General features: G+C 51.3%; 2 protein-coding genes across 6 annotated transcripts; both read right to left on the minus strand.

The window, feature by feature from the left end:
• Positions 1 to 358: 358 nt before the first annotated feature.
• LOC130582924 (transmembrane protein 17B-like) lies at positions 359 to 2,023 on the minus strand. Its single transcript, XM_057381905.1, has 4 exons — positions 1,906 to 2,023; positions 1,527 to 1,630; positions 1,011 to 1,124; positions 359 to 640 (listed from the first exon to the last, which is right to left on the minus strand). The coding sequence occupies exons 1-4, from the start codon at positions 2,021 to 2,023 to the stop codon at positions 359 to 361; spliced, it is 618 nt and encodes a 205-aa protein (XP_057237888.1).
• A 3,249-nt stretch (positions 2,024 to 5,272) lies between these two features.
• Positions 5,273 to 46,362, minus strand: AIFM3 (apoptosis inducing factor mitochondria associated 3). 5 transcript variants are annotated; one of them, XM_057381913.1, is made up of 20 exons: positions 46,222 to 46,362; positions 38,656 to 38,869; positions 28,974 to 29,083; positions 27,469 to 27,578; positions 26,395 to 26,439; positions 25,115 to 25,211; positions 22,966 to 23,078; positions 20,060 to 20,146; positions 19,415 to 19,506; positions 17,534 to 17,664; positions 16,260 to 16,375; positions 15,861 to 15,932; positions 15,472 to 15,535; positions 14,467 to 14,543; positions 13,517 to 13,634; positions 12,573 to 12,671; positions 11,942 to 12,017; positions 8,194 to 8,298; positions 7,000 to 7,020; positions 5,273 to 6,526 (listed from the first exon to the last, which is right to left on the minus strand). In XM_057381913.1, the coding sequence occupies exons 1-20, from the start codon at positions 46,250 to 46,252 to the stop codon at positions 6,487 to 6,489; spliced, it is 1,818 nt and encodes a 605-aa protein (XP_057237896.1). In that variant the 5' UTR covers positions 46,253 to 46,362; the 3' UTR covers positions 5,273 to 6,486. The 5 variants fall into 5 exon arrangements, with proteins under 5 accessions (XP_057237896.1, XP_057237895.1, XP_057237897.1 ...); XM_057381912.1 differs by lacking the exon at positions 7,000 to 7,020 and adding an exon at positions 10,473 to 10,532; XM_057381910.1 differs by adding an exon at positions 10,473 to 10,532 and having other exon boundaries at positions 6,485 to 7,020.
• Positions 46,363 to 62,989: the final 16,627 nt, after the last annotated feature.

Raw genomic sequence — 62,989 nt, forward strand, 5'->3', positions numbered from 1 at the left:
TTCTCAGGAGCTCCCTGAGAAGCTTAGGGAGGCTTTAGGAGCTGAGCTTAAGGTTCCAGCCCTGAGCTGGTATTTCCTAGGGGCATGCAGTGGCTCCTGCACCCTGGTTCTTGCCTCCTGCCAGGGCTGATGCTCAACGAGAACAGGCACAGCCCTGGGGTGAGCTGGAATGTTTCAGAGGTGTTGACCCCTCTCTCAGCTTTGCTGGGGTGTGTTGGCTGGTGCAAGGCAGGGATCAGCTGGGCTGTGCCTGGGTGCTGCTCTGGGGTGCTCCACAAAGCTCAAAAACTGTGGGTTCCAGCTCCATTTAATGCTCCCTGCCAGTACTAGCTGTGTGGGGTGGAGGAGACCTGCAGCATCACCCCATCTCAGCCGCATGTCCCCCTGTGCTCCCTGGCCCCAGCCGGCTCCTCCCACCCTCCTGGAACTGCCGCAGGTAGAACTGTGCCGCCAGCTGCTTCGTCATGGTCCTCAGYGCCAGAAAAGCAGCCACGATCTCAGCGAGGAGGAAGGTGAGGAACAAGATGTGCATGGGCACCTCCAGTGGCAGGTGGATGACCTGGCTGTCCATCAGCAGGAAGAGCAGGAGGGGCAGCTGGATCAGGAAGGAGAGGAGCAGGAACCCAGCCAGCTCTGGCACCTGCAGGAGCRGAACATGCTGAGACGGGGCAAGGAGGCAGCAGTGGGCTGGGGGGACCCTCTGTGCCCCCTGCATCAGCCACTGCTGGCCTTGGCACTCAGGGACTGGGGATGTCCCTGCCACGTGGAGCTGTGGTCAGATGCTGTCAAACCCCCCCAGTGCTGAAGGAGGGCGAGTGGGTCCCCTTCATTCCCTCTCTCCAGGTCCTGCCGGCACCCACGATTCTCTGCTGGGACAGCTCCAGATAAAACCCCAGAAGGAAGAACAGTGATGGGCACATGGGTCCCAAGTGAGGTGACGTCCAGCTCCCCCAGCTGGGCTGATCCTCATTGAGTGCAGGGGCTTTGTGGCCAGGGCAGGCAGTGCTTACCTTCTCCTGGAGGTTCCCCAGGTAGCCCAGGTAGAGGCGGGAGCCCTCAGCCAGTGAGAGGATGAGGAAGGCTGTGACCAGCAGGAACTGGTAGTGCCAAGGCAGCAGGCGGTACTGTAATGGGGGCACAGCCTTGTCCCAGTCCAGTTGTCCTTGCCCAGTTTCCCATTTCCTGTGCACCATTCCCTGTACTTCATGCCCAGTTTCCTGTGCCCTCCTCCTCATACCCAGCTCTCCATGCTCTGCCAGCTCCCACCATGCTGGTGCCCAGCTCTGCCTACTCTCCCCTCCCCCCCCCATCCCCCAGTTTAACCTTCCCTGCCTGCAAAGTTCATGATTTCCGTTTCTGGCAGACAGAGACAAGCAATCTTGTTTCACAGGGGTCACAGCATTTTTGGGGACCCATTAATTCTGAAAAGGCTCCTCTGTCCCCTGCCCACTTTGTCCCCCACCCAAGCCCAGGGAGGCTGGGCAGGATCAGCTCCCCTCATCCCCTCGTGCCCCATGGGATGGTACCTTCAGGTGCAGCATAATCCCCTCCGCCAGGCACCAAACTGGGAAGTAGTAGACATTGAAGTAGAGCATCACCTGGAGGGGCAGGCTGGACAGCACCTCGTGAGCTAAGCAGAACAGGCAGGGATGGGCAGGCTGCCCCCCAGCCCTGGGGTCCCCCTACCCAGAGAGATCCCTCACAGGAACAGCTCCTGGGTCCCATGAGCAGCTGATGGCAGCAAATGTTCTCATTTTTGCTCCCCTCCTCGGTGGGTGGGTTCAGGGACCCTTTGGGTGTTCCTGGCTCAGAGGCACCCCGGTGCTGTGGTGATGTGCTGGCAGGGTGGCAGTGATGGGCAGCCCCCGTCCCCAAGCCCCCTCGGCAGAGCCCYTCTGCCCATACCTGGCTGGTAGGTGTGGGCAGTGCCACTATCCCACGTCTTGTTGCTGATGAAGAGGGAGCCGCTGAAGGCCACCAAGCCCCGGCGCAGGCTGGGGGGCAGCGGGGTGGACGCAGCCATGGACGGCAGCAGAGCCCTGCTTAYCCCAGCCTGGCTCAGCCGGGATTAGCCAGAAGGGAATCAAGGGGATGACAGGCCAGGCTAATGCGCAGGGCCACACAGCCATTGGCTCCCTGGGGACAGCGTTACTGAGCGGGAAYGGATCTGGAACACCAAGAACACAACCTTGGAACACCAAGCCCACACGGGAATCACAAAGTGAGTCGCCAGGAAGTCAAAGGTGACAGAGCATCTCCCCTCCACAGCATCTGTACGGGGTGACAGCAGGTTCTACCTGTCACCGTAACTTGCGGCAACTGCACCCTCTTCCAGCTGGGCTGCATCAACACAAATACTGCTCCAAGACCCCTGACAGACAAGGATGCACCTCTCATGGTGCTCTTCACCTGAAATGCTTCTTCAAGGCCTCCAGGCTCATGGARCATTCACCCATTGCTGGGAGGCCCACAAGCCCCATCCGGGCTCAGGGGTGATGTGTGAGGGGGTGTTTGAGCCAGAGGTGAATGGCTGGGAAAGGAACGGTGCTTCAGGAACTTCAGGTTTAATATCACAGAATTATTAAKGTGGGAAAAGCCCTCTGAGATCATCAGRTCAAATCACTAACCTAGCATTGCCAGGGCCACCACTAAACCATGTCCCTGAATGCCACCTCTACTGCAAATTTTGAACACTTCCAGGGATGAGGACTCTACCACTGTGTGAGAGTTGGACAAACCTTTTCATGAAGAAATATTCCCTAATATCCACCCTGYCCCTGCCCTGGCCCAGCCTGAGGCCRTTCCCTCTCTCCTGTCCCTGTTCCCTGGAGCAGAGCCCGACCCCCCCGGCTGTCCCCTCCTGTCAGGGAGTTGTGCAGAGCCACAAGGTCCCCCCGGAGCCTCCTTTGCTCCAGGCTGAGCCCCTTTCCCAGCTCCCTCAGCCGCTCCTGGGGCTCCAGACCCTTCCCCAGCTCCGTTCCCTTCTCTGGACATGCTCTGTAAGTGTCAGTTCTACCCAACAGATCTGGTCCCACCTCATGATCTTCAGCCTCCAATTCACCCCATAAGTTTCATCAGAGAAGCTGCCTCAAATAGTGGGAGCAAGCTCTATAAATGGGTTCCTTAAGGACCAGGCTATGTTAAGGAACACAAGAAACTAAGAAACAGAGGATTCTTTTCCTTGATAAAGGTGAAATTAAATTGTAGACCTCACTGCCATATGCTGTCAAAACCAAATCATCTGGGGCTGAAAGCATGGTTAGACCAACATCTGGCTGGCTGAAGTCAGGATYACAGAATGGTTTGGGTTGRAAGAGACCTTAAAGCTCATCCCATTCCACCCCCTACCATGGGTAGGGACACCTTCCACYGTCCCAGGSTGCTCCMAGCCCCAATGTCCRGYCTGGCCTTGGACACTKCCAGGGATCCAGGGGCAGCCACAGCTTCTCTGGGCAATCTTCTCTGGGCCTCCCCACCCTCACAGGGAAGAACTTCCATATCCCATCTTCTTCCCAATATCCCAACCTGCCCTTGTCCTGTTWCTCCCTTGTCCCCAGTCCCTCTCCAGCTCTCCTGGAGCCCCTTTAGGCCCCAAAAGGGGCTCTGAGCTCTCCCTGGAKCCTTCTCYTVTCCAGGTGAGCACCCCCAGCTCTCCCAGCCTGGCTCCAGAGCAGAGGGGCTCCAGCCCTGGAGCAGCTCCATGGCTTGCTCTGGACTCACTCCCAGCAGCTCCAGGTCCTTTCTGTGCTGGGACCCTAAAGCTGGCTGCAGTTCTCCAGGTGGGGTCTCATCTGAGTGGAGTAGAGGCAAAGCCCAAGGTGTGCTGTCCCCCAGGTCCTGCCAGCACTCAGGTGAGACATGAGCAGCATGACAAGCACAGCCCAGAATCTGAGGAGCAGGAGCTGGTGTAGRGCTCAGGATCTGGGGGCATCAAGTATGCATGGGCAGGCAAGGTGAGCAACCAAGGAGACACCTGGACAGTCTGGTGCAAGTAATGCAATGGGGCAGCGCAGCTGGGGGTCACTGCATGTGCTGGGCTCTCGCTCCTCATGGGAACAGGCAGCTTCTTAAGMAGAGATGGAAACTTCCTGTCCTGGCATGAGAGGTTGCCAGATGTGCCTGAAGAGGTGGCAGAGAACACAACCCAGCCTTGCCCAGTTCCAGAACAGACTCACCACTGGGAAGCATTTGCCAAGGCACTGGGTGAGGGTTCCCAGGTTCAGCAGCACCCCACAGCTGTGCAGAGGAGCAGTACCCATCTGACCCAGCAGCCATGCCCATGACCTGGCACATGTCCCAGGGAAAGCTACTGGTGGTGGTGACTGGGCTTTCCTGTGTCACGGGTGATATTACCAGCTCTGGTTGAAACAACTCCTCTGTAAAAAGCAGGGAATGGCACTTATTACCCCCACTGCAGCTGTAAACCAGGGCAGAAGGTCCTCCCTCAGCCCCTGAATGGTCTTCACCCCTGTGAACATGGGGGTKATGCCCATTTTATGCAGCTCATGCTCAATACTGGATGACATAAAAAAGCATCTTCCTCGAAAACAAAGCACCCTGCCAGAGTGTCCCCAGGGTAGTCAAGTTGTGCTGGGGAAGCTGCCAGTCTCACCCAACATGGACAATATGCCAGAGAGCTTGGGGAAAAACACAGAGCTCCGGGGAATGCCACCCTGTGGCACCCCGGAGTGCCCTGGCACTCTAGCTGGGTACCCTGGGGAGATGCCAAAGCCGAGTCCAACTGTTCCACCAGCAGGGCACAGGATACAAAGCCCAATCTGCACGGGGTATGGGCAGACCTGAGGCTCCACCTGGGCAGTGCCCACGGCCCCAGGCCACTCTGGAAGAGTGCCCAGAGCACCTGGAGCTGAACAGCCCCAGCCACCCCTGCCTTCCGAGGAGGACCTGAGAACAGGAACACTGACATATGTCTTTTGGAACCTGAGATGAGACTTGCAAGTTCCCATCATTTTGTAGATCCAGCACACACGCAATGGTCCCTGTTCATCGCTGCGTGTGGAGTGTGGATCCTGCTACCATCCCTCCTGGTCATTCCACCTGGGAAAAGCTTTGCAGTGAAACCAGGAAAGACCAGCCAGCGATGTGACAGACACTGGTGGCATTTCTACCCAACCAAGATCKGAAAGACTGGAAATAAATACAGGTGAGCTGGGCACTGGTGGGAAGTCTCAAGAGAAGAGGTGCTGACCTGACCAACCTTCATAGGTGACCCAAGGTCTTGAAAAGAATCAGAAATGACCCAGATCCCAAGAATAATATTGCTTTAATTCGTAGGGGGTGGATCAAATTAAAAATATAAATCCTCTTGTTTTGGACTCAGGGTAAAACACTGATTGCTGGGGAAGGAGTGACCCCCAGAACAAAGCATTGSAGTCTCTCCACAGGGGACCCTCAACCCCCCACTCTGCTGGGCTGATGGACACAGAGCTGTGGCTGGCCAGGTCCAGTCCTGAGCTGAAGACACGGCTCTTCTTCAGCATGGGGCAGGAAACAGGACAGCAGAGCACTGGCATGGTGGGCTGAGAAATGTCACTGCACTAGGTGAGTGACAGAGAATGGACGGCCAGAAATGCTCCTCCAGCTACTTTTCCTCAAGAATCACCTCAGCAGTAGCACTGATCCCGTGATAGCATTAAGGACAGACACCTCAAGGCTGGCTAGAAGGGTGGCCACCCAGCCCAGGGCTACAGCTGAGCCATCACACTCTCAGGGACCCACTCTCCACACCCTGGGAACAGACCAAGAGCTGCCAGTGCCCCAGTCCAAAGCGAGCTCTGGGAGACAGGGAACGCATCCCAGCCCCATGGCTGCTCCAGGACAGGAGGTGCYGGGATGGGACTGATGAGCTCCAGAGCCCCCAGCATGGCCAAGGACCCCCCTCTGCTGGGGGGCTGCACAGGATCAGCCTGCACAGAGACCACCCAGTGTGACCMCATCTCCTGGCCCGCCCAGATGCTCCCCAGGGTGGCTGGGCTCAGGGAGAGCTGTGGCAAACCTGCAGCCATGCAGGAAGAGCAGATGTCAGGCTCCGTGGGGAAGCACATTGGAGCTCTGCTGGGAGCAAAGAGAATTTGGAAAGAAGCATCATGCATGAAAGCACAGGARCAACCAAAGGCACTCGTGCTGCTTATGGGGGTGAGGGACGTAAGTGAGGCAGACCCGCCTGGGGACCCCCAGCCTAATGGCAGCATCTGGAACCACGTGGYGCCCGTGCCCACTGCCAGTGCCAAMCCCCACGCTCTCTCGGGGCTGCTTTTCCAGCATTCCACAGCATTTGCATCAGCAGAGTCACAGCCCAGCAGGCACAGGGGCAGAGGAGCTGTGGGAGATCCTTCTGGGAAGGTTAATGCACAATGCCAGGTGTGGGTTCATCCAGGTCTCAAAGGGAAATGGCTGAGCTGTGGAGCTGCCATCCCATCTCCCCACAGCAAGTGCAGCATCAGGAGGGCTCAGCCACCAGCGGCATTAGGAGCCTTTCCCTGTTAGCCAGGACATGTCTCCAGTTCTGAAAGAGAGAAAAAACACAGCGTTGTGAGGGGTTTCTCAGTGTGCACAGGCAAACACTCTTGGTGTGCCTGGATGCTAGTCCAGTACTTGGTGTCCATCCCAGCACCCTGCTCCCTCCTCTGCCCTCTCTCAGCTATCAGTAAACTGTCCAAAAAGTCACCTGCAGATCCTCAATCCATGTAAAACTGAGCTCAAACATTTTAATTATACTTAAAAGCAGCTCTTCAGCTGAAAATCTATGGAATGCCACCAAGGCCCCAGCCAAGAAGGGTCCCAGCCAACAGCAAGTTACCCATTCCCAACAGATCCTGATGTGGCTCCTGGCAGCTCCAGCCCTCCCACCCAGCACTGTCCCCCATGCAAGGGGGATGCCCCTCATGTAACCAGTGTCCCCATATGAGAATGAGGGACATGGTCCTTCCTGCCAGCCCCTCACATCCAGCACAGCCCACGACCCCAAACCGAACATACTTGCCATGACGGACAAACAGCCTACAGTTGTRAAAGCAGCAGGAGACAGAGAGAGAAAAGATACTCAGGTTTAATCTGGTTCCCTCCAGCCCCCAAGCCCCACCACAGGGCCAGCAGCTGCTCCCCACCCCACAAGATGTCACCTCCCTCCCAGCCATAGTGGGACACCAGCAACCATTTCCTGATGTACTGGGGTAATGGCACAAGAAATTCTTCCCTGGAAGGGTGGGCAGGCCCTGGCACAGGGTGCCCAGAGAAGCTGTGGCTGCCCCTGGATCCCTGGCAGTGTCCAAGGCCAGGCTGGACACTGGGGCTTGGAGCAGCCTGRGACAGTGGGAGGTGTCCCTGCCATGGCTGGGGTGGCACTGGATGGGTTTTAAGGTCCCTTCCAACCTAAACCATTGTCATTTTATAAACCCAGTCTCAGCTGGGTGGGCCCATGATATGCCCCCCATCCTAGGGGTGTCCAGGGAGTCTGAGCTGGCTCAGAGCTGCATGGGGGTTGGGAGTGCTCATCTCCTTGAGCTTTTGAAAATATCTATTTCTATTCCAGATGTGGAAACACCCCTGGGACAGGGACCCACATTCCCTCAGCAGCTCTGATTCCCACTTTAAAGGCTTCTTCCCAACTGTTACCATCTCTCTGGCATTTGCCTTCCAGAACCCACCCTCAGCACAAAGCTGTGCTCTTTCCTCTGCAAMGTCTTAAAAACAAAGTGAAGGGGAAAAAAGGCCCTTTGCCTATGAGCTCCACTCCAAGGCACCGAGGCTAAGACACCACTGGCCATTCTGGCACCACCAGCTCTCTGGGCTGGGTTGYGCATAGGGGGTTCTACACAGGTTGCACAGTCCCTCTCTGCAGGTCTCCTTGACTGACGGGGAGCCCAGGTGCACCCCAGCATCAAGCATTGCTTCTGTGATGATGTGCCARTGCCCAAAGGCATGGAGTACCCCACCCCATCATGCCTGGACAAGGATTTAGGTGCTGATGTTTAAGACAAATCCCATGTGTGTGGGATGCCAGACCTGGAGGCAGGCAGGAGGCAGCACAGGGGGGATGGAGGAAGCAGAASAGGGAGTTGCAAGAAGGGTATGGAGAGGGATCAGTGGGAGAGGCTGAGCCCTGCCCAGCACCCCAYGGCTGTGCTTAGCCACTGCCCTGGCACCGCCAGTTCCCACTGCATGTCTACTTACTCCACATCACGCTTCCGGATGGGCCTGCCAGCAGCCAGGACCTCGGCCACCTTGGAGACGATTGGATCATAGTTCATGCTGGCCACAGCCACCACCTCGTCACTCCTGGCCGGGCAGAGCAGAACAGTTAGGGCAGCCTGGATAGCCACAGCTCCATCACCCAAAACCCAACAGGATGGAGGGAAGAGGGAGGCAAAGAGAARCACCCACTCCAGAGCCAGGCCCCATCCCAAGGCATGAGCACCACAGGGACTGTACTAGTGGCTGCAACAAGGGTCAGGAGAGGGCACAGAGTGGCACAGCAGGCTGGCCCCACCAATCCCACCAATGTTCATGTGCTGATGTGGYGAGCATCACTAGGGTGCCTGGGTGACTGACACAGCTCTGGGACCCTGGTGTCTGTGGTAAAACACCACCACAGGTAAGTCTGATGGTGATAAAAATCTGGACACCAGAAAGGATGCCCAGCTGTARTCCCTGCACTGCTGCCTGAGGGAGTGGAGAGGCAGGTGGTCAGGATTTCCCTGTGGCAAATTCAGTTGGGATGCTCCACATCCCCTTCCTGATCCCCACCTCCAAATGGGCAGTGTCCACTCTGATCTGCTCCACAGGCACTGGGAGCTGGGGTGTCCAACCCCTGGGTCCCACAGCCCCAGCAAGGAAGTCCCCATGTATATGGCATGTCAGGTCAGCTGATTGTTTCCCTAGCAGGAACCCAATGCAGCCTCAAAGGCTGAGTAGAAAACAAATGAAGCGGAAGGAAGAGGATGTAAAAATGCTGGAGGAGCTTTGGCTAAAGGTCACAGGCAAATAAGAAGGGCTTTTGTCATTTGAGGTTTGCCGAAGTCAATCCAAGCATAAACCTTCAAAGCCTGACTTTAAGATGACTCATAAAGAGATAACTGAATGCACAGTGTGAAATCAGGGAACATGTGTGGGTAAGATATTAAACTCTGGTGATACTGTTGAATAAACTGAAGATTAGAAGCACCACTAAACCAAGATCTGCTCTTAAATCCACTGCCAAGTGATCAACAGAGCAAAGAGCAGCTGGGGTGGGGAGGGATGTGTACCTAATTCAGAATGAGGAGAGCAAATGCCYTGTTTCAGAGGACACTTCAGCCCTGTGCAGCCACAGGAGTTAAAGCCATCTCTCACATCTGTCCACAAAGCCATGGGACAGTTTCATCACAAACTGTTTCAAAAAGCCCCCATTCCTAAATAAGCTCATGGCAAATAAAGGAGAGGAGTTTCCTGAGCAGAGCCAGCTCTCAGCTGGGAAACACTAAGTGGTTGGAGGGACCTATCCGTCCAGACCGGGGGAAATGTGCTGGTCCAAGCAATGAATAAGCAAGGTACGCAAGGGAACCAGAAGATTTACTCCCACCAGTTGTCCTCTGGCTCAGGCTCAAGCCCAGACGGTGCCCAAGGGGGCAGCCAGGAAGGCAGATGCAGCCCAAACATTTCTGCCAGCAGGACATGGGGTAGCTGCTCCTTTTGCAAAATAACTCATGGGGTGCTGGTGAGCTAAAGCATCCTGCATCAGTAGTGGCTTTTTAACACTTTGTCAGATAGATGCCAGGAGGAATCCCTCTTTTTCAAAAGGTCTTCAAAGACAACAAGCCTCAAAGACAAAGCTTCAAAACAAGCTTCAAAGACAACAAGCCCTTCCTGGGCTTTGGAGCAATCAGAAGTCTTTCTGAAGACTGAGGGAAGAGGGAAGCACAGTGTTTACATGGTCTTCCCTTCCTTTGCAGGGCTMACCACAATAGAGGTGGGGAACCATGAAGAAGACAGCCACAGCAATTCCCTGGTCTCCTAGGTCTCAGGGGTAGGATGACATCAGTCTGTTGTGAAGAGAGCCTCCCCTGGGGACATCTGCAGAGTGCTGTCCCCTACACCTGCCAGCACAGGGCCTTTCACTGACCTCTACACAGCCCTGACAGAACAGCTTTCCTCTTCAAACTCCAGGGCAAAAGAAACCTTATTGTGAAAACCAGTGCAGGGAGCAGGCTGTAGGAATGGGAAGCACCAGTGGCTCCTGCATCAACCCAGAAGAACCAGCAGAAGAGTCCAAACCACAGGATAGCCACATCAGAAGGAAGCAGGAGGAAATGGTCAGCTTGAGACTATCCTCAGTGCAAAAGCATTAGCACCAACTAGAAGAACCATCACCAAAAAAGAAAGAGGAAGAAATGCTCCAGTGGCCTCTCGCAGACAGGGAGCCAAGCAGTGGGGGACACACTGGCTGACCCCCGCCAGCCAGTGCTCCCCAGTACCTGCGACTCTCAGCATGGAATGCCGTCCTGGTACCCACACGCCATCTCCGGGAGCCCCTCCTGGGTGGCAGAACAACACATCCCTCAGCAGGGACCCCCAGAGCTGCCTGCTGAGCACAGCCCCCCTGGCAGCCCCATCCCCTGCAGGACCATGGCACAAGGAGTGGGGGGCCCTGGCACAGAGCAGGGATTATGCATCTTGCTCAGCGCGCTCCTTTTGAACAGCCTCCTCAGATATTTAATTAAAGCAACCTGACCTTTCATTCCTAATTAAGGYTGGGATAAAGAGATAAATGCTCTGRTATGGAAAGGCTGCAGGAGGGGAACATCGCCACAGCAGCTCTCCCCAGCCCAGGTGATGCCTTGGCACAAACTCACCCCTTTAGGCAATTTTGGCCAAGATTCCAGCACACCCTGAGCTATACCCAATGTGCAAAGGGCCCTGGGTGCCAGCTAGAGCCCCGTGCCTGCAGCAGGTGTTTACCCAAGGAGTGCAGGTACCAGGCAGAGGAGGGTCAGCATCAGGGACCCCTGGGGTGAGGCAGTGAGCCCCATGCCTCTCCATGCCCAGTGGACACATCCAGCTGCCAGGCTGGACAGGGGACAGAGGGGCAGTAAGATGATGYCTTCAGAGCTAGAGCTGGCTCCTATCCAGAGCTCCCTCCTGATCCCTGCCTGGATGCTGCTGCCAAGGGGTTTGATGGCTGAGCTGGAAAGCCCTTTGCTTCCCTGGTTTCCCTCTCCTCACCCTTAACATCAGAAAGCACTTGGAGAAAACCCTCTGGCTCCAGCATGAGGAGGGTTCTGTGGCCACTGGTTTCAGTCTGGGATGTGGACAAAGGCAACAGAATAAACAGAAGCAAGTATTTTTGGGATAAATTCATGGTGCACCATCTTTCCAGTCTRAACAGCCAGCATGGCTCCACAACAGCTGAGACAACACATCCCAGCTGCCAACACATCTCAGGAACACATTCCCAGGTAAGCTCCCAAACCGGAGCGAGGGCTGCGTTTYACTACAGATGTAAAGCAAGTTCCTGAGTTCCTGCAAACCTTGACAACTTGTTACACATGGAAGAGGTTTTTTTTAACTCAATTTGTCAAACCAGAAGCAGAAATAATGATGTCTGAGTGCYCTGTCCAGCACTGGTCACAAACCATTAACATGGTGATGAGATGGGAAGGAAATATTTGATAGGAATTGCCAGTAGAAGCCATCATCTGCTCCCAGAGATTATGCAAACAGACAAAGGGCTTATATGTGCCAGAGACACCAGGTCCAAAGACCAGTTTAACTTGTACAATCAGCACATCATTTCTCCAGGGCTTTGTATAAAGTGACCCACAAGCTCACTGTCCAGAGATGAACAAAACTGACTGACAGAAGCTCTGGCAGAACTTTTTTACATTCTAGCAGACTAATCTCAGATGAATGCCTTTGTAGGAATATGGACAAGAGAAACACTTACTTGGTATAAAATGCCACAAACTTCAGTTCATCTAAATCTCCCTGAAAGACAACATCATCAAATCCTTCCCCGTGGCCTGGAAAGCAAAGAAGAAGTCGATTCAGCAGCAATTCCTCTGGATCCACCACTAAGACAGGGTGTTTCCTTCCAGCACTACATGGAGAACATCCTGCAGTGACCAAGATACCAGCACCAAGAGATGCRTGTACCAAAAATCACAGAATCGCAGGAGGGGTTTGGGTTGAAAGAGACCTTGAAAAACATCTTGTTCCAACCCCCTACCATGGTCAGGGCCACTTTCCACTATCCCAGATTGCTCCAAACCCTGTCCAACCTGGCCTTGAACACTTCCAGTGATGGGGCAGCTACAGCTTCTCTGTGCAACCTGTGCMAGGGATTCATCACCCTCACARGGAAGAACTTCTTCCCAATATCTAATCTAAATCAATCCTCCATCATGTTTAGAGAAGTGCACTTCATGACAGATGAGTTTCAGAGGCGACACTGACCTCCCTGGGAAGCCAGGCAGGGAAACAGCCCTGTGGCAGAGGTTGGTGTGGAGGCTTCTCTACCCCAGGACACCTCCACCAGCACAAACTCCCAGCAGGAGTGGGGAGTGGGAGCCCCTTACCCGCGTATCGGATGCTCTTCCCAAACATSGCTGTCCACAGGTACGGGACAGTGCTGATCTCTGTGCCGTGGGCCAGCATGTTCAGCGCGGCGATGCGGCCTGCAGGAGACACAGCATGGGGGAACTGCCACTCCAGGGCAAGCTCCGTGCTCTGCCCTCGGCTCACAGAGTACAGAGAAACCAAGAATGCTGCTGAGAAAACCCACACGGCAACAAAGACAGAGCAGGAAGCACCAAGGATGGGCTCAGACTCCTTCCCGTGGTGCAGCTCCTACTCATCACTGCCATGAGCCCTGTTACCCGTGAGACTCCTTCCCCCCAACTTGTGCAACAGTGACTGGGCTGACAGTGTGCTGAGCTCCCACATAGATKGGGATCGGATGGACAAACCCTTGGAGGGCATGGAGGCTTTTGGGGTACTGTCTGTGCAGCAGAAGCATGTCTGGACCAGGGGATGTGTCCAAAGGCTGAATTTAGAGCTGTGGTTCCAAAACCTCTCACTCACGGCACAGGAAACTTTCCCGTGGGACTGTAGCCATGAGGGCAGCCCATCACACCAGGGGCTCCAGGCTGACTAGAGGGGAGAAGGGTCGGAGCTCTGCTGATCACTCCTGGGCCAGCCTGGCAGTGTGTGAAGCCCAGCTGGGAGCCTGAGCCCAGGCTGGCATCAGGATGTGAGTTCCTAAGTGTCCTGGGGCAAGGAGAGCAGGCTCCTGCAGCAATGCCAGGGAGCAGAGGGAAGATGACAAAGCCTGTCCCTGGGCACCATTAAGCAAAGCTTGGYGAGAATACTGACAGATGAACAGACAGCATAAGATGCACACACTTCAAAATGTTCACTACAGCCACCCAGTCTCTCTGCTGGCAGTTGTCTCATTCTCACCCTGGAGGGGTTGGAAATTTCCTGAGAATCWGGAAAAGGCTCTTTTCTGCTAAGTACCTACCATGCATGTGAGCCATCTGCCAGTGGGGGACATTCACCTTCTTGTTATTCCGTAGGGCCAGTGGAAACGTGACAGCATCTCCAGCAGCAAAGACCCCTGGGATGTTGGTCTGCATCATCTGCAGGGAGAACAGAGGTGGGCACTAGTGGGGTTTGCACCCTACATGAACAGAAAAAGGGAACAGGTCCAGAGCTGCCATARTGCCCAGCGACACACGGAAAACCTTTGCTCGGCTGTGGGAGCCCCAGGCAAGATTTCATTCAGCCTTCTCCACTTTCAAAGAAGAACAAAAAGGCAGGGACCTACAATACCCCTCTGCCAGTGGGTTATCCACTAAAAAGAGACATGGACTGGAGCCCCTCTCCCAGTCTGGAGTTTGTTGGTGTTTGCAGGTAGAGCCCAGCAGGGATGAGCATAAGCATCGGGTAGATGGCACTGAGCCCCAGCCTCCCAAAACACTCCTTTGTCCATGGCACCATCACCCACCAGCTCCAACACTGCTCCCATCACATTCACTGATGCTGTTGAAAGGATGAGATCCGTTAGGATCCTTGAAAAGATGGATYTTTCTCAATTTTTTCCCCTCTAAATACTCACATCACCGGAGGACAGCTCAGAGCCCAACCCAAGCCACAGCATCCAGGGCTGGGGTTTGCCCACCCCCACGTGCAGGGTGGCTCCCAGGCACTCCTGGTGATGCTTGCAGCATCTTAGTATCTCACAGAATAACCCGAGATGGAAGGGGCCCAYAAGGATTATGGAGTCCAATTCTTGGCCCTGCACAGGCCAACCCAAGGAATTCCAGAATTCCAATCCTGCCAATCTTGGCAGATAAAAGGCCATGAAAAGCCCCTGTGGCAGCAGTTTGGAGCCCCAGGGAAGCTCACCCATCAGGAGAGCTGACCCAGCTCCTCCTGCTCTCCCTCCCACAGGGGCTGCCCTGGGCTCACCTTGTTGACCACGATGAAGCCCTTGGAGTCGATGTTGATGCCACTCTGCTTGAGGAAGCCCGTGGCTGGCACTGCGCCTGGGGGGAAGCCAAAGGCCGCTGCTGCAGCATCCAGTGCCCCACAGCCTGATCCCGAGGATGGCAGATCCCCTCCTGCCAGGACAGTGGGGCTGCCCCAGGGACAGGCAGTGGATGCTCTGGGAGTGTGGAGCAGTGCCAGGTACCCTACAGAGCTCCCACTGCACAAGCCTCTGCTCCTCCAGGATCCCTGTCCTGCCCAAGCCATCAGCGCAACCTGCCCACTGCCCTTTTCCAGGRCTTGGAGATAATTTTCAATTTCAGTCTTTTCTATATATTTTGAAAAAGACTATATTTAAAAGGGAACCTTCAAGTTTCCAGCCAGGGCTCCTCAGCCTCCCCCTAGTCTGTACCTTTCCTTCACCTTCCTTCTCCCTTTTTTCATCTTTTTTTTTTACCTCCAGCCTTTTCACAAATCAGAGTAGTCAATAAAAATAACAAAACCAGAATTAAACTAATWATGTGATTCTTCCAGTCCACAGCATTTTGAAAAGTTACAGAGAGGGCAGGAAAGCAAATTTTTTTTTTTCCCAAGCATAATGGAGAAAAATATCATATTCTATGGGGTATTTTATTTTATTTTGTAGTATGGGATATATTTTTGATTGCTGTCAGCAGCAATTAAAAAGAAAAAAAAAAAACACATTAAAAAAATCCGTTTGGGGAAGCCTTAATAAAAAAACAACTTGAAAGGAGGAAACTGCTTTGAATTATTTCTCCCCAAATATATTTTCAGATGCATTTTGGGGTGGGAAAAGGCCTTTTTTAGTTATGAAGACTTGTGTGCAGCAGCCAAGCAGGGCTCAGAGGGCACTCTCAGCACCCCTGGCCACTCAGCCCCAGGGACCTCCTGCTACCACATCCCCTCCAGCTCCTTCTCTTCCAAGCAGAGCCCCCCTCCCCAGCCATGCACCCCAACAGCCCTTACCAACACCCACGACACAGACATCAGCACGCAGCACCTTCCCACTCTTCAGCACAACCTCCTTCAGCTGCAGGAGACACAGGGCAGAGGGCACATCAGTTATTTTAGGGACAAAACCCCTCTGCAGCAGCAGGAAGCCAACCTGGCAGCTCCCTTCGTTTGTGAAATGCAAATTGACCGTAATTCCTTAGAWAAGCAGCAAGAGGTGAGTGGGAGACACGAAGACACCCCACACACCACACTGGTGCACATTTGCTCCTGGGGGCTAAATCCAGGAACATGAATTTCACAGGACAGGAAAGAGGGGAGAGCAAAACCCCAGCAGGGAAGGGAATRGCAGCTTTGGGGGATGCCTCAGCAGTGCCCCCCGGGAGCCCCTGCCCACCCCTTACCTTCCCCTCCTGCTCCCGCAGCTCCGACACCTCTGTCTGCATGTAGAACTTGACCCTGTTGTTCTCGAACATCTGGAGTGGGACAAGAGGCAGAGCAGGGGACATGGGGAAGCTGAACCACCCTGTCCAGATGTCTCTGTGCCCCCAGCACTGTCTTTCCCACCCTGCACTGCCTCAACCCACACTGCTAAGGGGGTCAGCACCCCTACATCCCAGCACAGCTCTAGAAGAAGGTGCTCCACAGCACGTGCACCATGGCACCAAAGACACAGCCCACTCTCACTGACTGCTGCCAGCACAGCTTTGTCAATAAATGAGAAGTAAATTAATTAGTGCAACAAGTGAAACAAGCAGACCCTGTTCTATTACCAACCCCCTGGAAAAGGAAAGCAAGGTCACCTTCATGACAGCACGGCCAACCCTCTCCCCAAAGAACTTCTTGAAGGGGACTTCCTCTAGCTCCACCACAGACACCGAGTGGGCTCTCTCTGTGAGGTAGGCGGCCACCTCCATCCCTGGGGAAGAGAAGCAGGCCCAAGCAGCCATGTGACCCCAACCAGCACTGCCCTGTGTCCCTGGCTGCAGCCAAGGAGCACCCCACCCATTCTGACTGGAGAGGCTGCAGCTGCACTCCTCGGAGAACTGGGGAGCCCCCAGACCTGGTCAGACCAGGGACCACAGCGACTCAGGTGTTCTTAGATGTAGGTTTTTAAAGATCAGAGGGAGAAACAGGCCATGAAGCCCAAAGTGCCCTGGGAAGAACATGAAACAAAGGACCTCAGCCAAGGGAAATCCTCCCACAGCTGGGACCACCTCAGCTGTGGCCTGAAAACAGCTCTTGGGAGTAGTTGTTTTCACCTGTCAGAATGGTAAAACTTTACTGCTGGGAATTGCATGGGAACCTCCACCAAGACATTTTCCACCTGTGGGGTTTTTGTGGAAAAGAATCTTTTTGATGATCTGCAGTTTGCAATTGGCTCCCCAACCACATGCTTTTCTGTAGAGCATATTGGTTGAACCATTAAAGCAGGTTAATCTTTTATAAAAGAAGAAAAACAAATAATGAACATTTTATAATAAATTCCCTGACTAATAACCATTTATGCAYAAGGCTTGCAGGACCCATTCTCATTTTGCTAGGACMCACAATTTGTTGGAACCACATCAAACAAAAGGAAGAGTCATCAAAGAAACTACAAGACTTGTCCTGTGTATTTTAAAAATTCACCACTCTGCTAAAAAGTAAAAGAGAATAAACTCACAAGCTCCCACCCACCCACARTGAAGCCAGCTCTAGACGCACCAGATTTGGACCCATGTGAACACCAGTAATGGCCTTGCCATTTCAGAYTGGGACAGCAAAATCTGTGCCCATGCCAGCCCAGCCTCWTCAGAAARTCMATTTCTTCAGCATGGAAATGTCCTTACACACACCTGGGGCTGGAGGTTTGACTCCCCCATGTCCAATTTGGTGGTGGTTTTACCTCTAACTGGGCAGTGACAATTTCTTCAGCATGGAAATGTCCTTACACACACCTGGGGCTGGAGGTTTGACTCCCCCATGTCCAATTTGGTGGTGGTTTTACCTCTAACTGGGCAGTGACAAACTGGGCGAGGGASTGCAGGCAGAGGCAGAGAGCTGGGACAGAGACACGCGCCAGGCAAGTGCTCACCCAGGAAGGATGCTCCCACGATCACCACGTTCTTGCTTGTGGCCAGCTTCACCACACGGTTGGCATCTTCAGGYGTCCGGATGTTGAAAACATTTTCCATCTCCTTGCCTTTGCAGCTGAGAGCTTTGGGCCTGAAAAACACTGAGGGTGATACAGCTGCTTTTCTCAACTCTGTGTGGCTTCAGTCCCCGGTCAGGGCTGCAGACCCCCTCCCAGGGCTCCAGCAGCATCCCCAACTTCCCTTTTTTTATCTTTCTCAGGGCTGGAGACGTAACATGGAAAACCCCAAATGCTGGTGGACAGTGGTGGAGCAGGGGATGCTGAGCAGCCACCCCAGATCCCATGATGGACTGGTGCACCTGCAGGGCCAGGGGAGCCCCTTCCTGGGCCACTGTGGCCAGTGCAGGATAGGCACTGCTTTACAAGCCTATGCTGAACTGCTGGCATGTCATGAAACTTTCAGCAGCTTAATGGGACACAGAACACTCACTCTGTCCTCCAGCAGTGCTTTGGAGCCAGGCACTGRAAGTTTGATAAGGCTCCACTCTCCATTCCCATGGGCACACTGCTGATACTGCAGCAGCTTAACCATGCCCTCTCCAGGCACATAGGGGAGCCTATAGATTTTTAAGCATCTGGCCCCCGCATATCCAATTCACATCTGGAMATGAGATAGAAGGTCCTAAATATTTAGGTACCTTAAATAACATTTACCCCGTGTACCTGGAGATTGTGCATGAGGATTTTGGAATTACCAAAGGCTTAATCCTCTTTTAAACCTAAGTGGGTTGCTGGTGCAGATGGCATTTTGGCTGTGGTGCTGCACACCCTAGTACCAGGCATTCACACCTGGTGGCACTGGCTGTGACTGGTGGCACTTTGGTTTCCAGTGTGAGTCCCTGTTTTAGTTGTTCTGCAGCATCCCTTTCCCAGATAATAAATCATGCAGGGGCTGCATTTCTCTGACTTCATTTTATGTTTTGGTGTAAGGAACACAAGGAAGGAAAGACAGGATGCCTTATTTTTAGCTTAAACTACCAATTTTGACAAACCTCCAACTGAAAACAAACTGACCCACTACTTCCCCTGGCCCTGCAGGGCACAAGTGACAACACCAGTCCAAGGCAATGCTCAGCATCCCAGCAATCAATTTCCCTATGGCTGGACCAGGTTCAGTCCTGAAAATTCCTATCCTGGGGCCAAGGCACCCAAAGGGTCTGTTAGAACAGCAGTAACACCTAATTAAGGGACAAGAAGAAGCACCTAATTAAGGCTGCAATAGCAAAGTGTTACTTTTTAATTGCTGAGAAAGATCTTAGAGTTTGGCAGGAAATGAAAGATGGAAATTCAGAGGGATGAATTATCTGGTAGTCAGGGTTGAGTGCTATTAAAGAGTGAAAAGAAGAGCAACATGGCAAAAATTATCTCTTATAAATATTAGGATTCTTCCACTTTGGAGATTTAATTAAAGAAAAAATGTTTAAAGTTGTGATGCCATTCCTGGAAGTGTCCGAGGCCAGGTTAGACGGGGCTTAGAGCAACTCGGTCTAGTGGGAAGTGTTCCCAGCCCACAGCACRGGTAGGTCTGGATGAGCTTTAAGATTCCTTCCAACCMAAACCATCTTGTGATTCTGTCATTCTATATGACAGATATGTATGAAATAGATTGAAGATGATATATAGATGTAGAYGTACATGCAGATGTAGATACACATAGACATTTCCAATATCTTTTACATTTCTTGAGTTTTCCACCTTGCAAACAAATTCAGTRTTCAAATTCACCTGCCACATTTCATCCCTTATCCCCAGGCACAAGCTCCTCCCATTCTCAGATAAAACAGTTTCTCTTGAACTTTAAGATGTTTGTCTGTAGCTTACGTGTTTCCAGTTGCTATCAGCAGTTTGTTGTATTCCATCTTAAACCCATCCTTGAACACAGCTATCTTGCTCTTGACATCCACAGCCGCCACCTGAAATCATTCCTAAATAATGTTACGGGATGAAATCCCAGATTTTCACCGAGCTCCCAGCCCAATCAACTTGTCTGTCAGGTGTTAGTCCTCCATGTTAGTTTTAGTTGGTTGGTTCATTGCTTTTGGTTGGTCTGTCAGTTTTAATTCCCCTGTCCACAGCTTGGCCAACCCACACCTTAAATATTCCTAGTTGCCTGTTCACAAATCCTCAAAGGTCTCCTAATATAAATAAAATAATGGGGAGAAATATTTAAGCCATCATTGTCTGCACTGTCTGAAGGCTGATTATCCTTATCMGACGGCACTCAGTCCCCCAGATACACATGAGGAATGGCAGGTAACAAATGATGGTCAGTACAGATGGCCACACCATGATCATGCCCAGGGTGTCCTTCCTGCCATGGGAGCAGTTTATTAGCTGTGTTTTGAACAACCTTAGGCACCCAACATTCACACAGCAGCATCCAGTGAGCCAGAGACAGCTGCCACATGCCCTAAATACAGCCTAATACCAGCACTTTCCTTCAGGCACACACAGGACTCTCCTCACCTGCATTTCAGTCAGGACTTCGATGTCATAGGTGCAGAAGAACTCCTTGGGGCGCAGAGCGATCTGCTCAGGGTGGGAATCCATTGACTGCAAAAAAAAAACCCATTCTTCTATCAGCTACTGTGGGTTGAAAGGTGAGCAGAGAAATGGCTGTTACCAGCACAAGTCAGCACTTGTGGCATGGGTTAAGGGAATGTCTCTGCAGGGCTGGAATCAAAGTCTGTTCAAGCAGGAGTTGTCACAAGAGGCTGGTCTGGGCTCTGTGCCCTTCTCTGCCAGTTTGGCATGAGGCTGGTGCTGAGCAGCTGAGGCAGGACCACAGCGAGTGCTGAGTACCAGCAGAGCAGCCATGGCCTCCCAGCACACAGGGGCTCACAGGAGAAAGAGAAAGGCCACATTTTAAAATGCAGGTGGTCAGGCCCTGCAAGAGGCTGCCCAGGGAAGCTGTGGCTGCCCCATCCCTGGAAGTGCTGGATTGGAGCAACGTGKTCTAGTAAAAGGARTCCCCACCCATGGCAGTGGGGTGACACTGGGTGACCTTGMAAAGTTTCTTGCAACCCAAACCATTCTATGATTRTTTGGAAAACAGCCAGTTAMGAGGGCAAATGGAAGTTAGATGRGCAGTAAGAACAAGCAGCATTAAAACACCAGGATACACTTTCAAAAGCAGCCCAGTTATGCTGCACAAGTTCCCTGGAAAGCTGAAGCAAGGGGGTGGGGCCCGTGTCTGCTGCAAGATGAAGGTTCTTTCTCTTCCCAGCCCTCCCTGGTCCCTGGGGTGCGATGTACATCTTCATTACACAGAGGACTGAGCCTGAGCTCATCTGCCCTCCTGGCTCTGTGGACACAAGCTCAGATTCAGGCTGAGGACAAGCTGAGCATCAAGTGACCTTCTGGGTGTGCAGGCTGATCCCTGCTCCAGTGCATCCCTCYCTGCCTGCAGCGTCACAGCAACAGGTGAGGTGTCATGGTCAAGTCCTGCAATAAATCAGCACAACGCTGAGCAGCAGCATCTACTCACGCCACACAGGGATAACTGACATTTGGGCTTGACCCAGGAGTGACAGGGGATGCAGGAATCAAGGGCTTTGCCATTCTCCCACAAGGATGTATGTGCAAGGWCCTTCTCCCCGGAGGCAGCCTGGTCAGGGGCTGGAATCAGCCCTGCAGGACACTCCCTTGCTCTGACTGCAGACAATGCTCTGCTCAGGAGAGACTCGTGTCACAGGACTCGAGGCAGGGGCAGCGCCATACAGGTTTTACTGCAAATCCTTTAGATACTCCACATTTACTGAGAGAAACACCTGACCCCACTGTGCCAGTGTGCAGGGAGGGCAGAGCAGAGCTCAACCACCACAGCTTTTGCTGCTGCTTGGTGCTCTGGGGATGACATGAGATGTGGCAACACACAGGGAGCAGGTTATGGTCCAAAGAGGACAAAGAGGAACAGTCCAACAGGACTTGGGGACAGGCTGATAACAGACATCCAGCAGGACAGGGGAAGGGCAGTGCTGCCATTTCAGGGAGAAAGAATTCTGCTGCTTACAGACCTAGCAYTCTTTCTCCAGTAGCTTGTACAGGGTTAGTCCCACTTACAACAGGATTAAGAAAAAATCCTTTCTTTTCTACCCTGTTCCCAAAAAATCTGCCTTCTCTTCCATGGACTTTGTGCACCTTCCAAAAGCAGCTACAGCCAGAGGTGTTTGGTGGAGAATTTAACAAACCATGTACAACATCTCTGGCATGTGAAATGTTCTTACTATTTTACAGAGAGAAGAGTCAACGACTCACACATGGGGTAAATGTTTGGAACAGCTGCCTGGCTGGAAAAGGGACTCCATCTCAGCTCCCCAGCGCAACCCCTGTGATGCTTGGATGCAGGTTCAGGCAGCTGCTCCTCACCCWGGCAGGACTTGCAGAAGCATGGAAATGGCCTGAATACTCCCAAATAGCCATGTGCAGATGTGTCTGTCTTTGAAAATCTCTTTTTTGAGTGCTGGAAGCAGAGTTAGATGCTGTGACTGTAGAGTACTAGTCCCCATGGATAAGCACTCCTGATATGAGGATGAATACATAGTTCACCTTATGTTGTCTCCAAGCTCCAAGGTCAAATGCTACTGTCCAACTTGAGCTGTTATCTGACATCAAGGATGGCTCGGGAATCAGCAGCAAAAAAATATCTGATTAGAAGATCATCCAGTGTCTATAAAGTGGAATGCTAAACGGGATGTGTGCCAGAATAAGTGACCTTGCACTTCCTTCAAGTTAACAAGTGGTGATCGCAGTGGAGAATCATCACAATTATGGCACAAAGCATCCCTGTGCAGCAAGAAACAGGCACTAATAGAAAACCTGGTAGACCACGCCATTTTTTTCACATGCTTTGTTTCATTGCCTTAAAGATATTGACCCAGAAACATATTAAGAAGGTCCATCCAGGAACAAGCTGGCTCAGACAGCYACCATTAGATCTGTGAAGAATCATCATATGAATCATGGAATGGTTTGGGTTGGAAGGAACTAAAGCCTCATCTCATTCCAATCCACAGGGACACCTCCCACTGTCCCAGGCTGCTCCAAGCCCCAATGTCCAGCCTGGCCTTGGACACTGCCAGGGATCCAGGGGCAGCCACAGCTTCTCTGGGCACCCTGTGCCAGGGCCTGCCCACCCACACAGGGAAGAATGCCCTTGTTTTTCTGCTGAAGTACTCTTAATTCAGAGTTTGAACAACTCTTTTTTGGTGTTTCRTATTTCAATAACAAAGAGGGAAGAAAATTAAAGGGAAACAGAGACAGGACAACTATGGAAGCAGAACCTTGCTGCTGTAATGAATAATAGTGGGGAAATGTCTTAGAGCAAATTTTAAAACTGRGGAGGAATGTGGCATACCCAGAGTGATACAAACCTTACTGAGCTTAGGTCTGTCGTAGGGCAAGTGTCTGTCCATGGTGCACATCACGATCCGGTCAGAGAAACCCTCCTGGCGCAAGGTCTCTGCACAGACCAGCCCAGCTGCCCCTAMGGGAGAAAGACACCAGTGACAGCCATACGTATGTGGCCTTGGGAGGTCWGTCCCCTTGGCTGCTAAACCCACTGGCATTGACTCCAAATCACTATCTCCACCAGCCCTGGCCTCACTCCACAGCCTTTCCTAACTCAAACAGCTCACATGGGAAGCTGGCTGAAGAAGATGGACCGGGCAGGAGAAGGGACCCTCTATCTACAGACTGTGAAATTAATCCACTTGTCTGTCCCTAAGCTGTCACAAACCCACAAAGAGCACACCTGAGAGTCCTGCCTACACACCTCTCACCATCTCCAGGGCACAAGAAGCTGCTCAGACCTCAGACTTCTCTAGCCAGGTCTGCACACCCAGCTCCTCATGAATTTATGGCCAAGCACAGAGGGCAAGGTAGCCCTCCCTTCTCCATTGCCAGGGTGTTGGTTGTGTGACTCACCACAGAGCATTTTCCATGCTATTTCTTTAAGGGTTTTTTATTCACTTGTTTTAATCACAGAACAAAAAGGTTAAATCTAACAAAAAGCTGCCTTGGGACATGCTGTTCTGCTGCAGCCAGGCAGCCTGGCTGGCATGTCCCTTTTTCCCTGGCTGAACTGGTGAGACTGGAGAGCTCAGGTGAGAAGTCTGGTGTCTTTTCTCAGCCAAGGAAGCCTCACTCCATGGTAAATGTTTTTAGTGCTACAGATTCTGTAACGCTTCTGAGAGAAGACGGATCTGGACCGTATAATGGTTTGGTCCATCAACAAGACACTCCCACTGACGGAGTGGGAAGACAGTGGAAGAGGAGCCAGGTGGGTGGACATCCTGTGCATGCTGCTAGGAGCATCCTGAGCCACAGATGACGCGGTGCTGATGTCAGAATGACCCTCATATGAGCAAAGAGCTGCAGTGAATTGCCCTCAGCTCTGCTGGGCATGGCTGGATCTCAGTTCCTGCCATAGAGCTAGACRGGCAGGCTTTCCCTAACAATTTTCCCCACAATTACAGCTTTGAAATCTCCTTTGGTGTCCACCAAAACAGACTTTGGTCTGTAACACWCCTGTAAATTTATCTAGTAAAGCCTGAGGAACTTTCTTCAGCAGTGGCTAATGTTATCTGTGGAGTGACCTCGCTGAGGATCGTGATGACTCTCCAGACCTGCAGCACACCAAAACATTCTAACTGACCTCAAGGAGCAGCATGTCCCACCTTGGCATTCAATCAACAAACAGCAAGGGCACAAGGAAGGGGAAAATGTCACCCAGCAGCAAGGAAAAAGCCAGTCAGGCTKGTTTTCCCCTCTGCTCAGGCTGTGAGATGCAACTTAGAAGGTTCCAATTTCCACAACTTGGATCAGGTGACCTGGGGACACAAGTAGGAACAACCTATGTGCCAGGAGCAGATGTTTCCTCCAGGTATAGAAGCGCCTGTCCTCTTCCCACCCTCTGTTTCACAACAACATGGCCCAGCCTTGGCATCTGACCCATCCCAGAAACTCCATAGATAGGCTTCACCCCATCAAGCTTTCTACAAAAATGGCAATACACTAATGAAGCTGGGACAAGAGAAAATAGACCTTGGCAGCTTTGCTGTTTTTGGMTGGGATCTGGTATTTGCTAGGAAGGTGGAAGAATTTATCTTCAGAGAAGCATCTTGAGATGAGAACTTTGGAGCTGCAACGGGATGAGATGTGCAAGGTCCAAGGGAAAAAGGTGTATCAATGTCACAGGGACCTGAAAAGACTACACTCATCAGCTGTGGAAACCAGGGGTTGCTGATGTAACTGGGAAGGGAGTAGCAGGAAGAGGGCTCGAGGTTCACYCCAAAGTATGGCAACAGGGAACTACAAAGCCCCACAGACTGGACCACAGGGCACCTTTGGATCATTAGCATGTAAGGCAAAAAGGTTCAGGAAGGCCCTCTGGGCTGACCCTTTGAACAGGGAGGAATGTAGGAGGGGTGACAGAGGGTGCAGGGCACACAGACACCCCMTTCTTGCACCCCTGCCTGGCAGGGGACACACACGGTGGTCCCAGAATGTGCCACCCCTTACCTGCACCAATGATCAGSACGTTGGTGCTACTCAGGTTGTAGTTGCTCAAGGAGATGCACTTTGCCATCATCTTTGTCCTCCGCTGTGTCTGAAGAGCCTGTGTCACCACCAAAAAGAAGAAAAGTGATTATCTTTTCTCAGCATTACCCTGGGCAGCCAGGCAGGGGTGGGGACAACTGCAGTAGTGTCATAAACCAGCTTGGTTAGGAGGGGAACAACCACACCCTTGTGTTGAGCTAGGACTCCAAACCCCTGCTCATCCAAATACCATTCCAAAATCCAGTGCACTATCCCTTACAAGGTGTAGAAGAAAAATAAATCCATAATCTTCCGCAAAGCTATCCAGCTATTCAGAGCTGGGGTGGTGGTGRGGGAATAAAAAAATCAGGTGTGTCCTTGCACAATTCTGCACCAAATGCAAGACATGAAGAAGCTCTGTCAGGAATTTTATCCTAACCTGAGCAGAGCTTGTACACCTGATATCCAAAGATGATGGACTTGTCCAATYTGCTGGACTGCAGCCATGGACCTGTGCCAGTGCAGCCGTGCTGCACAGACCCCCTATTCCTAGTCATTAGAGGCCAAAATCTGTTCCTGGTAGAGCAAACAGATGCAGTCGCCCCTCATCACATCTCCAAATCAGCTGGAGTTGAAGTGCTGCCATTCAGGTGACCTCTCTGGATCTAAACCAAGTGCTCTAARGGCCCACTGGGGCTCTGAGCMACTGGATTTGCACAKGTGTACATTCAACTGTGCATCAAAAGAAGGCTTTTCATGGAAAGAAAGATGGCAGTGGCCTGAATGGGCTTCATTCTGCATCCCATTCGGGCATGAGAGCCCTTTCTACCCCTGCATCAGGTTCCTCTCCAGCAGGAGCTGAGGTGTGGGCTCAAGAGGGAGCACAGGTGGCCTCTGTCCTTCAGACAAGGCCAAAAGGCTGGTGGAAGAGGCCTCTTCCCATGGGCCAACTGAATTAAAAGTTGCTCTGAGCTTAAGGAAACATCAGACAAGTGCAGGACWAACACCTGTACCACCTGAAAGTATGGACAGCCCAGGCCTGGGGTCCGGCAGGTGCAGGGAGGCTGGGTCACAGGGAGRGGGGCACAACAGCTCTGCCCTGCTCCAGTTGTACCTCCATATGAGCTGGATACTCACACATCCCTGTGCCCAGGCCAGAAGACCAAAGACAAACATTTCCCCCCACTCCCATGCACATACAGCAAAGAAGCATTGAACAAAAGCATTGGCCTTGATTTTCAGATATCAGTGGGGGCCCTCACCTGCTTGCTCGCTCGGATGTACACCTTCTCCTTCTCAATCTTCACCTGAAGGTGACAGAATAGCACTGGTTTGCAGGGCAGCAAGGGCTCCCTCGGGGCAACAGCTAAGGAACGAGGGGTTGTGGCACAGGGTCACCTGTGGGAGCAGCTCRGGCCATGGCAGGGCTCATCCCAGCTCCAGGCTGTGGGGTCAACCATGCAACCACACTCAGTGTGTCACCTGATTTCYAGCCCAGACTTATATCTGGTTTCTTATTCCCACCCCAGCTCTGCTCCAGAGACCTCCCACACTGGGCACCCCCAGCTTCCCAGGTGTCAGATGCCTGCGGGTGGGTGCAAGGGAGCTGCTGGAGGAAAGAGCTGGAGGAGGAGCAACAACAGCACATCCTTGGAAAATGTTTGCTCTATACCATACAGAACATTGCCTATTGAAATAAAAAGAGTCATTTTGCGGGTGACCCAAGCTGAGTGACGTGGTTGATGCTCTAGAGGGAAGGGATCGTGCAGAGGAATGTGGGCAGGCTGGAGAAGTGGCCCAGTGGGAACCTCATGGTGTTCAACAAGGCCAAATGCAAGGTGCTACACCTGGGCTGGAGCAATTCCCTTTATCAGTGCAGGCTGGGGAATGAAGGAATTGGGAGCAGCCCTGAGGAGGACTGGGATTGTTCAGCCAGGAGAAGAGAAGGCTCCAGGGAGAGGTTARAGCCCCTTCCAGGGCCTAAAGGTGTTCCAAGAGAGCTGGAGAGGAATTTGGGCAAGGGATGGAGGGACAGGACACAGGGAATGGCTTCCCAGTGCCAGAGGGCAGGGATGGATGGGATATTGGGAAGGAATTGTTCCCTGGGAGGGTGGGGAGGCCCTGGCACAGGGTGCCCAGAGAAGCTGTGGCTGCCCCTGGATCCCTGGCAGTGYCCAAGGCCAGGCTGGACATTGGGGCTGGGAGCAGCCTGGGACAGTGGGAGGTGTCCCTGCCATGRCAGAGGGTGTATTGAGATGGGCTTTAAGGTCCCTTCCAACCCAAACCTTCCCAYGATTCTGTGGTTTCCTCTGCTGCTGCAAGGACAAGGATCTCACCTGGAACCTGGGTAAACTATCCAAGCCAGGGAAGTCCTCGATGTCACCTGTGCYGATATTGAAGCAAGCTCCATGCCAGGGACAGCGGACTCTTCCTTTGGACAAAACCCCTGCAGGGAACATGGCATAGCAGGGTTGGTGCTGCCCTGCAGCTGCCTCCCACCCTCTGAGATGGCACCTCTCATACAGGACACATGGCAGTTGATGTGAGCCTGGATAGGCAACAGTGGAGTTCTCTCAACATGCACATTGGGCGGGTTCAGCTGTTTGGGACCAACTTCGATCCCATAGGAGAGCAATCCCTTCTAAAATGCCCTGGGATGGCAATGTCCTCCAGTACCTCTAAGCACAGCTCCAAAGCTGTCTGCTCTGCCTTGGGTATAACCTCACTCCCCAGCCAGCATGGGGCTGCCATCCTCAGGGTCTCATGGTCACCCTTACAAGCCCCAGCAGCACCCAGAACAAGTGGTGCCTCCAGCAGAGCGTCCCTGATTTAGAGCAYGTGTGTTCCAGACAGACCCTGGCACAGCCAGGCACCTGCACATGGCTGGGAGGCACTGGCATGCCCCAAGCCTTGTGTTCGTTTCTCTAGGTGTTGGCTCACAGGCTGCTACCTTGGACCTCAGCTTTCCCTGCCACAACGCCAGGGCAGAGCATTGGCCACCATKTGGCCATGGACTGGCCTTGAGCTTGTGTCTCTGCTTGCTGAGGCACAGCAGTGCCACATCTCATCCCCATCACATGAGGGGTGTGGGGGCAGCCCCTGCACCCACTGCTGCAGCCAAGTCCCCAGGGAGATCGCTGTGTGACAGTCTGAGGGATTCACCCACAGSTCTCTGAAAGGGCGGGCAGCTCTCACCTGCAGAGCAGAACGGGGCTCCTCTGCCCTGCTCAGGGTGCTGCTCGCCCCACGCGAGAGGCTGAGAGCATGGCTGCTACAGCCAGCACGGCTGCTGGGCCAGCAGTGCCCAGAGAACACTCAGAAGRATGCTCCCCCATCTTCCCCAGGATCCCACCTCAAGCAAAGTGSCCTCCCAACCCTAGTTTGGGTGATCCACATCAGCACACAGCCAGGCCAGCAAYGCCTGCTGCCATTGCTTAGGCTCAGGGCAGGGATCTGGAGCCTYTGCTGAGAAGTGCCAGGATACGCTATTTTTAGATGGGAAACCACTGCACCTCATCCCACTTCCATCAATAACATGAGCAACATTCTTTTTGCTACTGAGAGGATCCCATCAGCTCAGAGACAGCTCCTCTTTCCCCTCAACCAGAAAAAGCCCCAGACCTGTAATCAGCAGTGGCAGCTGCAAACCAGAGCTGGCAAAGTTCTGGTTTGGGGAGTTTTGTGCAACTCCAGATTGCTGCCCATGCCTTCCCCAGCCAGAAGATGCCCAGGTGATGCTGAGTGTGCAGTGCAGCACTGCTCCATGCTTAGCAGCACAGTCAGGGCTGTCCTTTGCCCTGTGATGCCCTTGGTTGCTCTCCAGGACATGATGCAGACTGACCTTTGACCAGTGGAGCCCCATAGTGGGGGCACTTGTGTCCCACGGCATGGAACTCGCCATTCTCCTTGATGAGCAGAGCCTTCCCACAGCCCAGGTCCACTTCCCGCATCCTGGGGAGGAGGAATATGGAAACAGATGGCAGAGCATCCCCCTCACAGCAGATASCACCACTTCACCCTACAACCCAGCCCGAGTCCTGCCAGGCTCCCCTCCCTCCTCCTTCCACTGCTCATTACTGGCTTCAGGTGACTACAGCTGTGGGTCACTCGTCACCAAGCCAGCTTTGGCGGTGGCTGTGCTGTCCCCAGCCTGGGGCACATCTAAGCTGGGCCATTGAGCAGCAGCATCTAATTTATCCATCATTGTGTTAAGAGGTGGCTCAAAGCACCTCCCCAGCTGCCGGGGTAGCCGATAGTGGGAGCAATAAACCAGACTGGTTTGGCTGTGACCCCAGAGGCTCAACAGGCCCCTGCCAGGTTTCTGTTCAGTCTTTCATATCAAACACAACACATTGCAAAGCTGAAAATCAGGAGAGGTGACTCTGAACTTGAGGTCTGCCTCCCATACCTCAAGGGTTTTGCTCTGGTCCTGGCCACATTCCAGGACCACTTTTCCTGATGAACCCCTCAGGACAGCAGACRTGTGTGTGTGACCTTCTTGATGTTTTCCTCAGCTGCTTTTGCAGAGTGGAGCTCACACAGTGACATCCTGCCAGCACCAGGCCCCTGGGCCCAGCTCTGCTGGGTTMAGCTCTACTGTGCAGAGGAGCCAGCAAACCTCGAGCCATTCCTATCAAGGGGTTCAGGTTCTCTTTGAAATGTCCCAGTTGCTCACAGAACAAGGGGGRATGATCCTAAACTAAAATAGGATCAATTTAGATTACATATAAGAAAAAAGTTTGTACAATGACAGTGGCATTGCAGCAGGTTGTTCTGGCTGGAATGGCATAAGACAACTCTAACCATACCCAGTTTTGCAAAGCTGTCAGTGGTGAACTGAGTGGTGCTGTCACACCGCCTTTGGTGTTGAATTATGCTAGATCCAGTCTGACTCAACTCCAAAGATAAACATTCTCATAGCAAGAGGAAGATGGGGCAGATATGGTAAARTATCCTTATCTAAAAATGCTAAGCTGGCACAGCTGGCCTGCAGATATCTGACTGATAATCACTTTTTACTCTAAATGTCCTGTCCCACTTRCAAACAGCAGGTTCTTCAAATATATCCCTTCTTGGAGCATGTGTGGAGATTCCTCCCTGGGGAAGTGACCTCAAGGTCACTCTCCAGACTGAGTGAAGGAGATTTGCCCACAGTGGTATGTCTGGGTAAGTGACGTCAATCTCTGCTTCATAACTGCAGGGTTTTTCTAGCTTTAATATAATTACTTAAATGCACTCTAATATTAGTTTTATCTTTTATCCTGTATAGTAAATTATTCTGATTAATATCTTTTTGTCTAATCATTTATCATAATAAATAATTTCATTTTATATAAATATATCTGGTTTGCCATTCTTATGCCTGCAGGACAACGTTGTACAAAAGGTTCAATGATACCTTTGTAATTCCTTAGACTTAAACCATTAGCAAATAGGGCTGGGATTGAATCCAGCCACACCAGGCTCCTCTTGGAGAAGTTGAGAAAGCCAGGGGGTCCTTTCTGCACCTCCTGACTCAACAACAGCTTCTCTCACAAACTTTGTCTGAAGCTTCTACTCCACCAAATTGCTGTAGTCAGCAAGATGGCAAACGATTTTGAGAAAGAGACAAAAGGCTTAACAGAACTTTTRCAGTGGCACAGAACATACATTGACACTGATAAGCTTTGGTCASACAACAATTGGTGTGAGTGGGAAAGGATGTGAGAAATTAAATAAATAAAGAGAAATTAAATAAAAAACAGGGGTCACTGGAAGACAAAMATAAAGAAGTACCATGTCATGTACTGGGATGATGCTTAAAGGCTGCATGGCAATAGAGAGAACAAATTACAAGAGAAACTAACAATCTGAGACATGAGATAAAAAACAGAAGACATGCACACCTGTCTTTACAATATCAAAATGACCAATTAAAGCAACAGTTAAAGAATTCAAGGAAAAGACAAAAGCCTYCAGAGAAAAATGATAAATGACATTATAAAAAGCCCACAATGCTGAAAAAAAGTGAAAATTAATTGTATCACCTGAGGTCTGAAATGGTGATTTTTGGGAAAGCCCTGATGAAAATGCTGATGAGTGAGAATGGARTTGTGATGAAACAATTAAATCTACACCTCCTAGAGAGGAAGAGATTCTATATTTAAAAAAGAGACCCATAATTAAGACCAAAGGGTCCAAATTATCCCAAGGAGGACAGAGGAGGAACATGGACCAAATTATCMCCTGAGGTCCCCTGCAACTGATAAATCTACAGGAAAAAATATAGAAGAAATCAGGGTMGTCAGAAACTGAGTATTTGTGGAGAGTGAGTCTCTCTGAGGAAGCTAGAATATTGCTGAATGGAACTCAAGCTAAGGGATACTGGGGGCCAGGAGTCTTATTAAATATGGAACCTGAGACTGCCAATCAACCTCATCCAGTAACAAGTGAGGCTGCATATTGGGCAGGAGGAATAAATGTTATGCAAAAAGGAGAACCAGTTTCCATACCCATGCAGTCACCTAATGAAATCTCTGCTGTTAGAAAGGCAGCTTTGATGTGAAAACAGAAAGATTCCAGTCTCCACAGAGGTGGGTCATAACATATTGACTTCTATTGAGAGAAGCCCCTACAATGACAAAAATTCGTTTAGTGGGGTGAGGAGATGAAATTAGAAGGGGTGTAATGCATAATGAAGATTTACAAGATCCCCAGGTGATTATCCCCACATGGGATAAAATTCTTTGATAGTTTGAGAACCAGACAAGGAAAATCTGCTAGGAAAATGTCTTGGGTTGATTTTTGTGCCAATTCTGTATTCCTGTATTCCATCAGCTTTACGCCCAAAAGGTGCCTGTGCCTTTAAATGCGACCCAGAAGAAGGGGCAGGGGCAGCGGGGAAGGCAGCGGGCAGGTGAAAGCCGGGCTGCCACACTGCTGCAGGCTTTTTGGAGCTCAGCTGAGCGCTGAGGGAGTCCTGCTTGCTGCGTGCAGGGGAGTTACATTGYTGCCGCTTACCTAGCTTGGGTTTGTTAGCTTGGGCAAACAGCTCTCCCTGGACTGCTATCTCTTCTGCGACTCGTGTGATATTCTGGAGCGGATCAGCAGGGCTGCAGTCTGAGAACCAGGAGGCAAGTGCAGCCAGGCGCCAGCAGCGACAAGCCGCGCCGCTCCGCCTCATCCCGGATTCCAGAAGAAGCCAGGATGGTGACAGAAAAGCACACCGAGCTCTCTGTTTCATCCACAGCGAGGAGAGGACTGCCACCACGTTGCCACTGTTGCCTGAGCGGCCATGTRGACTTTTCTTTTGTTTCTTCTTTTTTCCCTAGGACAAGAGCTGCGCCACCTTTCTCCACACCAGGTGGCTGAGCAGATGGGGGGGACGGGGTGGCATGCGTTCCTGGACTTTTAAATATCTAACAGTTACTTTTTATCTGTGTCCTGTGGGCACCTTGTTTTGTTAATAAACTATTTTTCTCTTCACTTCTGCCCAAACATCYATTTCGTATTGGTGGGAAAAAATTATCAACTTTTTCACTTCGGAGGAAACRTTTACCCTSTAACATTTTTCTCTGAAAACAATGTCTCAAACCAAGACAGAAAACCATTGGAGAGCAAACTCAGGCTATTAAGAGGAGCCTAAAAAATTAAATGCAGATACCTCCAGAGTGCTGGATGAGGAMTTTTAAACATACCCCATTCAAGAGAAATGAAAGATCCAAACTCTGCTCACTTCTGGGCAGAGTGAAAGGAGCTGTGGAGGATGGCAGTGACTTCAGGTATTCCTTGTGATGCCCTCGAGGACAGTCCAATGCAGGATAGCAGACTTAGTCAGTGGTGCAGGATGGGGGGAACACAAGTAACAGAAACCCTCCATAGGAAAAACACAGCCCCCCTCAACCCTTTTGAGTTAACAGAAACATGAAAGAAATGCTAAAGTCTGGGCAAACTTCTCACCCAGCACATTATAACCTATCAATGGTCTGATGGGGATGGGCCCCATATCTACTTACCAGTAGGACCTAGAAAACAATATTTGAATTTTCTGATTAATACAGGAGTCCAAATATCTCYGATCACCCCCACAGGTGCTGAAAAAATAAACTTATGTTTTGAAAGAATCCATCTAACAGGACTCCAAGTATTATATGTTACACTGTCAAAGTCCAATTATGCTTAGCTGGGGATAAACAAATGACCGCACACATTTGCAATCACAGACCATGAAGAAAACATTTTAGGATATGATATTCTTAAAAGAAAAGTTTGGCAGTCCCCAAGAGGCGTGTTTGGTCATCCAGACCTACAAAAATTCCATTTAATAAATTTTCTGGATAAAACAGAAAATTAATCTATTAAAAATTTAGAACAAAGAGGTATTATATTTAGGACACACACCCCATGTAATTCTCCCATTTGGCCAGTGAGGAAACCAGACATGAGCTGGTGCATAATGATTGATTATTGGTGGCTGATAATAATATGGCCAACATAGGATAACTCATCCCAAACACTGCCAGTCACAATGCCACCCTGCAAGCAGCTGCACATGAATGGATGGCAGTTCTACATCTAAAAGACRTGATCTTCATGGTTACATTTCAGGATACTGGAGAAATCATATTYCTSGRTTTTCTATAGAGCAACACCACTGAATTCATTAATGAGCAAAAGCCAGACTTGGGAGCGGGAGTGGCTTAATAGTCACAAAAGGCTTTGCAAAYGCTAATTAGAGGAGTTAAAAATATATTAATCATTTGCGGCAGTTCATCCCAGTGATCCCATAATAGCTGAATGGGGTTTTGCTGAACATGGGAATTCCTGTAACATGTTCCAGAAAGGCCCACAAAGACCCAAACAACCRTTAGGGTTCAGTCCCGCAGCACTGAAAGATATTGAGAAGAGATACACTAAAGGGAAATTTTGGGAAAAGGGATTATTATCTCATGTGTCTCAGGAGCCACAGATCAGTTGGGTATAACTGAATGGCCAGTGAAAATTGCAAAATTACAGATAGCCATGATCCCAGATTTGCTGGTTTTGCAACAGCTACATTAAGCTAGTCCTGTAGTTGATGTTCCTGCAGTTGTGTCACACTCTGAAGTTAAAGGTGTCTGGTTCACTGATGCCTCAGCCAAACAYATCGACAGTAAATGGAAGTACAGAACAATTACCAAGGGAACTTTATGAACCTGTGCCACRAACATTTCAGGATACTGGAGAAATCATATTCCTGGATTYTCTATAGAGCAAGAACACTGAATGCATTAATTAATCAGACTGAATATTAGGGAAAGGTTCTTCTGTCCCCAGAGGGTGCTGGCACTGCCCAGGCTCCCCAGGGAATGGTCCCGGCCCCGAGGCTGCCAGAGCTCCAGGAGCGTTTGGACAGCGCTGCCAGGGATGYACAGGGGGGATTGTTGGGGGGTCTGGGCAGGGACAGGGGTTGGACTGGATGGTACTTGTGAGTCCCTTCCAGCCCAGGATATTCTATGATTCTATGGATGGGGCTCTGAGCAATCYGGTCTAGAGGAAGRTGCCCCTGCCCACAGCAGAGAGTGGGACCAGAYGGCCTTTAAAAGTCCCTTCCAAGCCAAACCATTGTGATTCAATGATTCCATGGAGTGGCACTCTGRACCAAAGTACGATTAGCACAGCAGGAATTGTTTACAACACTGAGCTTGGCAGTTTTTTGGGTTCACTGGGCCACACRGCCCTCCTTGACCAGCTAAGCCAGGCTGAGATTCAGCCCCATCCTGGCTAAAAGCATCTCTTTGCTGATCATGCACCTCATTTGCAAGCCAGAAAGAGCTACTGAGCACACCCATATGCTGAATAAACAACTGATGATGCCATTAGCACTGAAAAGCAGCGTTTCAGAAAATCCTTTCTACTGCCTTTGGGTTGTCCAAAAGGTGCTTCACAGACCTCTGTCCCAGCAGGGATGAGCTGAGCAATACACGTCTGCACCAGCTGCAGTGCAGGTGAATTTACCCACAGCATCTTCCAGGGATGTTTTGCCTCCTCTGGTACCCAGTGACTCTGGCTCTGCCTGCTGCAGTCTGGCTGGGCACAGGCTCTGCACTGCAGCTTCAACATGTGCTTGTATTTGCCACTGTTCCTATGCCCTGCAGACTGTGTACAGACATGGCTCATGTTGGTAGCCACGTTACACTGGTCAGCGGCACTATCCACTAGAACACCAGTCTTTCAACCATCCATCATTCCCAGAAGGCTGCTCATTAATCCTCTTTGCAGGCTGGAGACTGGGGKGCAGAAGGTTCTAGCACTGAGGCCTCCACTCCTCCACCTGCCCAGACCTTGGCCAAAGACATTTCTGCAGCTTTACAGAYCAGTGCCCAAGCATTGCTGAGTGACACTGATGCTGATATGCACTAAGCAGGTATTTACTCTCTGCCTTCTCACTATGCCTCCACTGGTCCACCAGCACATGCTGTCTCTTCTCACCTTCTGAATGCTCCCTTTCCAACCAACAGCCCCAATACACCCTCTGCAATCCATGGTCTGCCTGAGGCACTGAACCTCTTTCCAATGCAATTATCAGCAGCTCCTCCCCAGTGCAGAATCTTCCAGCTAACCATGGAGGAAAGAAATGGAAATGAGGAAAGAGCCCTTGTTTTGTATGGAGCTGGACAGGAAGCAAAGCGTTGCTATTCCCCAGAGACTTCCTCTCTTCCAGCCAGAAAAATTATCCCCACACGGCTTGATGTTTATCTCRAAATCCTGGTTGTGCCCACTGCATGCAGAGGACCATCTCTGCAGCTATCCCAGCACTGCTGCCTTTGGGGTGCCAAGCACATCACTGTGCCTGTAGCAACCCCCAGCTTCTCAAGGAAGTCACTGTCCATGTGTGATTCTGGAGTGCTGTTCATGCACGCCTGGTTCCAGGGTCTCAGAAGAATCGGGCAGACTTTGCATGCTCATTCCTTCTCAGATAACATCCCARCTCTATCCCATTACTTGCCCCCAGGCTACACAGACACTTGCCCCACTGCTTCACAGCCATGGAGACGAGAAYGGGGCTGTGCCCGCCAGCACTCCTGTTACAACCTTCAAACACACCTYAAACAAGACGTGGGGCAGGTGCTTCACCTGCATCAACTGTCCAATGACAAATGCTCAACTTCCCCATTTCCTTGCCACCTTGRGTGAAAAACAGCCGAGTTCACCATGCCTACCCTTCACCCCAGTAACTCGGAGATGCAGCTCTGCTTCCTCCTCAAGTTGAACACTTGGTACTTGGAGCTCTTCCCTCCGCACAAAGGGAACGGAGCAGTACAAGTCCTGCTGCATTCCTCAGCTGATAAAACCTGTTCAATGGTGACCATAACTCTCTGGGAAGATATGATAAGATAAGTTAAAGAATTTACAGCTTAGCCAAGGAGGTGTGTGAGGTKAGAGAGTCAAAAACAAGACCTGGCGTCTTCAAGGCAGTACACAGACACCTGTAAGGCTCCCATCCTGCACTCACTCCAGACTGATCCAGAGAATGATTTACACTGCCCTGCACCCTGCAGAGTTTGTTGACTCAGYTGGGAATTTGTCATGCTATCCCACCCCACTCCCCACTAGGGAAGCACCAGCTAAAACTCAGTTCTGGCCGGCAAAGGACCTTTGCTTGAGAGCTGTGGGAGCACTGGGGGCTGTTTTCTGTCCCTCCAGTTTGCCTGCTGTGGGAGGCTGGCTGGGTAGAGCAGCACTAGCTTATTCTCCAGTAACTTTCTGGATGTCAGTTCTGCTGAGGCCGTTCTGGTAGCAGAAAGACAGAAAAAGTTGGGCAGAAAGCATCCTCTGTCCTTGCAGACTCTACTAATGCAAGGCAGCAATGCTGGAAGCCTCGTGCCAGCACCCTGAGCTGCTGCCGTGCCCAGGCACACCCCTGCCCAGCACACTTTTTGGCAGAATCATCCTGGGAAATCCCTCTGGGTACCAGCACCAGGGGACTCCTCTGGCTTGGCCCATTGCTTACATGAGCTGTGGGACCCTCTTGCAGAACTCCCATCTGGATGGGACTCAGTCTGCTAAAAAACAGCTGCTCTCCACCTAAACCATCTGGTGCTGGCACACCTGCTGTCAGACTCATAGCATGTTGCAGCACCTGATGCCAATTCCTAGCCCTGGCTTTAGCTCAGGARCTCCCTGCTATGGCCACCTGAAGCCACGTATGTTCTCAAAGGCTGCTGCCAGCTCCTCCTTACCTTCCCCGCAGCCAGCAGAACTCTCCAAACCTTTTCATTTATCACACTCCCTGCTCCCCAGTCAGTCTAGCTATTCACAGAATCTCAGGGTGGTTTGTGTGGGAAAAAACCTTAAAGACCCTCTCATTGTACCCCCTGCAGGGGGACAGGGACACCTTCCATAGACCAGGKGAGGCTGCATCTTAACCCTGGAACAGGACCCTCCCTGTGCAAATAGTATTTGCCAAGTCAGTCTCCCGCTTTTGCTTCACTCCACCTTCAAGAAAATTCCAGTTCCTGCCTGTGCTCTGCCCTGCTCMTCTCCAGCCCTGCTGCCACAGCTCACCTGCATAGGTTGCAGTAGGTCACCCACACCTCCACATGTCAAATCTCCTTGAGGGATACATCATATTTCTCTGTCCCTCTGCATCACCCACCAAGTGAGCCCATGCCCTTCAGCAAAAACTAACTCACAGATGAGTTTGTCCTTGCTCAAGGCAGAATGGATCCAAATTGGCTTCCATAACACTGTCCTTCATATGCACCACAGGGACCTTTATCCCCTACTRTGGTACATGGAAGTTTTGATTGGGCAGGGCCAGCTGGATTTGTGGAGTCTCTGGTGTTAACTGGCAATGTGGCCTTCACTAAATATAGATCCCAGTGTCTGGAGGGCCCACCACACACTGATTTTTGTGTAGTTTTTAACAGTGCATTGCAGCATTCCACTTTCCCAGGGGCTGGTGCATGACAGGGAATGGTCTAATACGTAAATTCCCATTGCAATGAAAAAAAAATCCAGTTTAGTCCTGGAAATACTTACCTAACAAAAGGAATTTATGGCCCATTAAGCCCCTTAAGTTTAGCACAAAGTAGCCCATAGTACAAGGATTGTTCTAGGATACTATCACAGGCAATACTTCAATTTAAAGCAAACAGCTGCCAGACTCCTGCTGTGTCCCAAACACCTCACATTGCTTCCTCACTGGAACAAAAGCTATTCCTAACTATTTTTTTACATACAGATGGAGCTCAATGAGATGTCAATGGAACCTATACTTCTACCCCAGAAAGGAGGCACCAACCTGTAAACACAATGACTGGGACAGGCACTCTTTAGACTTCAGAAAATTAAATCAGGGCACTGAATGTGCCCAGCTGAAGTGTGTTCTCATTTGCAAAAGATCTGAAAAGCTGCATCCTTACTGAAAAAGCAAATCGATGAGCTTGGCTGGAAAAGCCAGGCACTGCAGACAGATGGAGCACAACACCTGCCCCATCAGCTCCACCCTTAAACYTTAAAAGGTCTCTCAAGTTTTATCTGAAAAAACTTTGGGCACTTACTGTCCATTCTCCAGGTCCTTCACGTGGCACACAGACGCTTCCACCACGTCCTTTGGGTTGTGATAGGGATTGCTGGCAATTGGATGCTCTTCAAGGTGGTAGTGCCGGGCAGTCCCATTGACTTTGTAGATTAGAGGGCTGGCTTTCCCATTGGGTGACATCTCCTCCTTGCTTCTCTCCTTCTCAGGTATCACAACTTCAATTTTCACTTCAACTGCAGGAACAAACCAAAACCTTTGTTAAAATGAATCCACAGGTTTTGCGGCTGTTCACTGCTCTATCTCTCCTTCCTTCCCTGAACTTGGAAACAGACATTTTTTGTTAGTTTGATTGGGAAGATAAAACACTTAACATCAAGCTTGGCTTGATTACCTGAGCCCATTATTCCTCTGTTCTTTCAGCATCAGGTACRTTGCATTCATAAAGTACATATTCTTGAAGGCAGACATGAGTCATTGGTGCAAAACAAGCCGTCAGCTACAGTTCTTGTCCTGCTTAGTGGATAACAGCTTCAGGCAGCTTCATGTGAGGCATGCCAAGGTCTCTGGGGCTCAGACAGACTTCAAAAACCCCTTTAATTGTTAGTAGGTAACATTAACTGAAAGAAAAAGCCAACACTGCATGGTGCATAAAGCTGCTTCATTAGATGGAGACCAATTAATAACAAACTAGAAATATCCAAAATTATTTCCACATGAGGTTTTGAGCATAGAGTGACTCTTCAGCAATATGTGAGAGAAGAAAGGATGGTCCATTTTTCTCATGTGTACACCACTGAATAGGTCTGACAATAAATCATCCTTATCCTGGGGACCAGAGAGTCCAGGGACACATGGAGCAGGGACAGTAAGGAGCAGAGGGGCTCTCCTCGGCCACCCAGTTGAGGACATGCAGAAGTTACGGTGAGGGTAGGGAAGCCCTGGCACAGGGTGCCCAGAGAAGCTGTGGCTGCCCCTGGATCCCTGGCAGTGYCCAAGGCCAGGCTGGACATTGGGGCTGGGAGCAGCCTGGGACAGTGGGAGGTGTCCCTGCCATGATAGGGGTGGGACTGGATGAACTTCAAGGCCACCTCCAACCCAAATCATTCTGTTATTCTATGTTCATCCGAGCTCCCTGAAGGGCAGAGCTCACCCACCCTCCCCAGGAACCCACCCAGCTGCACTCCCACCCTCCACTCCGTGCCTGGGCTGGGCAAGCTGGGCACAGAAGCATCAGGASCCACTGATGAGCTCTCATATCACAAAGAGGAAAATATCACTTTATCTCCTRGGGACTTCATAAAGCTAAGCCATTAATATTAATACTAAACCCCAGGGAGTTTTATAGTGAGCCAGGGGAAAGTGCCAGAGACAGGTGAAGTGTCTTGAGTACGTGGGAAATCACTAAGCTTTCCCCATCTTATAAAAACTATGAACAGGAAAATCTGTGCAGAAGATAAATGTYAAAGTTCATAAATTAAACAAGTAAAGGAAAGGCAGAGGAAGGGTAAAAACAAGCTCTTCAGCAAGGCTTATGAATGACAAGGATGCTGGGTCTTCCCCACCTCATCTGTTATCCCAAACCTTTTATTGCAAGAATATTGAGAGAATGATGGAAGAACAAGTCAGAGTTGTTCATTTTGGAAGAGAGAAAAGCAAGGGGCCATGGCTGCCCAGGCCCTGGAGGCAGGCAGGTGTCTCAGGAGTCCTGCAGGTTTCTGCTGTTTGTGCCAGCTCAGCAYGGCAAGGAATGGATGGCTTTTTGCCAAAGTGCCAAACCTCTGTGCTCACCCAGGCAAGGACTCACCAGGGGCAGTGACAGACAGATTCAGGAAAGCGATTTTCTGCTTRTGAATGCTGAACCAACAGAAGATGTCACTTTCTACTGTGCTCTTGCAGCTGCAGGAGTTAAAGCAAATGAATAGGGCCAGCATCATGCATTTTAAAAAACCACATTGCTATGAGCAAATCTGTTCCTGGAGCTCTAGAGCAGCAGTCCAGCTGCTGCAGGTACCCAGTGAAGAGGCTGCTGTCCATAAGCACTGCTTTCYTAGGGCATTGGGAAAAGCAGACGTGGATTTTCCAGGACAGAATTAGGAAATATAATGAATACTCATTTATGCCAATCCCAGTGAAATACTTCRGACCCAAGAAACAGGAGGCTGATGTCATATGATCTCACAGTCAATCTGAAGCAAATGTGGCTGTGCAACCTTGGAGCCAGACTGYGGAGCCAGACCATGTCCCAGGATGAGACAAAGGTTGGGCAAAGCTGGTGGCTTTGARCCCAAATAGTGAGAGGGATATGGATATCAGTGCATTCACCCTGCAGGGAACCACTCTCATCTCTCACTTGGTTGATGCCCCAGGACTTTGTTTTCCGGAGCACATTTGGGTCAGGCGAGTACACGGGGTGCCCACTGATTCATAAGCATACAAACCTGCAGGGATKAAGATGGAAATGTAGCTCTGAGCTCTTCCTTTCTTCCTCAGTCAGGAAAACATACGCATGAAGCAGCAGGTCTTTGGCACTCAGCCATCCCCACTTGGCACCCACCAACACTGCTGGACAAATGTCCAGAGGAAAAGAAAAAGAGGTATAGTCTTCCCCCTCATGTTTCAGGCCCCACACTTCACCACTTGCCTCTGTGAGGGGCATATCCCACTTACCTCTCAGCAACCTTTTTTACCCCCATCTCTTCCTCCTTTGTCTCATGCCTCTCAGCCCTGCATGGGGTGCCCTCTGGCCTGAAACCTGCATTCCCGAGGGATGATCCCTCCAGGAATCCAGAGCTAAGCAGCACCTGCACTGATACAGCAAACTGGTTCAGTTGCCATCAGGGAAAATTACATTTAAATTAAATACTTATAAACCCAAGTTTAATTCTGAAATCCGATTGGTACAATGGGGCTGGGGCAAGCATGTTCCAGCTCTTTGATAGTCATAACCTATAACTGCTACAAGAGGGTCTGGACCTTAAAGCAAACTTTTTGATAATTTTTAGGCATGTGACTACAAATTTAGACAACAGACAACTCTTGAGAAATATAGGTAGAGATATGGATATAAATATGGATATTGATATATAGGTATGAGTATAAAGGTATTGATATAGATGATATAGATAAAAATATAAATAGAGAGGTATATATGTATAGGTATAGATATAGATGAGAGAAAGAGACAGAGATGTGCCTGCTTGCCATGTGCCACCAACATCACTTACACACACACACACACGTGTGTGTGTGTGTGTGTGTGTGTGTGTGTGTGAGTTCATGCACATTTTTAAGATATCTCTATAGATATACACATAAATAGATGAAGGACCAGAAGACCAGGGTTGGAAATATTTTACAAGAATATAGAAAAATGCAGAGGAATCAGCTGAGCATTAGCAAGTGCTCATATCACACATCCACATATACTTCTGCACCGCAAGCTCTCACAATTCAAAAATCCTGAGTCAGCTTCTCAAAGTCACAGAATCATTTAAAATACAGACTCTTGACAAGACTATAAATTTTGACCTATTTTTTTTTTCTCCCAGCTTTTCAGCCTTTAGGTCAAGCACTGCTGGGATCCTTCACATACACTCAGGAATCATCCCAATCCTATTTATCACAATTGGCTCAGGTGTTGTCTTTCTATTGTGGCTACAATGTTCTTGTGYTTTGCGTTGATGTCATTCACACAAGCATTAATATATATTAATATATTAATAATATTAATATCCCATTACATCTCCTGTAAATTCATTCCTTCTTCATCACTATTCACTGCCTTGTGGGACAAGTCAAAGCCTCTGCTTGCTCTTGGGCAGGCACTGGAGATGTGAGGCTGGAGTTAYTGACCTTGATCCCAGGGCAGGGTGCTGGCATGTGGCTGGGCTGCAGTGCAGGGTCACAGACATTAGTTTTTAAAAATTAGGGCAATTAGATGCCCCAAGACTTCTTGATCATACTATTGTATTCTCAGTATGGCTCAGAGCCCTTTGGAGGCTAAATTTAAATTATGGGTATTGGGCCATTGAAAGGTTGTACCTCCAGGTCCCAGATACTTATAAATGTTGCAATCCAGGAAAATACTGAGTTAATATGGAAAGAGAGAATTGACATGAGACAAGAGCTGACTTGAGCTGAGGGCAGTCTGGGTAAGATGAGGATGCCTTAGACAACTTAGGCCATAGGGGATGGAGGAGCTAAGCTGGCAAGGGGAGAGCACTGTCTGCCTTCCCCAACTCCAAAACCCTGCAATGCCTCAGGGTACGCTGCTTCGGGGCTCCAGGCACAGGGCAGAGGAGCACTAAGGGAACAGTCTAATGCAGGCTGTATGGTGCCAACAGCTTTGGGAGCAGTGGAAACCAGAAAAGCATCAAGGGATAATGCTGGAGGGACCAGGAGGCACAGACAGTTTATCCCAGGAGAGTTCATTTTCCCCGAGGCAGCCCAGAGTAAATCCACCACCATGCAACATGTCTGGGGCTCACTATGCCCTGCCAGAGCTGCACCCTCCAGGCACCCCCTGGGCTCATCCACTCAGCCTCAACTACAAGGCCCAATAACAGTGACTACAGGGGTCCCAAAAGAGACTCCCAACCATCTCTAGGGACCACTTCTCCCCTCCTTCCAAGGCCAGGCTGGACAGGACTTGGAGCAACCTGGTCCAGCAGTCTAGAAAGTGTCCTTGCCCACAGCAGGGGGTTGAAACTGCTTTATCTTTACAGTCCCTTCCAGCCCAAACCATTCTGYGATTCTGTCATTCTATTAAAAATGACAGCCAATGACAAAACCACCATGTCAAACATGCTTGGTCTGCTCTCCCTCTCCAGATGCTCCACCAGCAAACACTACAGTCCAAAACTAGGAGGTTTTGGCAGCCAAGGCTGGGGACAAGCTCAGAGCTAAGCTCAGGTCACACAGCCAATGGCACCCCCTCTAGCACCCTCCAGCAGCATGCAGGATGCAGGGGAGGGAGCAYATTCCCTGCTAAATGCATTCTCTGAGCAAGGCCAAAGCCCACCCCCAGCCACCCCATGGACTGTGAAGCGAGTGCTCTGCCCCACCATCAAACACTGAGCYCAGTAGAGGAAGAAAAATCACAGTTTATAGGGTTTGAAGCCGCTCTCCCATACCCAGTGCAGAGACAGAGCTGCCACAGCTCACACAGAGCTGGCACACAATGGTTCTTGTCACCCATCACCCTGACCTGGCTGTGCTGCCGGAGCGGGTGCTGGGATAGCACGCAGGCTGCCAGCTGGCAGCTCATCCCCCATGCATCACACACCCGAGACAAACCCAAGGAGAAAATTATGCAGAGATTGAGAACTGGGCCTTCATTAGAGGATCYGGCATCACAGGACTGCAGCACTGGAGATAACAGCAGATTACTTCACTGTTTTAACACAAGCTCTTAATTAAACACTGAAATACATGGACAGGGACGGGTGCTGCGGCAGCAGCCAGACCTCGGGGCTGGCCCATGGTACAGTCAGCACAGCTATTTAGGGATCCAGGACTCCATTCCTCAGAGCTCTTGTACCACTCATCTGCCCATCAAAAGGTGATACGTGTGCAATGCCAAGGTTATATTGAGTTTAGTCAGGGCAGCTGAGGGTGTCTCTTGGAATGAAGGAGATGGAGCAGACAAGGACCTCGTGTACACCTTGCAAAAGTGTCTGAATCAATTCTGTTCACTTCCGGCTGCATCTGAAATCTTCCCTTCATGTGGAAAYAGCACTGATGGAGCAAATAGCTCTATTCTGTCACTGCTACTTATTTGGACAGGGAATAGGTGAATTCTTACAAATAAAGAAGTCCAGTACTCAGCTCTAATGCTGTACAATTCCCATATGAAATGCCAAACCCTTTGCTAGAACAATCAATATCCTCAAATGTCTCTGTTTACCTCCTTGCATTTGCAGGTTTTATAAGCCTGGGATGAAGGCCCACAGTGCTGAGCTACCCAGGGGCTGCGGAAGGTCGTGCAAAGCCTTTGAAGATGCTAATCCAAAGCAGAGCTAGGGGTGGAGGTGCATTGMAGGGTGGCATTTTCAGGCATTTGGCCCTGTATGCAAATACAGCTCTCCACGAAAATCTGCAGCTCAGGAAAGATGCCTGCAGAGCATTGGTATTCCAACACTGGTCCAATATTACACAGTTTTGCTGATGGGATACAAAATAAAGTGGAATTGATACAGAGCTTGTCACAAGTTCAGTCAACAAAGGCATTTATTGCTGGATGTGTTTTTACTCCTCAAACATTTCAAGGAAACATATAAACACGGCTTTCAGAGAGAMAACTTACAGGACATTGTCCAGTGCCATATTACTCGGTTGTCCTCCATAACCATAATCACAGTACMAGTCAAGGCCAGAAAACCACCTTTATTTTCTCACTGTGCCTTGCATAAAGGCAGGGACCTCACTCCGTGGATTCTCAGTAAATCACAACTTCTATCRCCCTTCTGACCTGTTGAGTCTTTCAACCTGAAATCCCCCCTGCCTCAGTCAGTCAGGACAAATTGCTAAGAAAAGGTCCCCAAAAGACATCTTCCCATGCACAAAGACTATACAGGGGGGCTCACTGGTTTGATAGAGCAGCACCATTATCTGAATCCCTTTGTCCTGGGGCACAAGCAAGTAACAAGGACAAGGTCAGGTCACCCTCTGAGGTGGCCCAGACAGGGCCATGATGGGAGCTGGGAGCTCTCCCCCACGGCAGCTTCAGGAGCACAGACAGCAGCAGCCCCTCACACTCCAGCATTGCTCCCTGGAGTCCTGTGCGGGGGCCATATGGGTGCTACCAGTGGTGATGAGCATGGGTGATCATGCAGTGTCTGTTCATGCCCAGCCTGCTCARGGCAAGGCTGACCATTGACACTTCCACACCAGATCCCCCTCAACCAGCCAGTTTGCCTGGGCAGGTGGCATCAGAGCCCCTGCCCCTTCCACACACACCCAATCTTCCCCAAACTGCACAGAGCAAAGAGCGCACCAGCCCAGCTGTGAAGGAACGCACCAGGCAAGGGGCGAATCCTTGATGTCCAGGTCTCTACAGCTGCTTTCCCCACTGAAAGCAGCACAGAAGGACAAGCTTCACCAAGAAAATAAAATCTCAACATCAGAGCAGCCCCAGGACCTGGTCTGCTCCTTCCCAGGTCATTCTCGCCGGAAGAAAACAAGGGCAGGCCAGTGAGTGGCAAAGCTGTGGCAGAAGGAAGGAGCTGGAGCCCCMTGTGTCTGTGCTGGGACAGCTGTCACCCAGACCTAAACTCGGGCACAAGGGGGGCAGCTCTGCTCCAGATCCGACAGAAAGGCAGAAGCTGGAGGGTGATGAAGAACAAGGAGATGGGACGAGGCAGAGCTGCCACCCTCGTGGAGCAGGGTGAGCTCCCCTCCCACCCACCTACCCTGGCACTGCYGCAGCCCCGCACAGCTCCCTGCCTGGGAGTGAGAGTGCTCAGGAATTTGGGGGGATTAAGAGCCCAGTAATCCTCCCTGCAGGAGCCGAGCATTAACATTCCCCGGGCCAGCGTCCACTGCTGACCTACTTCCAGCAGGAGGACAGCGGGACGGYGGCAGTCACCTGGTTTGGGCTTGGAGAAGCATCCTCCCATGGCGCCGGGCGGGACAGGCAGCGGGGGCGGGGGCGGACAGCTCAGCGAGGGCGCGGCCACATCCTCGCATGGTCCAGGGCCAGCTCGCGTGTCCCGGCTCCGGCGGCGATCCCCACCTGCGTTGGGCAGAAAAGCTCCGTAAGAGCCGGTASGGCCGGAAGGCGGGCGCTGCCAGGAGGGGAAGCAAAACCGCGAGAGCGCTGCCGCCTGTGCCCACGGCGGGCAGCACTGCGGGCACACGCTGCGGACACCCCAGCGAGCCGAGGGACATGGGGACAACGTGCTGCTGGGGGCACTGTGCTGGAGTCACTGCTCAATTCAGTTATGAAGTTTATAAATTCAGTCATCAAAGTTAATTACAAAAAACCTCATATCGTTTATGGCCAGACTTTAATAACTTTCCAAAGCCCTGCCTTTGGGAATTAAAGCTCTAAGYACACAGGTCACAGCTCAAATACAATGACTGAACCATAAATATGTTTCAGTTGAGTTTTTTATGTTATTATTAGGTGATGGAAAAAAAAGAAGCCTGCTTTATTGCAGTCCTTCAACTTCCCCTATTCCACTTATGCTCATTCCTGCAGAAATGCCACTGTCTTAGGAACAATTAATTATTTAAAGAAAGGGGGTTTCATATCAGACTATTTTGCATCAACCTCCTTTTTTTACACTATTAAGATTCTTTTTTTATATATTTTTAAGATCAAGTTGTGTTTCTCTTATTAGCTTTGTCTTTGGGTGCTCTCAGATTTGGCACAGACTAAGAATTCAGATAAACCTTTCYAATTCTATTCCATGACTGAAAACAGCAAAGAATCATCCAACATACTGGCAATGAAAAAGTATATTTAATTCATTTTACTCATTCCTCCCTGAATTGAACTGATTTACTATGSGTTTGACATATATTTTTTAAAGCCCTCTAATCTGGGCAGGAAGTTAAAAACAATTTCCAAATGATATTTTGAGATGGGTAAAGTAGGYTTTTCTGTAGCTTAGAAAATGCCTCAAGATCTTTACAATGAGAAGAAACTAGAGAAGTGCCGGGAGAGGCACCAAGCACCTCTCTCCTTAGCTTAAACATCAACTCAAAATACCAGGATGTATCCCTTTGTTTTCAGCTATATCCCCCCAAAATGCACCTTCAGACTCCCATTCCATGCATAGCATCACCTCTGCCAAGCTCCAGCTGTGTTGCAGAGGCAGCTTCAGAGCCTGGATCAYGTTGAACAAGCAATCTAAGCTATGGAGGAACACAAGTCTGGTGCCTTGCCCACAGAGCAAATTGGACATGTGCTATTTGATACTCTGCAAAAAGGGATTATTAAATGCAGAAGGAAGAGCCAAGAGCTCTTCTCCCAAGAGCATCTCAGGAAAGCAGCATTACAATGTTTATGCAAGAGCAAATGAAAAAAAAAAAAAAAAAAAAAAAAAAAACAAACAAAAAAAAAAGCTGTATAAGAAGGTGCATAAATGCAGAGGAAGATTTGGGAGCAGGGGAGGAAAACAGAGTGGGGATGTCACATGCAGTAGCTGCTGTAGGGCCCTTTGCCAGAACTGGCAGAGAGAAAGGGAAGATGGTTTTGTACCAGGCAAACTGAGACTTGAGACACTGTGGTATCAATGATACAGCACAACAACCCAGTGCATATTATAAAATACTGCCACTGCTGCCTCAAGAGCAAACCAAGCCCCTGCTAACCCAAATCAGCTCCTTGCAGTGGATTTCCTGCAGCAGAAGTGKACACTGTGGCAGCAAGACATGATCCTGCTCCAGGCAAGATGGTGCCATGGCACCATCACAGCATTCCCTGGGATGCTGCACATATCAGGGAGCACAGCTCCAGCACCCCTGGACTGGTGGTGGGTTGGACTGCAGAGGGGTGGCTCCCAAATATGCCTCACCAGAGAATCACTCCAGTTTTTCCAACCCTCCCAGAGATGCTGATGTGGGTTTATAGCTAGTCTGGCTGGTTTTAACAAGGACTTGGGGGGAATGCCAAAGTTCCTGAATGTCTGAATGTCAGCCATTCATCTGAGATTCCTTTGCTTTGTTTGGACCTTAAAGATGGCAATCCGCAGCCAGCCCCTCAAGCCCACTTCACAGTCCTGATGGTCCCTCCAGCCTTTCCAAGGCACTGAGACACTGAGACATCCACACCTCTGAGAGGTCAGAGGGAAGTGTTTGCCATCAGAAGTGTTCCTTCTCCACTCCTTGAGTTCACCAGACAAAAACAAAATGGTTCTTGGTAGCATTTCAACTGATGCCACCAGAGGAGAAGTCACCTGGCTGCTCCCAGCCTCAGTCCCAGCAAGCACATAGAGATGCTTTAGTCACCTGAGAGCCAGCTGGTTGCAGAAAGGCACCAGCCTGACCTGCCAGACCGACTCAGGGGATACCACAGGGCTAAGTCACTGCTATTGACATCCAGAGAGCTGGATTCTTCAGGATTCATGGCCAAAATCTCCTCTGTTAGGGGAAGAAAATAAGCTCATATACATCACAATGTAGCCAAACCCAGGATCATCTCTAAAGCCTTGCTAGGTTCTGAAGGACAATGGCCTGGCCTGAACAAGGTGTCCATGTCAGTAAACCAGTTCATCATCTGCTYCCTGAACAAAACAATGCTCTGTGGCACACAGCTGAAAAGGAACACCTTAAGCATCTGCTCAGAGAGGGCAAGGAGCAGGCTACCAAAATATGAGGCAGCTGCTGTGCTGCTRAGGTACATACTATCCCATCCTTAAAAACTCTAGTGTGAATGAGGAGCTGGCCCTACACCAGGCAGTCTGCACAACTTCGTCATCCACAGAGGGCACTGCCCAAGCATATAACCAGGGACACCAGCCTGCTTCGAAACAGGAGAAACGTGGGAAACAGTCTAGTGCTACTGACCTTGAGCACTTGCCCTGCACAGCACCAAAGTATGTGAAATATGGCAAAAGTAAGCTTCAGCACCAAAATATGTGAAATATGGCAAAAGTAAGCTTCAGCACCAAAATATGTGAAATATGGCAAAAGTAAGCTTCAGTGCAGGTCAGGGATGTCAGACCAGACCACCCACCTGGCTCAACCCAGTGTCCACTGCCCTGACGTGGCCAACAGCACCCACCTGCCAGGAGCAGGAAGGCAGGAACACTCCAGTCCACGCTTCCTGCTGGGCTTGGAGCAGGATCCAGAGCCTGCACCACTTCTGAGCAGTGCAGTGCTGGCAGAGCTATTATTAGCGCTGTGCTTCTGCTCTCTGCAGTGCCTCAGGCTCCTGTTTTAATCAAGTGCTCTGCTGTGACTCCAAAATCCTTTCCAAGAGTTAATGTGGCAACTATATAACTATGTAAGTATATTAGTACACGTAATGTTTTTCCCCCGAGCATCTATTTGTGTTTATTGCCCCGGTATAATTTCCTCACCTGGCACCCAGGTGCCCCCCCATCCAGCTGCAGCATCTGTCAGCATCTGTTCCTGCTGCTGTAAATAATCCTGCATCGCCTGCCCAGAAATCTGGCACAGATATGAGCACCAAGCCATGCCCCGTGATAGGGACATGTCCCAGAGATGTCAGTTTGCAGTGCAAAACAGCTGCAGCTGGAGACTCTGTGGAGCACTGAGCACAGASACACTTGTGCCACTGCTGATGGAGTCCCCTCAGCTATGACTGACCTGCTGTGTGAGGGGRCTCTAGTATAGATGGACATCAGCTGCCCCTGTGGCCTCTCCAGAATCCTCCAGACTCCTCCAGATCCCCTCACTGAGCTTCTGGCTGTACACTCACTTTTTTTGTGGACATCACCCTGACCCCCATTGCCCTGGCCACACCAGGGTGCCACCAGAGGAAGAGGAGGGAAGAGGGCTGTTTCTCATTCCCTTGCCCAGCACAAGTCCCCACACCTGGTCCCCTGGATGGATAGAGGGGRGTTCCATCACCTCTCAAGGCAGCTCTGTCCCCTCCCCATTCCTTTGAACCCCTCCTCTCAAGCCGTGGACCAAAATTTCCTCTTCTCAGTGATGTGGGAGCTCCCAGTGTCGTCAAGAAGACTACTGATGTGAACTCCTGGCACCAGGAGCTGGTTGGCAGGGGCTCAGTGCCAAGGGCTCAGTGCCAACTCATCACGTGCTCCCAGAGAAGGGACCCTGCCCTGGAGCTGAAGCATGGAGGAGACAAAGATGCTGGAGCAGCTGCTCGCTCCTGAGGGTCCTGGGTGTGGCTACCAGAATAAGAAACATCTCCACCTCTGGGTCTTACATCCCAGATCCTCCAGGCTTTGCACAGCCCTGGTCCTCCCACAGCTGCATCTCCTCCATTGCCCTGTCCTCCTCTGGGGCCAGACCCAAGCTGGCCCTAGGTCTGCTGGGGACACAGTTCAGGTTCCCAAGGCTCAGGAACATGACCATCATGCCAAGGAAACCAGACAACCATAGATGCTYCCATCCTGCCACCACCAGCATCCGATCTCCAGTCTCCCAGTGAGCTAAGGATTGTGCTCTCAACCAGCCTTTCTCCTCTCTTGATTTCCAGGCACTACTGCTTGGACTGGCTCCCTCCCACAGCTGGAAACACCTGAATAATCTCTGCCATGCGTCCAGCAAACCAGACTCCAAGGACTTCTGTCTTCTCCACACARGCGAGCTTTCTGCTTCCTTTGCAGTGCTCTGCAGCAGGATCTGGAAGAAAGTTGGAGGGAAACCTGGCAGCACCTAGAAGACCTTTGAGGAGGTTTTTGAAGAACCACTGGAATTTACAGTGATTAAGTGGCACATCTGGGACCTGCTCTGTTCCCAAGGAGATGACTTCTGCCTCTTCATTGATGTCACCAGACTGAAGGAGAAGGGCTACAGGTCCATGGAAAGCCCCACAGGTGAGTATGAGGAAGTTCTCTTCTTGGACACACCAGGATCTCAGAGCAGAGATCAAAAAGAGATACCTTACACAGACATTCTGTCAGGATGAAGATGAGAGCTTTCCCAAGGTCAAGGGACAACTCCTTCAGTGCTGGAGAACTAGTGAAAACCACAATGGAGAGGCAAGGCAGAGTGGGCCCTGGGCCTCTTCCCAAAGACAGTCAAAGCGCCCATCAGAGAGCCATGACACCCCTCAGCAGCTTTTAATGCAGGGAGCATTAAAATGACAGCCCCAAGGCAGCCATGACTACACTGGTATTCCTCTCCTATCAGGGTGGCAGCTCTTGCTCTGCACCTTCTGTCCACAATCATGGAAGAATTTAGGCTGGAAGAGGTCTCTAGTGGCCATGTGACCCAATTCTGGACATACATATCCATTCCGTGACATACCAACCTGGATTGAATCTTAATGATGCCTTAAGCTTTGGAGAATGAACCCAACACACTACAACATGATAGGACCCACTAATACCTGGGGGTACCAGAYTTTTTCAGATGGGTATCAGTGGGAAAGACTCAGTGGTCTACAAAGAACAAGAAAACCCATTCCTAGCATCTGGAGACCACCCCAGGCTTCCTCATCCATGCCACATTTGCCAATACAGCACCCATTAAAAATGGGATCAGGAGATTTCACTTCCTCAACACTTTGGAGCATTGATGATCTCCTGGTGGGGCTGGAAATGAATTTTTGTTTCCAGGATATTCCACTTCTGGAGTATTTTGCCATGCTAAGATCCCCTGAGGTGCCTCCAGTAGAGGAAGGAAAGGRGTTGAGCAGCAGGTTGTGCCCCAGAGCCATGGCAGCCCCAGGGGTTGGGCACAGGGGTTGCTCACATGCTCAGGGGACRGGTCATTGCCAGTGTGGGGTCAGGAAGGGTCTCCCTTGGAGACTGGCACAAGTGCCAGGGRGCTTTTGCCTTCCTCTGCAGCTCTGAACACTGCCCCTTGCCAGGGCTCCTTGGGGCTGTTTCTGGTCAGGCATTCCCTGCTGTGGCAGAGCCAGGAGTCCAGCTGTGTCTGGGATCTCTCCACCTCTCTTCCCCATGGCAGCTTGCTTTTTCTAGCTTTCAGTCACTTGCAGCATWGGTCTTCTAAGGCAATGTCCAACAGCTCCGCATTCAACAGGAGCCGCTGGTTTTTAACTGGCCCTGCATACAATAAAATTTTCTTTTTATTGCATCTGGGTTCTGCTGTCTGCAAACATTTGCCAATTTCTGCCCCGAGAACTTTGTCCTTCAGAAGCTTATCAGTTCCCGCAGATAATTTTTGGACTCAGAGCGATGTCACAGCCATTTGAAGAGCTCAGCACTTTCTTCTTGAGACATCTTTCTTGGAGGTCTCTAAAGGGTCCATGTCAAGTAATTTCTTTTCTGCTCTGTTTATGGACTGAGCTAAACATCTGGAAAACTTGCTTGTCTGCTCTGCAGAGTGAAGGGTACCATGTGCCTGTTCCAGCCATTCATATCCAGCTCTGCAAGATGGTTCCCACATCCCCCAARCAGGAACACAACAGGAGGGGGCAGCTGGAGCCTCAGAGCATCTGGTGTCACTGTCCATGCTTTCAGGGAAGAGCTGGCTCTGACTCTGGTCCCCGCTGTGGGAAGAAACAAGCCCTGATCCCAAACMGTACCCTATCCACTACAGCACTGCCAATTCTTCATACATGCAAAATATTGTCTTTAACACAAGGCCAGCAGGAGCTAAGGAGCAGTCCCAGCAGCAGGCCTGTTTTGGTCACACCCTACAAGCAAAGTGCAGCACAGACCCCACCACAACCTCTCCAGCCCATCCCACAATGCACAGCCTGTCCCACAGGGCAGCCCAGGCTCTGGTTCCTGGACACAAGGACTCCGGTGCACTGGTCCTGAACATCACCAGCACCAGAGCATTCTTTCCCACCCACCTCCTCACCCCACACGATGGCACCTAGCAGYGGACCCCATTCCTCAGCCCCCACCATCACCCTCTGTGGCTCCATGGCAGGCACATACCCACCCTGACCCACCATAAACCCCTGCTCCATCACCAGCCCTCATGCACCAGACTGACAGTTATGGTGTGCCCTTACAAGGGTTGGCCATTTCTCTCACTTTTCCAGAGTTGTGCTTTAGTTTGACTCCCACGGTGATTGCCACAACCAAGCAGTGGGTCACCACCCTCAGCAGGTTCCCCCATGCTTGTGCAGCAGTATTAGAAAGACTTCAGAGTGGTGACTCCACATCCCCCTGTCCCTGTTGAGGACACCCAGACTGTCCTTCTCCATCATATTGTGAAGGTCAACTCTTGTTTCACTCTTAGCACCACCATGCACAGTCTCATGCCCACTTCTCCTCTATCTGCAATGCCAGCCACCAGTGATGCTTTTTACCTCCAACTTCTCAGCCAGCTTCAGCTGCTTTGTGGGCAGAGAGCATTAATAAAAATATATAAGGTGGATCCCAAGAGTCCTGCAGTTCACCAGGCAACACGCCTGCCTCTGCTCCAGTATCCTCCTGGCCCTAGGGACTAGGTTTCAGCTCAGAGGTGCACCAGCACTCTCCCACAGCTCACCTCCTTCCCTCCCCAAAATCAGCTAGTCTCCACAGCTGTGGAGGAGTCCCAATTCATCTCCAAAAAGTCTGTCAAGGCAGGAGTCAGCACAGACCCCACAGTGGATGCACCACACTCCTCAGAGTGTGCAGAGTGCAGAGTGGTGGTAAAACAGCATTTGGGCTCCAGCTGTTGTCTGAGCACAGCCACACTGTGACTGTCTCACAACCCACAAACACCTTACTGCTGTCCTCATCACCCTGCAGAGATCAACTCCCCCAAAAACCACTGGCACAAAAAGTCCTGCTGACATCCCGAGTTGTCTGCAGCTCCCCTCTCTGCCCACCCTGGGGTCCATTCTCCACCTGCTGCACCACCCTGGGTGCCACAGCCCACGATCTTGAGGAGGAACGCCCCTGTTTAGGATCTCCAGTTCCCAGCAAGGTCTTGCTCAGCAAAATCAAACTTCCCTGTCTCCAGGACAAGCCAGACTCTGCTGCCAAAAAAAGCAGCATTCTCCACTGGACACAGGACTCTGAATACAGCCCAGGCATGGCTGGAGCATTGCAGGGCACAAAGCTCTACCCCCACCCCACGGACCATGCTGTGAGCTSTGTGTTATCAACACCATGCTCAGCAGCCCTGCTCTGACCCTGGGGAGGGGCACAAGGATCGCCTGCCAAGACAAAAGGAGACAGTGGGAASTCACACAGAAGAGAGCGTGACGGGGGATGATGTTTCTAGGGCAGGAAGAACTTGTATTTTTAAAATAATATGAGGAKAAAAACAGACAGTCTCCATCCTGAAGTTAACATTTTTGTCAGGAATCACACTACAACAGATGATAAGAGTCCCACAACCCCTAGCTGTGGCTCCCAGAGCAGACCAGCAAATCAGCCTTCCAGAATGGGGTGCCCCAACTGGGGGACCACCCCTGGTTTCACGTCACTGCCTCTTGTCACTCCTCCTCAAGGACATTGCACGYAGGACATGGTCACACTGCTTGTGCAGATATGCAATGCACTGCTGCCCACCCTCTGCCCATGGAGCATGAGCCAAAATCAAGGGGGCTGGCACACAGGAACCTCATTTTACAATCTCCCTGGCACCCCAACCTTCTCTTTACTCTCCAGCTCTTCACACCATTTCTTCCCCCTTGACAGCTCTCCAGACAGCTTCCCTTTCCCKCTGCCCAGCCGTCCTGCTCCCATTTTCCTGCCGCTTCCATACCCATCCCTATCCTGCTGCCTGGCTCCTGCTTCAGGGTCCTCCAGCTGCTGACAGTGACTCTGACACCCTCAGAGCTCACTGGACCCCTCCTTCCCCTCCTGTTCTGTTCTCCAACTTGCCTGCCCAGGAGCCCCCAGGCCCCTCAGCATAGCCCTCCCTGCCAAAGCGTGACCTCTCCAGCCGCTTGCTTGGTGGAGTCCAAGATTTGCTTTACACCCACCTGAAGAAAGTAGTGGGTTTGCCTTTGTCAGGTGATTTCCTTTCAGATAATCCCAACAAACAGAAGCAAAAGTCACGTTGCAAAACGCCGTGAGCAACTCACGGCCCCAGCAATGGGGGGCACAGCCCTGTCTCAGCGGGGCAAGGGGAGAGGCAGGCAGGGAGTGACGTGCCCTGGTGCACCTCACCTTGTCACCAGGAGTTCGTGTCGGCTGCAGCAGAGAGAGCTACAAAGCTGCTGTTTAATGTACTCCACTGGCTCCCAAAGAAGCGCAGCGGGAACACCGTGTCAGAGCACAATCAGACAGGATTGTTTTCCTGGCTGCTGCTTCAGCRATTTACCGGCTCCTGGTTAAAGGCTCATTCGGTACCACTGTCACTGCCTCTCTTCTGCACACCTCTGCGAGCTGGACTGGAAATCTTTAGTCATGAGATTTGGTTCAAATCGTAAAGATTTGCCAATAAAAGCATAAGTGTTGGAAATTCTCTCCGGATGCAGAGAGCCCAATGCAAAAACCAAATAATTTCACAACACGAGAGAGCTTTAATTCTCATTTGCTCCACCACAGGCAGCCAAGCCCCCGCCGTGCTGCCACTGCCAGGTACCCTTCACACAAAAGCAATCTGCATTCCCCACAGGAGCTGGAATGGGGCAAAAGGAGTTTATCACGGAAGTGTTTTCCAAGACTAACAGCTACAGCACAATCCCACAGTCCAGTTTCCATCTATCACACTTAAACGTGGATGTTCCCTCACAAAGGAGACCATGCAGTTCATGGAACCATAGAATGCCATGAGTTGGAAGGAACACACAAGGATCATGGAATGGCTTGGSTTGGAAGGGACCTTAAAGCTCATCCCATTCCACCCCTTGCCATGAGCAGGGACACCTTCTTCTAGACCAGGTTGCTCCAAGCCCTGTCCAACCTAGCCTTGGACACTGMMAGGGATGGGGCAGCCACAGCTTCTCTGAACAACCTCTGCCATTGCCTCACTACCTCATCAGGGGAGAATTTCTTCCTAGTATTTAATCTTATTTTTCTTCAGCTTAAAGGCATTCACCCCAGCCCAGGCAAGATCACAGTCCCCCAAAACAGGGACAAACAAAGCTGGAGAACACTCTGGCGGGGCACATAGCACAGGGACATAAACCCGCTTCAGGACAAACGCGCCTTTTCCCCGCGACCCATTTTTATASCGCTTTGATTTCCTGGGCAGTTGCTGCATCTCAGGAGAGATGCGGAGACACGCGGCGCTCTCGCACCGCTTGTCCCCGGCTCCGATCCCGGCCCCGCCGGCAGCTCCGGCTGCAGAGGAGCCCCTGGGYCCCCCGGTACTCCCGATACCCCCGGTGCCCCCGCTCCCGGGGACAGCGGCAGCCCGCACCGACCGTTCTCCCTGGGACAGCGAAAGGTGTCCCCGCCCGAGGTGCGGTGCGGTCCTCGCCAGCGGCCTTGCACCGGGAGCTCCCCTCCCCTCGCATTCTCCCCGGGACGGGTCCCCGCCGCCCAGCGCACTCACCTGGGCAGCAGCGGCGGTGCCGGCGCGGCGGTGCCGGAGCGGGGCCGGTGCCGGTGCCGGTGCCGGGGCGGGGCTGGCAGCGGGACACGCCCCCGCCGCGGGGAACGGAGCGGGGGATCCGAGCGTGGAACGTGGCGCGGGTCCCTGCTGGCCCCGGGCACTCCAGGGCACTTGGCTCTGCTTGGTCCCGCGGGGCCGCCGCTGCCGGGACTATTTCTGCCCGCCTCAAATACCCCAACCCGGCCCTTCCCAGGTCACTTGCTTTCAACTTTCCTTTTGAATTCATGTCTGTTCCCCTTCGGAGACAGGGATCTGCTCCACTCTCCGCTTCCTCCCGCCTGGCACGTTTCTGTTCTCCCCAGAAAACTCTTTCCCTCCCCATAATGCCGTCAGGCAGTGYCAGCATCTCTCTGCACCTTTTCCTGTCACTTGCCCCAAATCTGTTCTTCATTTTCAGTCRATGACTTTTGAGACCACCCTGGGTAGAGAGGAAGGTTTTTCTCCCCCGGATAGTTTGTCTCGGGTCGATGCTGTCCTACACCCCAATTATACAACTCCTTGGGACTTTCCACACAGATCGCTGTTCTTTAATATCCAGCTTCAGTTACCTGCACCAAATGAGATGAGCGGCTTAACACGGTTGGTCATCTGCAGTTCTCACTGCTGTTAAAAAAACAAATGCCCAAGGATGAAGCGTGAGCCTGCGCCTCCACWGCCTTGAGAGACACTCTGTGCTTCTTCATGGAGCGGCCTCAATTTTAAGGCAGAAAAGATCCCATGTCCAGTGTCTGCAGGCAGCTGAGAAGGAGCATCCCTGCATGTAGTGTTGTGCCTGCCTGGGGCATCGTGCAGAGCTCAACCGATGGGATGTGGTATTACTGGCAGCAGGGACCCATAGCAGACCCACCACCTCCATTTCCCTACTTGGCATGCAGAAATTTTGACCTGTGGTGTGAAAAACTGCTCCTATGCAGCTGGCAAGCAAACAGCAAGGATTGAGCCTGGAAGGAGACTGTAAATGGCTTTGCAGAGAATTATCATGACAGCAAGTCTGTCACAAGCCACGGGTTGCCATGCTGTAAGCTGAAGCAGGGTAGATTTAAATTGGATATTGGAAAGAAAATCTTCCCTGTGAGGGTGGTGAGGCCCTGGCACAGGCTGCCCAGAGAAGCTGTGGCTGTTCCATCCCTGGAAGCATCCAAGGCCAGGCTGGATGGGGCTGGGAGCAACCTGGGATAGTGAAAGGTGTCCCTGCCCATGGCAGGGGGTGGACTAGATGATCTTTAAAAATCCCTTCCAACCCAAACCATTCTGTGATTCTATACTTATCTGGAACCACAAACAGACAAAATTTGGGGCTTTCGCTGCACCTTGTGGGTCTGAACACATCACTTCAAGGATGGGTCAAAGAGACACCAGCAGCATTGTGGGGCTGCACTGCTCCAGGGAACAGCGGGAGGTGCAGCTCAGCCTGCAGTCGGGTGACTGGGCAGAGAAACCCAGAGGGATGGATGGCTTRGGGGTCCTTCCTTCCCCAGAAACTTCACAGAGCTCCTGGGTAGTGTGTGCCCCCATCACTGTTGTTTCTCGTGCTCCTGGCAGTGGCTCCATCACCCTGACACCTCTCCCCCACTGAGCACTGCCTGCACTGCATTAGTGGTCACTAAAATGTGTTAAGTGAGTCCTGCCTCAGCAGGTTCCTGCCCAGCTCCTGAGCTAATCTCGCCACCCCATGGTGCTTGGCTGGATGCTCAGCCATGCTGCTGGAGGGCCCAGCTTGTGGGTCTGCCCCAAGTGGGACAGTGGTGCCTCCCTGTGAGGCTGACAGGGCCATGCCAGCAGTGCCAGGCAGCTGCCCACTGTGCTGCAAACCCACTGTGCCCACTGTGCTGCAAACCCACTGTGCCCACTGTGCTGCAAACCCTCAGCTGTCTGCCTTCTCTGCAGGTCTGAGAGAGATGACAACCTGCAGCCCTTCACCCACCACCACCCCAAAATTAACATCCCACCACGCCACTGCAGCAGGGGCAGGGACGGGGGGCCTCCCATGCAGCCTGGGGCAGGCAGAGACTGTCCAGCCCAGGCACTTGCTGGGASGCCAGGGAGATGCAGGGAACAGGGTGAAGGGCAGCTGCTGAGGTGACCCCATAACACAGTGATGGAGCCTCCGGCATCCCCAGACCTGCTTTCCAGGCTGGATCCAAACCTCTGCCTCACTGTTTCCTTGCCAAAAAACTTCTGCCCTTGCCTGCACAGCCCTGCTCTGCCTTCCTCTGGGAAGGAAGTCCTGGAAGAGGAYGGGGGAKAAGCAGAAAGGGAAGGTAACAAGGSAGAGAGGCTGTGTAAATAATGGAGCAGCACAGGGAAGGGAGCAGGTGCAGGCAGGGCTGTGGGTAGGTGAAGGAGTGCTCAGCTGGGACATGAAGGCACTTTAACAGAGGATCAGCCCTAACATCATCCAGCACTTTCAGTTTCTTGGGAAGTGACGGTGCCAGAGCCTTGGATCTTCTGGGATGGCTGGGACAGATGCCATRACACAGCAGCAGCCTGCGGCTGACAGCCCTGGCCAGTTCTGCATTTTCATCAGGACTTTGAGGAGCAGAAAGTTCCCAGKGCCAGTGTCTCCCCACAGGAGCTCCAGTCGCTGCACTCCTCCCAGGCCCCCCAAATGTGAGTTACACTACAACAGCAGGCAGCTTGAGAACAACACAACCCTGAAGCACTGTGAAACCCTGAAGCACCCTGCAGCTGCTTTTTGTGCAGTATACCAACAAGTAAATGCAAGGTGGGCGGGGGGAGGKACACAAAGGATTGTCCAGAAATGGGCAGATGCACATCAGGGTGGCTCCTGGAAAGGGAACCTAGCCAGGAGCACAAACTGGAGGAAAGGAGCCAAGTGGCTGTGGCTGTGTATGCACCAGGGAGGTGTGAGAAGATAAAGAATCATCAGATCAGGTCGTGCCATGGTCCTCACTGACAGCCTGGTGAGTGGGGCTGCTGGAGCTGCAGGATCATGAGGGAGAATGTCAGTCCAACCCCTTCCAGAAGCGAGTCATCCCTGGTGCAAAGCCACCTCCCTGGTGCAGGTGACCTCCAGTGCTCCATCAAAGGCCTCAGTTTAGGGCAGAAGTTGGCAGGGACCATCACCTACAGACACATCTGAAACAGGCCCAGGTGCCCACCAGATCCTCGTCCACTTGGAAGTGCAGCCCAGGGTCATGCAGATGGTCCATCTCCTCCACTTCATCCACCTCACAGTCATGGGGACCTGGGAGTCCCAATTCACCATCTCTCAGCCTATCACCTGCCCAGGACCTCTCTGACTCTTTGCAGACCTCTCTCCAGACAGGGCCAAATTCTCCCTACTCTCCAAAGTCCCCTGCTCTCCCTTGTGTTCCTCTGCTTTTCTTTAGCATCCTTCATCCTTCTCTCACTTCCCAAGCTCCAGCTCCACATTACCAGCCTCTCCTTGCCCCTACACTCCTCCCACCTACCATGCTGACCTCTGGSCACAACCACAGTCAGGCCTGGGCTCCCTGGGAGAGTCTCCAGGCCTTTGCACCTCTGGCAGCTGTGGATGGCAATGGCTGGCCCTGCTCTGCTCCACCAGAACAGGAACTGGGTGGCTGTGCCCACCCACCACCTGAATTGCTCCAGGGTGGGATGCAAGAGGTCAGAGCTGTCCTATTCTATTATATTTGATTATATTAGCTTGCCAGGTTAATAGCCAAGTGTGCTCCAGAGATAACCCAGGTGACTAGCTATCAGCAGAGCTCTCTGACCTAGTCATCCCTAAGGATGTCATCTCGGGATGTGATCAAACACCAGAGCAACTCACACAGTACCCACCTGCATCCCAGTGCGTGGTGTGTGACCCTGGCACACAGGACACTGAACGGTGCTCCGGCAATTTCCATGGTCCCAAGTTGCCACCTTCAGATCTGCCWGTTTCTGAGCCCTCAGGAAAGCTGACAAAGGCCTGCAATGCTCTCTGAATCCCAAAGCCCAGGACACACACCCCAAAGCAGAACATCTCATTGTGTGTGGATATGTCCCCTTTCTGCTGCTAAAGCCTCAAAGAGAAGGGGCTGCCTGATAGGGCGCAAGGACAGCTTCTGAGAACCTTATTGCCTGTTTGTCTTGGAAAAGATRAGCACCAGCCCATATTCCACTGAACACTTCAAATCTGGGAAGATGACTCTGGAGARACTGCCCCAACTGACAGCTTGCTTTGCTGTCTTGGAGAATCCACCTTCTCATTGCTCGGGGTGCTTTGGAGAAGGTTATGTTCAACCTTAAATTCAMTTCCTATGAGCTCCTTGGTGTGCAAATCCACCTCTTCACCTCTACCTCATCACAGATGACAACTCAGTGAAATAGATAAGACAGAGGCCCTGGCACAGGCTGCCCAGAGAAACTGTGGCTGCYCCATCCCTTGAAGTTTCCAAGACCAGGCTGGATGACACTTGGAGCAACCTGGGATAGCAGAAGGTGTCCCTGCCCATGGCAGGGGGTGGACTAGATGATCTTTAAAAGTCCCTTCCAACCCAAGCTATTCTGCGATTTTGTGATTTCCTCTGTTACTGAAGGRCAATCAGGTTTACCAGCATCCAAATCCTGACCTTTCAATGCAAAATCCACAGTGCAGAGCAGCAATAAGCCCTGTGAACAGTCCGATCTCAGCCCTGCCCGGCTTGGCTGACTCAGATGCCAGCAGTGGACAACCAGTGTCACACCGGGTGAGAAGTTACTGGAAGAAGAGACCTTGGATTGCAATCCAATGCTGATGCATCAGACCTGTCTCCACCCCTGACAGRGCCTCTGCTGCTCCAGAGGCTGCCTGCAAAGGCCTGTTCTCACACAGCAAACTGCAGATGTTGACGCGAACCCAACAGCAAACCTTTCCCTCATTTCCCTCCAGCCTATTTACCCAAAATTCACTGAAATTCATTGAAAGAGCAAACAAGCAATCTGACTCCACAGGAGCTAGGTGGTGGAGCCACAAAAAAGGGCAAAGCGAAGAGACACAGGTCCCTGCACCTTCAGGGAAAGTCTGACTCAACAGCAGCTCCTGCACGTCCAGAAGAAAGCCAGCAGGATGTTTTTTTATTCCATTCTTCACATCCATAAAGTCAGGTCCTTTTTGGATCATTTGAATGCCATCACTGATCCAAATCTCCTGCTGCTGGACATGCCATTCRGGGCAGGACAGTCTGCTCTGGCAGCCAGGATCTACAAAGAGATTTTCTGGGTCAAGCTCAGGTACACTRAGTGGAGATAGCAACTTTGGGAAGCTCAAAGGAGCTTCTGGAAAGTGGTGACACGGTCCTCACCTCTCTGTGGATTTGTGCATTGTGAAATGAGGCCTCTCAGGAATTATGTTTTATTTATTCCTTCTCTGAAACACACTTCTGAGAGCACACTGCTGGGTGTCCTGATTCCAGCCAGGACAGGGCTAATTTTTGCAGTAGCCAGGAGAGCCATAACCAGGAGACAGGTTATTCTGTACCACCTCATATCATGGTCAACGTGGGGGATGGGGTCCCTTCTGGTAGCATGAAGCAAGTGATCAGTTCACATCAGGCTCCACATGGTGTGCGMTCACGTGAATCATTCCCATCTTATACTCTGTTATTAATACTGTTTCTGTTACTGTTCTGTTTCCTGTAAATTATTCTTACCTCAGCCCATTTTTACCTTTTGTGCCTCCAATCCTCCTCTCCAGCCACCTGTACAGTGGTGCATAGTTTGGAGTATTTCAATGAGAACACTGAATTGAACAATACTRTTGCTAAACCATGACACTGTGGAAACAGACTATGAGTGTCTCAGCCTGGAGGATCTTCACCAGCCCGTAACCAGGGTGTTATTAACAGGAGGAAGATGAGAACACAGGGTACACAGAGCTGACCACCAGATGACGAGGGAGGCAGTGAAGGGGATACACTAATCCATGGGCTATCCAGAAACCCATTGGCGCTGGCCCTTTCAGAGAGATCAGCCTGGGCTTTGCCACTGCTGAATGTGTGAACCGGCGGGACACCAGACATGGGGAGGGGTGTGGGAATGGGGGCTGGTGTGTGATGTGGGTCCTGTGCAAGGTGCTGATGACAGCAGCACCTTGCAGGTGGCCCTCTGTGTGTCCAATGCCTGTGAGTCCTGGGTGTCCTGCGCCTGCGTCTATGTGTGTGCCTCTGCGTCCATGTGCGTTTCTCTGCGATATATGCTCACCTTCGGTGCTACTAAATCCACAACAGGGAAAGCAGCAGCCACATCGTGGGCCTGGGCAGGACGCGGCTCCCAGCAGGCGGCTGGGCGGGAGTGCTGTCCGCTGG

The sequence above is a fragment of the Malurus melanocephalus genome, unplaced genomic scaffold, assembly GCF_030028575.1.
Source record: "Malurus melanocephalus ecotype Western Australia unplaced genomic scaffold, MMel_1.1 scaffold_540, whole genome shotgun sequence".
NCBI lineage: Eukaryota > Metazoa > Chordata > Aves > Passeriformes > Maluridae > Malurus > Malurus melanocephalus.